The sequence below is a fragment of the Bombina bombina genome, chromosome 6, assembly GCF_027579735.1.
Source record: "Bombina bombina isolate aBomBom1 chromosome 6, aBomBom1.pri, whole genome shotgun sequence".
Lineage (NCBI taxonomy): Eukaryota > Metazoa > Chordata > Amphibia > Anura > Bombinatoridae > Bombina > Bombina bombina.
In genome coordinates this window covers 863,730,575-863,802,663 of record NC_069504.1, presented here as the reverse complement: position 1 = coordinate 863,802,663, position 72,089 = coordinate 863,730,575, and the positions used below count along the sequence as shown (strand labels likewise).

Genomic DNA, 72,089 nt, shown 5'->3' with positions numbered 1-72,089 from the left:
AAGACTCTAAATACCGGCGTTAGAAAGATCCCATTGAAAAGATAGGATACGCAAATGACGTAAGTGGATCTGCGGTATGGAAAAGTCGCGGCTGGAAAGTGAGCGTTAGACCCTTTCCTGACTGACTCCAAATACCAGAGGGCGGTAAAAACCAGCGTTAGGAGCCTCTAACGCTGGTTTTGACGGCTACCGCCCAACTCTAAATCTAGGCCAAAATAAATTCTGGATCTTTGACTTCAATCCAGAATCCCAAATGGGCTCCATAAAGTGTTAGATGCTGATTTATTTTTGTTTAATTGTAATTATATCAAAAGGAGAAACATTAACCGTTTTTTATAAGTTTTTTTTAACCCTTTATAACTTATGGTGCTTATGGAGTGAGTGACACACAAACCATACCTTTTTTTCACCAGACCAAACTATTTTAGAAAATAGCTTTGGTTTTTCAAAATACTCAAATGGCGAAAACACATCATCGGAAATACAATTATTTTTTTCAGTAGTTATGGTAAACACCGGCATGGGAGTCAAACGCACACTTTTTGGTTACACTTTTACCATACTTCCCATTACAACAAAATTAAGGATCCTATGCATGTTACTTAATAAAAAATACTAATTAAAAATTATATGAAATTTTATTTTTTGTCACTTTACATCATATTGCAATTTATACAAAACAAAAGTCAGGAAATAATATAGTGGTTGTAGATGCTGCCAGGTAATCCTTACTACTATAATGATCATTTGATAGCTACATGAAACCCTCTGTGAGAATGGTAGAATCTCCTCTTTCAAACTATCAGCTAGATTACGAGTTATGCGCGCTATATGGAAATCAATGAACGCAACAAAAGTTGCGTTATTTAACCCCCTATAGCGCAGCCATTACAAGTTTTCAAACAGCCGGCTTGTGCGTGCGATATGCTGCTTTTAAACTCCATACCGCACAAAATTCAAGTGCTGTTTTAATGTGCTCATGCACGCTTTCCCCATAGACATCAATGGGGAGAGCGGGTCAGAAAAAAGTCTAACACCTGCGATTGCGGAAAGAAAAGCTCCATAACGAAGCCCCATTGATGTCTATAGGGAAAAAAAAACTAATGGGGCGGCCAGGAGGACAATTAATGTCCTTGTGGACTTTAGGTAGTGTGTATAAAATCAAGGGACGGCTATGGGGTCTAATGTTGCCCCCTCATATGCCAACATATTCATGGGCAATTTTGAGGAGAAATATGTATATGAAAATCCATTATATATAAAGTATGGAGCCACTTGGTGGTGTTTTATCGATAATGTGTTTGGCATATGTGGGGGCAACATTGACTATATGAATTTGTAGCTGAATTAAACACGGTGGTCAGGGGTATTAAATTTACCCTCACGTAGCATGAAACCACGGTTGCCTTTTTGGATACTAAAGTTGTGAAGGAGGGTTTTAATTTGAGATGTGACATCTATACCAAGACTACAGATAGAAATAATTTACTCCATTACCATAGTTTTCACCCTGAGATTTAACTAAACTCCTTACCTAGGAGTCAGTTAATTAGGGTTAAACGTATTGTGAGCCAGGATTGTATCTTACATGATAGATTAAGAGAAAGGGTGACAAATTCTTGAATTGGGCCTATCCTAGGGCTCTTATAGAAAAGGAAATTGCAGCAGTAAGTGACATTGACAGGACTTCTTTGATGTCCAGAAAAGAAGATAAAAAAGAGATAAAAGAGAAAGAGGAGACTAAGAGGGACCGATTGGTTCTAGTCTCCAAGTTTAGCAATAACAGTAGAGTGAGTAAGAATATGGTTCTCAGACATTGGCATATTTTGAAAAGTTGCAATCCAAATATTAATAGTTTTCAACAGACCCCTATGATGGCTTTTAAAAGAAACCGTAATCTTAAGGATATGTTGGCACAGACTGACATAGGCAGTAGTAAAAAATCTACCCAGAGGTACATAGCAGAAAAAAACCTGGGGTGTTATTCCTGTTTAGGGTGTAATAGCTGTAATTCTATGATTAAGGTAGCCACGTTTGTTCACCCTAGATCTGGAAAGATATATAAAATAAAGGATCACTTCACTTGCAATTCCACCTTTGTTATATACCTAATAAAATGCCCATGTTCGAAGATTTATATTGGGGAGACCACGAGGAAGACTGGGGACCGAATTAGGGAACATAAGTCTAACATTAGATGTGGGGATAAGGATGCCCCAGTATCGTCCCATTTTTTAGAAGCTAAACATTCTATCAGTCAAGTGAGGTGGCAGGTAATTAATCAGGTAAAAATGCCCAGGAATGGGGGGGTGACAGGGAGTGACTTTTTAAAAGAAGGGAGTTATATTGGATTTCTATGCTGAATGCCCTTAGACTGCAGGGCATGAATAAGGAATACGACATGTCTGTTTACATTTGAGCATCTGTATTTGTATTTTAATGGTTCATTGATTAGAAATGTGTTATTTGTACAAGGTGCCACTAGATGGTGCAATCTACATTATGTACATATGTTTTGTACAAACAAAATGTTTTAGGTAACTTGTTGGCCCTAGTATGCTATATAAGTGTAATTAATGTGAATTGAATCTTATATCATGAATAAGGGTTGAGACCACGAAACGTTGCTACTTGTTGGACTCTACAATAAAGTGAGGTATACTTCATGTGATGTGGAACTTTGTGTTTTCTAAACTTTGTATCTAAGCCTCTGAGGACGGCCCCCTTATTTCAGTTCTTTTTACAGACTTGCATTTTAGCCTATCAGTGTTGACTCCTAGGTAACTCCACGGGAGTGAGCACAATGTTATCTATATGGCACACATAAACTAGCGCTGTCTAGCTGTATAAAATTGTCAAAATGCACTAAGATAAGAGGCGACCTTCAGGGGCTTAGAAATTTGCATATGAACCTACCTAGGTTTGGCTTTCAACAAAGAATGCCAAGAGAAGAAGCAAATTTGATGAAAAAAGTAAACTGAAAAGTTGTTTAAAATTGCGTGTCCTATCTGAGTCATGAAAGTTTAATTTTTGACTAAACTGTCCCTTTAAGAGTGTGTGTGTTGTATGCTGTGTTTATATGATAGTGGCTCACATTTTTGTTTTATGGCTGTAAAATAGACCCCCACAACATCTTTGTGATGTCTAGTTGGCGCAGGTAATCACCATAACCATTGTAATCACCTAAAAATTAGAGAAGCAGACAAGCAGCATCTTTTGAAAAGTTTACTTCCAACACAAGATAAAAAAACTTTAAAATAATGTCATATGTTTTGGTCAGGTGACCTAAAATATTTATAGCACATTTGTAGCTTTTAATTCAGTTTTTAACATATTTAGTAAATGTATTCATTAAAATCATGGAGAATTAAAAAAATATGTGGTATAAAACACTGTAGCAATATCAGTGCTTCATCAATGTTTTTTCCATTGTTACAATTATACTTTTAGAGAGTAAGTCTTTCTTTTGTTTTTCGTTCTGTAACTTTGAGATTTAAGTCTGTCCCATAAACTGTACTTTCAATTTTGTATTCACACTTCTGCCTGCATAGAACATCACGTGACCTTTCTTCTGAAAATACTATTGGATGTGGCTATTAGATGTTCCTGGAGTACACAAAACCAGAGAGTATCACTGTGCCTTGTTTTAAGATCAGTCTAGTCTACAGACCATTTGAGGTTCTGTTGATGTTAGCTCCAAGCCAAAGTGTTGATATCTGACTCACCTACACACAGAAACAAAACCATCTATGGCCTTTAAACATATGCCTTGAGCTGATCTGGGACAGTACAGGTGAATGTTGGATTACATTTCTAAACAATTCATGGACATTGGCTGAGTCAACTTGGACATCTTGTGGAAATGTATATTTATTTATAATTTGTAGTTACTGGAGTGTAGTTATGTATTTATTTATTTTTAAATGAAGCAACCTTTTCAGTATTTGGAAATAGAATATGAGACTGGAAACAGCTATGTTAACCGCTTAAAGACCAGAGATATGTTCATTGGCATCCTTTCAGTCAGCTAAGACCAAACATGTATAGAATGGTTACTAGTTTTGTCATAAGACAAATTCTACAAACCTGTGCAATCATGGGACAAATGGTCCTGAAAGCTTCTTTATGATCTCCTGTGTTCAGGAATACCAGTTATGTACGGGTTTGACATTGGTTTTGGTAATTAGAAGGCCACTAATTGCATCTATTCATCAAAAGCTCTGTTTATTTCAAGAATTTTTTTTGCGACAAGATGTCATAATTTAAAGGGAGATGAAACCCAAATTTCTTTTCTTTCGTGATTCAGATAGAGAATGCAATTTTAAGCAACTTTCTAATTTACTCCTATTATCAATTTTTCTTTATTCTCTTGGTATCTTTATTTGAAAAAGCAGGAATATAAGCTTAGGAGAAATCGGGCTTAGCGCAAATAAGAATATGCAATTGGGTTTGCATGACTTCTATGGGGGAATAAATTAACGAGCAAGAGCGAAAACAGTTTACTTTCAACCCATAATAGGAGCGCAACCCGACGAGCGCAACAATCTTACTTCTAGCACAATTAACGCTCAAGCAGGAGCATTTATTTGCGCTGCACTCGTAATGTGGCCCTTAGTATGGCATACTTGCCCAAATGAACTATATTTAAAAGTATAACGGACAAGGTATTGAACTACTAGGCCTATTTATGTTTAGTCTGAATTTATTTATTTTTTTCACAATCTTTGGGTACCCTCACTGAAATAATTTACACGCAGCATGCACATTTATAGAACTAAAAAACAAAATCTAAATGGGATTTCTATCAGTAATTTAAAACTGTAGGTTATACTCTAAAACAGTCTCCAATACCTATACCAGGTTTTAAGGGGAATGTTGTACACTAGCGCTGCAAATCTTTTCTGCTCTCATTTTGTAGCAAACTCTGCAGTGTTTCTGTGCAGCTCTATTATTTGTTGTGGGGACATGAATGAGATAATGCTTGCCAGCCTTGTAATATTTTACACTGAAAGATTTCTATGTTCTGTGCCATGTCTGTGTTTTTAAACAATAGAGTAGCTGTTAACTCTTTTTGATAGTTTAGGAAGCACAGATTGTTGCCAGATGCAGATGCTTTATAAAGGATGCAAGAATTGGAAACTGCCATTTGCACCATATAGATGTCAATCTTTTTGTACCAGATTCTGGTTTTTCTCGCGGCAGGTTTTGGCTTTATTATGATAGGTCTACTCCTCCAATGTACTTATTGTAATCAATAATACAAACTAGTTTGTGTAGCTGGGTCCTTTCCTCTCTTGTGGAACCTGTCTTGGTATCTTCTTTCTTTACGTATAGTTGAAAACATGCAAACAGCTTTTTTTTAAGTCAGTAAATTTGCCTTTTTGCCACTTACTGCTGTGGGAAACCTTTGTGTGTATCTTTCTAATCGTTCCACAGGCCAGAGCTTCACAGCAGTAGAAAAATTTGACGTTTCGGTGTAGACAAATTGAAATCACGCGATCACGAGATTTCAGTTATGGGTTCGGGTCAGGGAGTCGTCCCTATGATGCTAGGCACGCCCTCCAGATAGCGATCAGATCCAGGAAGCGCCGTTGGCTTCAGGACAGCCAAACAGCTAGGGCGCTTTATTATGTTCTAAAGGCGCTAAAGCCCAGCGCGGTTAGGACGGAATAAAACGCCATAACGGCTTTAACAGATTAAAGGGATAGTAAACACCAAAAGTGTTATTGTTTAAAAAGATAGATAATCCCTTTATTTACCAATCCCAGTTTTACATAACCAACACTGTTATAGAAATATACTTTTTACCTCTGTAATTACCTTATATCTAAGCTTCTGCCTCCTTATCTCAGATCTTTTGACAGACTTGCATTTCAGGCGATTAGTAACTTCATGTGCATGAGCACAATGTTATTTATATGAAACACATGAACTAACGCCCTCTAGCTGTAAAAACCTTTTATATGCATTTAATTGAGGCGGCCTTCAAGGGCTTAGAAATTAGCATGAGACTACCTAGGTTTAGCCTTCGGGGCATATTTATCAAAGTGTGAGTGGACATGATACGATGTAGCGTATCATGTCAGCTGCACAGCAATAAATGCTGACAACATATGCTGTTGGCATTTATCATTGCACAAGCAATTCACTAGAACTGCTTGTGCAATACCGCCCCCTGCAGATTCAGGGGGTGTCAATCAACCCGATCGTATTCGACTTTACTATCAATTAAAGAATCCTTCCCTTCTTATATTCTAAACCAGTGTTTCTCAACTCCAGTCATCAGGATCCTTAACAGGCCAGATATTAATTATATCTTAACTAGAGCACAGGTGAAATAATCAGCTGATCAGTAACCATGGTTACTAACCTGCTCTCAGCCATCAGGTGATTATTTCACCTGTGATCTAGTTAAGATATAATGAATATCTGGCCTGTTAAGGGTCCCGTGGAGTGGAGTTGAGAAACACTGCCCTAATCATTTGGGTGTATGCTGTGGAACTCTCACACAGTTCATATAATATTATACCATAACATGATTGTTTAGATGGGATCTATTGCTTAAATTGTAATCTGCCTTGAAATAGCATCAGGGACTTACCAACACAATGTTTTTGAGATGGGGTATAAACTTAAAATAATTTGTTAAAACGTTCAATTAGTGGTATTATTCTATACAGACGGTCAAATTCTGGATCATTTAAAAGGTAGGGCCCGTGTGTTTTCAGTAAAATATAGACAAAAACTTTAATATTTCATATTTTTTCTGGACATTACTTCCGGAATAAGAAGAGATGAAAATACAGGTTGAGAAGACCAATATAATTTGATGGTTGACTTATGTACATTGCCCATAGTGAGAGCGAGTCCCCAACATTAGTTTTTAATTCTGCAACATTTATTGCAGTTTTCTAAACCTTTTGGTGATCTTTGGGACAAGCATTGCTGTGCGTATAAATTAGTTTGAATAACCATTTGTTCAAGAAAAGCATCTGTTTTACAGAAAAAAAATCTACTGGTTTAACCCCTTAACGACCAAGGACTTACGCCATACATCCTCAAAAAAAATACAGTTAATGACCGAGGACGTATGGCGTACGTCCTTGGTCTGGAAAGCAGCTGGAAGCGATCCTGATCGCTTCCAGCCGCTTTCCGGTTATTGCAGTGATGCCTCGATATCAAGGCATCCTGCAATAACCCCCCTTGGCCATCCGATGCAGAGAGAGCCACTCTGTGGCCCTCTCTGCATCGGACATCGATGGCCGGTATCGTTGGTGGGTGGGAGCTTACGTGGGAGGCGGGTGGGCAGCCATCGATGGGCCATATGACGTCGACGGGGGCGGGATCGCCGGGGGGCACGCACAGGCGCGCGCGTGCACGGTGGGCGCGGGGCGGGCGCGTGCAGGGGGTGGATGCGGGTGGGAACGGCTACACTACAGAAAACTATTGAAAATAAAAGTTGGGTAAAAGTAAAAAAAATTACAAATCGAAGTGATCTGGGGAGGTGGAGGGGGGTTGTTCTTTGGTGGGGAAGCTACACTACAGAAAAAAAAAAGAAAAAATACTAAAAAGGCATTTTTTTTGCAGTAACTGGGTACTGGCAGACAGCTGCCAGTACCCAAGATGGCTCCCAGTAAGGTAGAGGGGGAGGGTTAGAGAGCTGTTTGGGGGGCATCAGGGTGGTTGGGGGCTAAGGGGGGAATCCTACACATCAGCATATGTAAATATGCTAAAAAAAAAATAAACATTGTTTAAAAAATACCTTTTATTTTAGTACTGGCAGATGGCGGGACAATTGTGGGGTGGGGGAGGGAAGAGCACTGTTTGGGAGGGATCAGGGGGTCTGATGTGTCAGGTGGGAGGCTGATCTCTACACTAAAGCTAAAATTAACCCTGCAAGCTCCCTACAAGCTACCTAATTAACCCCTTCACTGCTGACATAATACACGTGTGATGCGCAGCGGCATTTCGTGGCCTTCTAATTACCAAAAAGCAACGCCAAAGCCATATATGTCTGCTATTTCTGAACAAAGGGGATCCCAGAGAAGCATTTACAACCATTTGTGCCATAATTGCACAAGCTGTTTGTAAATAATTTCAGTGAGAAAACTAAAGTTTGTGAAAAAGTGAACAATTTTTATTTTATTTGATCGCATTTGGCAGGGAAATGGTGGCATGAAATATACCACAATGGGCCTAGATCAATACTTTGGGTTGTCTATTACACTACATTAAGTTAAACTTAACCCTACAAACTCCCTAATTAACCCCTTCACTGCTGGGCATAATACACGTGTTGTGCGCAGTGGCATTTAGCGGCCTTCTAATTACCAAAAAACAACGCCAAAGCCATATATGTCTGCTATTTATGAACAAAGAGGATCCCAGAGAAGCTTTTACAACCATTTGTGCCATAATTGCACAGGCTGTTTGTAAATAATTTCAGTGAGAAACCTAAAATTGTGAAAAAGTGAACGATTTTTTTTTTTACCAAGATGGGCCTAGATCAATTCTTGGGGTTGTCTACTACACTAAACTAAAGCTAAAATTAACCATAGAAGCTCCCTACATGCTCCCTAATTAACCCCTCCACTGCTGGGCATAATACACATGTGGTGCGCAGTGGCATTTAGCGGCCTTCTAATTACCAAAAAAAAATGCCAAAGCCATATATGTCTGCTATTTATGAACAAAGGGGATCCCAGAGAAGCATTTACAACCATTTGTGCCACAATTGCACAAGTTGTTTGCAAATAATTTCAGTGAGAAACCTAAAGTTTGTGAAAAAAATTGTGAAAAAGTGAACAATTTTTTTTTATTTTATCTCATTTGGCGGTGAAATGGTGGCATGAAATATACCAAAATGGGCCTAGATCAATACTTTGGGATGTCTTCTAAAAAAAAATATATACATGTTAATGGATATTCAGGGATTCCTGAAAGATATCAGTGTCCCAATGTAACTAGCGCTAATTTTGAAAAAAAGTGGTTTGGAAATAGCAAAGTGCTACTCGTACTTATTGCTCTATAACGTGCAAAAAAAGCAAAGAACATGTAAACATTGGGTATTTATAAACTCAGGACAAAATTTAGAAACTATTTAGCATGGGTGTTTTTTGGTGGTTGTAGATGTGTAACAGATTTTGGGGGTCAAAGTTAGAAAAAGTGTTTTTTTTCCCATTTTTTCCTCATATTTTATAATTTTTTTATAGTAAGTTATAAGATATGATGAAAATATCTTGAGAAAGTCCATTTAATGGCGAGAAAAACAGTATATAATATGTGTGGGTACAGTATATGAGTAAGAGGAAAATTACAGATAAACACAAACAGCGCAAAAATGTAAAAATAGCCTTGGTCCCAAACGGACAGAAAATGGAAAAGTGCTGTGGTCATTAAGGGGTTAAAATAAATGAGTGACCTCTATATTGAAAGCAACTGGGCAATATTATTCAGGGGGATTCCTAATTAAACTGTTGTCTAAAGTACTTGGTTCAGGCTCACTTAATTTATCACAGCTTTCTTGACCTACAGTATGTGAAGTTGGCACCCCATGTTTGTAAAAAATGAATAAAATATACCATTCGTCTGTGCTGCGTTTGTGCTGATTTGTGCCGCAAAAATGAAAGTTTGTGCCAGTTTGGTTTCGGAGATATTGCGCATTATGTTTTTATGAAACCCCGTACACTTTGCACCCCATGTTATTAAATTTAAAAAACAAATATACCATTCGTTTGTGCTGCGTTTGTGATGATTTGTGCTGCTAATACGAACGTTTGTGCCTGTTTGGTTTCAGAGATAGTGCGCATTATATTTGCTGAAACTCTGCACACTTTGCACCCCATGTTATTCAATTTTAAAAAACAAATATACCAATCGTTTGTGCTGCGTTTGTGCCACACAAAGAAACATTTGTGTCGATTTGGTTTTGAAGATACTGCATATTATATGTTATCAATCCCCACTGACTTTACACTTTATGTTATTAAATACAATATACAACTATATTCATTTGTTCCCTGTTTGTGCCGGTTTGGTGGATATTGCACATAATATTTTAGTTAATCTGTGTAGTTTTGCCTACTGAGATATTACACATATTTTATGACATGTATCCTCAGTCTATACCCAGTAATTAATTGTAAATAAAAATACACTATTGTGCTGGATGGAGACTTTGTGGATGTTTTTTAGGGGAAATATAGAAAACCACTGATTTACACTGCACCAGAAAGTTTAATGTAAGGGGGTTAACACTGCACCCGAGTGGTTAATGTGGCATTACCAAGGCCAGATTTCAAATGAAGCCGAGTAGTCATGTGCCTACAGGTGCCCTCCATAGAGGGGCGCTGTGCCCATGCCTACTGTGCCTAATTGCTGGTTTTCTGTCAACTAATTCGACAGAACACCAGCAACAAGGAGGATGCACTGCGCTCTTTACAGAACTCTATTCAGAGCACACCTCCTTTTCCATGACCGGCGGCGGCGGCTTCCGTTAGGGCAATGAGGGACCTCGGTGTAAGCTGCCCTTTCAAACGCCTGTCCAGCACAGGGTTCTTCCCTGCCCCCATGGAAGCCGCCGGTCACAGAAAACAAGGAGGATGCGCTCTGTATAGTGTGCTCTGTGCCTAAGGCGCCCGAAATGTAAATCCAGCCCTGGGCATTAAGGGATTAACATGGTAACATACTGGTTTATACAGCATACATTGGGTTATTGAAGCGAAATGGATGTGAAGGAGCCCAAACCCAGCTTAAAGGGACATGAAACACAACATTTTTCTTTCATGATTCAGGTAGAGAATACAATTAATTAATCAACATGGGGTGCAAAGTGGGCGGAGTTTCAGCAAATATAATGCACAATATCTCCGAAACCATACCGGCACAAACATTAGTTTTTGTGGCACAAATCAGCACAAACAAATGGTATATTTGTTTTTAAAATTTAATAACATGGAGTGCAAAGTGGGCGGGGTTTCATAAAAAAATAATGCACAATATCTCCTAAACCAAACCGGCACAAGTGCTCGCTTTTGCGGCACAAATCAGCACAAACGAATGGTATATTTTTATTCAGTTTTTACAAACATGGGGTGCCAACTTCACACATAGGTGCTTTCTTGGGAGGTTGGGTCATTAATCTTTTGGGATAATTTTTATTTTTGTGGGGATAAGGGATTCTTCATCAGTGTCTTCATTATTTAACGGGATACTTTCATGATTCAGATAGAGCATGCAATTTTAAGCAACTTTCTAATTTCCTCCTATTATCAATTTTTCTTTGTTCTCTTGGTATTTTTATTTGAAAAGCAAGAATGTAGGCCTAGGAACCGGCCCATGTTTTGCTCAACACCTGGGCAGCACTTGCTGATTGATGGCTAAATGTAGCCACCAATCAGCAAGAGCTACCCAGGGTCTGAACCAAAAATGGTCCTCCTAAGCTTATATTTTTGCTTTTTTAAATAAAGATAGCAAGAGAATGGAGAAAAATTGATAATATTAATTGATAATCCCATATCCCCACAAAAAAAAAAAAATCCCAAAAGATTAATGACCCAGTCTCCCAAGAAAGCTGTGATCTGAATCAAGAAAGAAAAAATGTGGGTTTAGTATCCCTTTAAGCTGGTATTAAGATCCATATGCCTCCATATATGACTCTAATTCATTAAATATTTAATATGCCTCAACATTAAAAAATCTTTTTGCCATTTTGAAATTAAAACTAGTCAAATCTACACAGTACAGATCAAAATCCCTTCCGCACTCTCTTTCTTTCGACTTCTATATAGTACTTTAGTATGTTTACAGTATAATTAGCTTTAAAGATAAAGATAATGTTTAACCTAGTTGGTATATAAGTTCCAGGGGGTGTCCCTCAGGGCAGCAAATCCAAAAATTAAAAATAAAAGACAGCGGGCAGTCAGTAGATCAGCAATCTATAGGTGACAATATTGGATAGAATGTAGGTCGGGGATAGCCAGCTTCCTAACACATGGGGGCAGCAGGTCACTATTTAAGAAGCTTTAAAAGAATAGAAAGGTTAAAATTAAAATGTGCATGGGTGCATTTCAATTGGAAATAGAAGCATTTTTGCAATATACTTTCATTAGCAAAAATGTGTCTAGTAAAAGTTATTAGTGTTTTTCAGTGGGATATGCACATATGCTGTGAGGGCCCATGCACCAGTAGTCAAACACCACACCTGCTCAGAGTCCGCATTAGCTTGTGTGACACAAATTAAGAGGCCCATTTATCAAGCTCCGAATGGAGCTTGAGGGCCCGTGTTTCTGGCGAGCCTGCAGACTCGCCAGAAACAGCAGTTATGAAGCAGCGGTTTAAAGACCGCTGCTCCATAACCCTGTCTGCCTGCTCTGAGCAGGCGGACAGGAATCGCCACAATTCAACCCAATCGAGTACGATCGGGTTGATTGACACCCCCCTCAAATCTGCAGGGGGCGGCGTTGCACCAGCAGCTCACAAGAGCTGCTGGTACAATGCTGAAAACGGAGAGCGTATTGCTCTTCGCATTCAGCGAGGTCTGTCGGACCTGATGTCGGATCAGGTCCGACAGACCTTTGATAAATAGGCCTCTAAGTCTTCACGGGCATAATACACACCACTGAGCAGGCATTGTGTTTGAATACTGCTGCACAGCCTTCAGAGCATATGTGAGTATGCCACTGTAAAACAGTATTAACGTTTACTAGAAGCATTTTTGCTAATGTTAGTATATAACAAAAGTGCTTCTATTTAAAAATTAAATGCACTCATGTAGATTTGAATTTTAACCTATTCCTTTAAGGGTCGAATATAAATGTATGATTATTAAACACACAAATAATAATATGCTTCCTAACAATGTTCAGTGACACAGGGGATTTAGGTAACGTTGCAGGGTACCCTCATCTTTTAATAGGAAAAAAGAGAAAAATTGCACTACTTTAAATGTAAATTGAAGGGTTAATAGGGATATATGAGTCTAGAAACAATATTGGTGTGATATTTATTTACGTAGGTGCTGTGTATCGAGGAAAATGTAGTATTGACAATTCCAGCATACCACTGAAACCATCAAAAGAGTCAATATGAAATATATTAGATTTTCGCTTGGCATCAAAGTCCAGCAGGGTATCTAATAAAGTGTCATTTACTCTGATAGGATTGTAGCACAAAATTGCAATATATTGACCCTCAGATATGATAAACTATATAAGTAACGACTACTGAAAATTAGATGAATAGGGCCATAGGTATCCCACCTGGTACTAGTTCTGGTAGGGTAATCGATACTGAGTATATCTATACGTCTCTTCCCAGTTAGAAAAATAATTGTAAGAATACCTTGCTATATAGTATAGTAGTATACCCTGCCAAGGATGTAAAGTATTTAACACTGTTAGGATGAACCACTACAAATGCCACAGTATTCCACTTAATAAGTTCATTAGATAGAATACATAAGAAACTGTGTTATAACAAATGTGAGGGTCGTAAGTATAGTAGTTGACTGTGTGCCTGGTGGCAGATACAGCCTGAGGCTACATGCAGTGGTGATACATGGTACTAGGTTTAAAAAAAGTGGTTGGTGTTTGAGTGTTATGGTGATAACACTACTACTTAAATGCCTAGTCCTTAATGTTGTAGTAAACTCCTAGTTAAATAGTGGTCTATAATGCTACCTATATACAACACCATTCAGTGTTGGTAATAAAACTGGTAAATATTTAAATGGTTAATAAAATCAAAGTGCCATGCACCACTAAACAGCCCTTCAACATATAAGTTCAGTTAAACCGTTTGTATCAATAGTTACAAAATAGTCTTCATATATACATGATTATACTGTTGAAATTTAGGTTGCTCATATTGAGTATTCCTTAGGTGAATGCATTAGGCATTATTTAAATTATACTACCGACTTTAACTCATGTATGGTTCACTTGTAATATAACTAAGGAGATATTATTTATCGATTACTGCAACATAAGTCTTAGTATATTGTTAGTAATTGAGACAAAGGGGTCAATTTAACATGGTGCGGAAAGACATGATCCGCTATAGCGGAACATGTCCGCCGTACATCGATAAATGCCGACAGCATACGCTGTCTGCATTTATCATTGCACCAGCAGTTCTAGTGAACTGCTGGTGCAATACCGCCCCCTGCAGATTCGCAGATAATCAGCCGCTAGCAGGGGGTGTCACTCAACCCGATCCTATTCCATCGGGCTGATTGCTGTCCGCCACCTCACAGGTGGTGGACGAGTTAAGGAGCAGCAGTCTTAGGACCACTGCTTTTTAACTTCCACTTTAGTCGGAAAGCAGAGTGGGTCGGAAGCAGCATCCGCTGCTTCATAAATCAACCCCAAAATGTCAGCATATCATTCCAGTCTAAGTATGAGAAGCGCAATTCAGCTTAACACTGGCCCCTGTGAGCAGAGTATAGCTGTAAATATTGTGGAGATAAGCTCCCGGGCAAGCTGCCTATAGCGATTCAACTGTTATCCACAATAAAGTTAAACTTCAACGTGTGCAATCAAAGTTAAAAAAGGGCACCCATCTACCCTTATAACCCCCTTAACATGTTTCACCTTACTGGTTATTTGTTATGTTACTATGTATTCTATCTAATTAACTGAGTAAGTGGAATACTGTGGCATTTGTAGTGGTTCATCCTAACAGTGTTAAATACTTGACTTTACATCCTTGGTAGGGTATACTACTATACAATATAGCAAGATATTCTTACAATCACTTTTCTAAATGGGAAGATACATATACTCAGTATCGATTACCCTACCAGAACTAGTACCAGGTGGCATACCTATGGCCCTATACATCGTTACCTATATAGTTTATCATATCTGATGGTCAATATATTGCAATTGTCTGCTGCTACAATAATATCAGAGTAATTGACACTTTATTAGATACCCTGCTGGACTTTGATGCCAAACGAAAATCCAATAGATTTCATATTGACTCTTCTCATGGTTGCAATCCATTTTTAATTGTGTGTTTTTTCACCCGTTTTATTTTGGATTTTGCATGTCACACCTCCTATTTTTGAAGGGTATTAGTGCTTGAAGGTGTATCCTGTCCAGTGGTATGCTGGAATTGTCAATACTACCCTCATGTTTTTTTCCCCCTTTAGAGAGCTCTTTTGAGTTTTGGGCACCCAAAGCACACATTTATATTTCTGCCTTTACCTAGGGCCACAAAAAATATGGCACATATTCTAATTTTTCTTTTTTCTTGGGGACACAAAGACTAGTGCAGAGGGCTGCATTTGGCCCTTAGGCCACCAGTTGGCCATCCCTGATGTAGCTAATAATAGTTGGCAATATTACAACTAAAATAAAATAGCTTTTAAAAAATTAAAAAAACATAGGCATAGGATGTTTTCTGTATGATACAAGAAAAAAACAAAATAGATTTTACAAAAGCTGTTACCTATGTAATGTTGGCAATATGGTTTGATGCAGTAGCTCAGATCACACACTAGATTTTAAAGTGATTGTAAAGTGCCCGGTATCTAAAAATACTCTTAAAGACAGGGGCACTTTCATTTATTAAACTTTACAATGAAGCTTATTTTTTAAAAAAACTTACCTTTGCGCTATGGTAAACATAACGCCAATCCTCAGCCCGCAGCTCCTGCTTTCTTTATCAGATCCATGAAGAATCTGGCTTCCTCCAATCGTTGTGTGCCCCCTTTGGCGTCCAGCTCTTGAAGCACGCAACGATTGGAAAAAGCCGGATATATTAATGAAAGCAGGATCGGCGTTATGTTTACCATAACACAAAGGTAAGTAGTTTAAAAAATAAGCGTCACTATAAAGTTTAATGAATGAAAGTGCCCCTGTTTTTAAGAGTATTTTTAGATACCGGGCACTTATTCATTAAACTTTGCAATCACTTTAAAAAAGACCTGCTTGGTGAATAAAAAGCTCTGATCCTTTTTTTAAAAAAAAAGAAAAAAAAAAAAAAAAAAAAAAAAAAAAAAGGTATCAAACCTGCTCCTCTGGAAGCTAAATAGCAAGTGAGGCAGGAATAATACCTTATTTTGATTTTTTTCCTATTTTGCCCCATGTGATCACTGCAATAGTACAGTACAGGTATCCCTCAGTTTACGCCGGGGTTAGGTTCCAGGAGGAATGGTTGTAAAGCGAAACCGTTGTAAATTGAAACCCAGTTTATAATGTAAGTAAATGGGAAGTGAGAGGGTTAGGTTCCAGGCCCCTCTCAAAATTGTCATAAGTAACACCTAATACATTATTTTTAAAGCTTTGAAATGTAGACTTTAAATGTTAAACAGCATTATAAACCTAATAATATAGATTGTATCATCATCAAACTAAGTTTAATGAACAAAAACATTTGCTAACAGCACCTAATTAAATAATCACACAACAGATTGCATCATCATCATCAAACTAAGTTTAATAAACAAAAACGTTTTTTTACTTGCATTTTTCTGCAATCAGTTCTCTGCATTGTTAGCATGTTAGATAATCTTGGGTCTGCACCTATTATATGCATTTCAATCTGCAGTGATTAATAGGCAGTTACGCACCCTCACCTCAAACAGCTGGGCAGGAAGATAATAGGGAAGTGGCTGCTAAACCTTGTTGCTCGACTGTCGTTCATGATGACAAGATTGCCACCCTTATCAGAGGATTTAAAAATTAAATCATTTTGTTTAAGAATCTCAAAAAGAAACTTGCGTTCACTTTGACTTAAATTGTCGTTTACTACCCCACAAAGTTGTAGCTCCCCAATCTCTCTTTCTACGCATCTCACAAAACTCTGTATATCTGGTGCGGATGAGAGAGGGGGCAAATATTTTGATGGTTGGATTTGTAACAATGTGCTTTAACAGTTCTTTAGAATATGTTGCCACTTTCCAAAATATTCCTTATTGTTATTGTGCAATCTATTGAAGGTAAATTCAAAAGATTATTTTGCTGATGGTCCCTTTAAATTCAAAGGAGGAACATGTATAATAACTAATTATCAGGTGCTATAAAAGGCCGGATTAAACAACAATGTGCATCTGACGATGCCCTAAGGTTAGCCCATGAAGTTGAGGGGCGAAAAGCGTCATGTCTGATGTTCCTTGCAACTTTTGAAACAAGTATCACTTCAAGGCTTATGGTGGAGATTACCTACACATTTGTAAGGAAATTCAAGATTGCAAGCATGGGTGCTTAGCCCAAGAAGCTGTGTTTGTCCTTATGAGAAAGGAATTGCGCTACTGGATTTCATCTATACCAAGGAAATCAGCTGATCATAATTGCTGTGTTTGCTGCAGTTCAGCTCAATGTTGGGCTGTTTGTATCCAGTTGGAGATTCGCAACAAAAGGCTACACGCGATCAATACCGCTAGATGTGGTAAGGCTTCCATAATACAGCTTGCTATCTTTTCCTGTGAGTTTATACATTTGCAGTGGGCTGCTACGGTCCTCAAGGACATTATATATGCTGTTAGCATTATATGTTAGTTTGCTACATTTGTATTTTCTCTTATGCATACAAAAGGTATATTTTTGTGAGCGTGTTTTTTCACTTATGTGCTCACTATACTTTTATGCTTGATCAGTTTATATCTCCCCAGGCCTGGTAATACTTGCTATACGTTTGTATAAATGTGTGTTTGTTTAGTGTTCTTTTTTACACTTTGACTTAATCAGGTATTAAGGTGTCGTGGACACCTGTGGAGAGAGTCTAATAAATCACTTTTTCTTTATGGTACTTGAGTGCTGCCTTGTCATTCTTTAATAACCTTATACATACAGGTTGTTGCTTTCTTTTTATTGGTTTAACATTGAGTGCACACAACTATAAATATTTTTGAGTACAGTATATACTGCTTCTGTTGGTTTCTTGCCTTTTGCCTGCAATCAGCAGTTGGACCTTTATGTCCCAAGATACGATGGGCAAAGTACCTTAGGATGTAAATAATCATCCGAATGGTGGGAGGGTTTAAGGTGTTGGGGCTGATTTTCAACTCCCTGGGATAGAGATAGAAATCATAAGCTTATTTAACTGAGCATTATATTGTAATGTAAGTGTCTATCCATAACATAAAGCACATTAGTGAACTCCTCTTAATGAGATACACCGTTCCCAAGGTCAAAATTGCTTTAAAACAATTCCCAGAGGAGTCTTGTAATATTGACAAGGCATACAATAGATTCTTACCAGACCAAAAAGCTTAACAGAATAATGTCTCTTGTGGCTCCATAAATAACTTTGAAGTAATATAATTCTAATACTTTATTACTTTTGAAATCTGTAGCCTAAAATAAAAGCCAATAAAGCAACGTCACATTTCTTATAATTTTTGTGCAAATAGCAAACATCATAAAATAACAGAAACAAGAAATAGGTATAGAAAAGTAGTTTTATTTTTACATACAATATTTACATTACTACTATCCATCAGTCTAACAGGTTCTGTATTTTCATATTAGGTTCCCCAACCTTTACATGTATTAGATGTTGTTTTCCCAACCTCTACCTTTCAGCTGTGTCTTAACCTCCAAATATTTCCATATCAATTGTTTTAGTTCCCCATGGCCATCGAGTTCTGCCTTTTATCCTTATCTACTCTAATGTCACTGTTTCCACAAAAGTTCTTGACTCTTTCACTGTGTTCCTGTACTTATGGTATAAAGATAGATAGTATTGATCCTTGAGTAGAAGTTCAGCCAAAGATGTCTGGGTTATGAAGCTGCAAATTGCACAGGAACTTGTTGAAGTCTTCCAACGTCCATGGAGTGGGAGAAGTTTCAGTAGATCCATTTACGGCACTACTGCTATCTGGACTGAAAAATATTAAATGGATTTAAGATTATTAATACATTTGTATCTGGTCAGGCTCAGATCTTATAGATGTTTGTATATGTGTATACTTGTAAAGTGTAAGGTGTAATACTTAAAGTATAACAGTTACCTAATGCCAGGTTTTGTTTTTTTGGATTTTGTTCATATTTTTAGGAGAGCTGAACATGCAAATTCACAGATCCACTCTGACACTGTTACATTGGCAATGTGGCAGATTTATAGCGCCTTTTTGTCTGCACCATCATATGACGCTGGAGTATGATACAGTTTAGATTCACTATGTCAGCTTGTGACTATGCACATGGAGGACAGATTTACAAGCTTGCTTCACTTACTTAACAGCAATAGGATCGTTGAATGTCACCAGAAGGTCTGTTGAATACTGGGGAAGTCGGAACAAAGCCAGGTGCATGTTGACTAAGTTACAAGCCTGAAATACAGATTACAGCATTTGGAAAGCAGTGGTTAAAAGTGTGACCGCGTGGTCCCCTTATATCTGTGAAGTATCTAGAAGTATATCTAGAAGTAAAAAATAAATGGCTGTTGTGGATGAACAGTACACAAACTTGTAAGAAAATATAGGATTAAGTTAAAGGGACACTAAAGTTATAATAAAACATTGATAATTTCGATAGAGTGCATTTTAAACAACTTTCCAATTTAATTTACTTGATTCGCTTAGTATCCATTGTTGAAGAAACGGCAATGCACATGGGGAGCCAATAACATTCATTTTGACTATACTGTCCCTTTAAAATCTTCATATAATAAGTATTTGGTGTACATTACGGGATTTATTTTTACTTAATGTTATTTTATGAATGTTTTATTATAAATTCAAGAGCTTTGTTAAAAAATTTTTTTTATATAAAAATAAAAATGGTTAAAAGATTTAGAGTAATTTATAGTGTGTGGCAGAGGTTCACACTTTTTGTACCCATATAGGACCGCTCTTCTTTCTACGGTAATAGTACGGTATTTCTTTTGTGCACCTGCACCTTGGTTAAAACATTAAAGGGATAGTCCAGCCAAAATTGGAATCCACATAGATGCAGTTCACCTTTGAATATAAGCATTTGTAATATTCATGTATTAACCAAAAAACGCTTTTAATAAAAGCTATACTTGTTTCAAAAGTGTATATTTAAATATGTTACTCAAAATGTATAATAAAATATTTCCACGGATATTTGCATGTTGCCCTTTTACTCTAATAAAAACAGAATTTATATCTTACCTGATAAATTCCTTTCTCCTACGGTGTGTCCCGGTCCACGCTTCATCCTTACTTGTGGGAATATTCTCTTCCCTAACAGGAAATGGCAAAGAGGCACACAGCAAAAGCTGTCCATATAGCCCCTCCTCTGGCTCCGCCCCCCAGTCATTCGACCGACGGTTAGGAGAAAAAGGAGAAACCATAGGGTGCCGTGGTGACTGTAGTGTATAGAATAAAATTTTATTAAGCCTGACAAAAAAGCCAGGGCGGGCCGTGGACCGGACACACCGTAGGAGAAAGGAATTTATCAGGTAAGATATAAATTCTGTTTTCTCCTACATTGGTGTGTCCGGTCCACGGCTTCATCCTTACTTGTGGGAACCAATACCAAAGCTTTAGGACATGGATGAAGGGAGGGAACAAGTCAAGGCAACCTAACAGAAGGCACCACGGCTTCAAAACCTTTCTCCCAAAAACAGCCTTCCGAAGAAGCAAAAGTATCGAATTTTGTAAAATTTGTAAAAGTGTGCAGTGAAGACCAAGTCGCTGCCTTACAGATCTGATCAACAGAAGCCTCGTTCTTGAAGGCCCATGTGGAAGCCACAGCCCTAGTAGAGTGAGCTGTAATTCGTTCAGGAGGCTGCCGTCCGGCAGTCTCATAAGCCAATCGGATGATGCTTTTCAACCAAAAGGAAAGAGAGGTAGCAGTAGCTTTCTGCCCTCTACTCTTACCAGGATAAACGACAAACAAGGATGAAGTCTGTCTGAAATCCTTAGTCGCCTCTAAGTAGAATTTTAAAGCATGGACCACATCTAGGTTGTGTAACAAACGTTCCTTCTTTGAAACTGGATTCGGACACAGGGAAGGAACAACTATTTCCTGGTTAATATTCCTGTTGGAAACTACTTTTGGAAGAAAACCAGGCTTGGTACGTAAAACTACCTTATCTGTATGAAACACCAGATAGGGAGTACACTACAAAGCAGACAATTCAGAAACTCCTCTAGCAGAAGAAATAGCAACTAAAAACAGAACTTTCCAAGAAAGTAACTTAATATCTATGGAATGTAAAGGTTCAAACGGAACCCCCTGAAGAACTGAAAGAACTAAGTTTAGACTCCATGGAGGAGTCATAGGTCTATAGACAGGCTTGATTCTCAACTTAACGCCTGTACAAACACCTGTACATCTGGCACAGCTGCCAGTCGTTTGTGCAACAAAACAGACAGAGCAGATATCTGTCCTTTTAAAGAGCTAGCTGACAAACCTTTATCCAAACCCTCTTGGATAAAGGAAAGTATTCTGGGAATTTTGATTTTCCTCCAAGAAAATCCTTTGGAATCGCACCAACGGATATATTTTTGCCATATCTTATGGTAAATTTTCCTAGTCACCGGTTTTCCTGGCTTGAACCAGAGTATCTATAACCGAATCTGAAAACCCACGCTTAGATAGAATCAAGCGTTCAATTTCCAAGCAGTCAGTTGCAGAGAGACTAGATTTGGATGTCTGAATGGACCTTGTACTAGAAGAACCAGAGTATCTATAACCGAATCTGAAAACCCACGCTTAGATAGAATCAAGCGTTCAATTTCCAAGCAGTCAGTTGCAGAGAGACTAGATTTGGATGTCTGAATGGGACCTTGTACTAGAAGATCCCTGCCTCAAAGGTAGCTTCCATGGTGGGAACCGATGACATATTCACCCAGGTCTGCAGTACCAAGTCCTGCGTGGCCATGCAGGAGCTATTAGAATCACCGAGGGCCTTCTCCTGTTTGATCCTGGCTACAAGCCTGGGAAGGAGAGGAAACGGTGGAAACACATAAGCCAGATTGAAAGACCAGGGTGCCACTAATGCATCCACCAGTGCGGCCTTGGGATCTCTGGGACCTGTCCCGTAGCGAGGAACCTTGGAGTTCTGACGAGACGCCATCAGATCCATATCCGAATGCCCCCATAGTTGGGTTAACTGGGCAAAGACCTCCGGGTGAAGTTCCCACTCCCCGGATGGAAAGTCTGACGACTAAGATAATCCGCTTCCCAGTTGTCTAGCTCCTGGGATGTGAATCGCAGATAGATGGCAGGAGTGATCCTCCTCCCATTTAATGATCTTGGAGACCTCTCTCAATCGCTAAGTAACTCTTTGTTCCCCCCTGATGATTGATGTACGCTACAGTCGTCATGTTGTCCGACTGAAATCTTATGAACCTGCCTTCGCTAGTTGAGGCCAAGCCAGGAGCGCATTGAATATCGCTCTCAGTTCCAAAATGTTTATCGGGAGAAGAGACTCTTCCCGAGACCATAGACCCTGAGCTTTCAGAGAGTCCCAGACCGCGCCCCTGCCCAAGAGGCTGGCGTCGGTTGTAACAATGACCCACTCCGGTCTGCAGAAACTCATTCCCTGGGACAGGTGATCCTGAGTCAACCACTAGAGGAGCGAATCCCTGGTTACCTGGTTCTACTTGAATTTGGGAGACAAGGTCCGCATAATCCCCATTCCACTGTTTGAGCATGCACAGCTGCAAAGGTCTTAAATGAATTAGAGCAAAAGGAACCACGTCCATTGCTGCAACCATTAGTCCTATTACTTCCATGCACTGAGCTATGGAGGGCTGAGGAATAGAATGAAGAACTCGACAAGCGTTTAGAAGCTTTAACTTTCTGACCTCTGTCAGGAAAATCTTCATTTCCACAGAATCTATTATTGTTCCCAGAAAGGGAACCCTTGTGGACGGGGACAGGGAACTTTTACTATGTTCACCTTCCACCCGTGGGATCTGAGAAAGGCCAAAACAATGTCTGTATGAGCCCTTGCTTTGGAAAGAGACGACGCTTGGATTAGAATGTCGTCTAGGTAAGGTGCCAGAGCAATGCCCCTCGGCCTTAGGACCGCTAGAAGGGACCCTAGCACCTTTGTGAAAATTCTGGGAGCGGTGGCTAAACCGAAAGGAAGAGCCACAAACTGGTAATGTTTGTCCAGAAAGGCGAACCTCAGGAACTGATGATGAGTTTTGAGGATAGGGATATGCAGATACGCATCCTTTAGTCCACGGTAGTCAAATATTGACCCTCCTGGATTGTTGGCAAAATCGTCCGAATGGTTTCCAATTTTGAAAGATGGAACTTCTGAGGAATTTGTTTAATATCTTTAAATCCAGAATTGGCCTGAAAGTTCCCTCTTTTTTGGGGACTACAAACAGGGTTTGAGTAAAAACCTAGACCTTGTTCCACTGTTGAACTGGGTTTATCACTCCCATCTTTAATAGGTCTCCTACGCAATGTAAGAATGCCTGTTTCTTTATCTGGTCTGAAGATAAGCGAGACATGTGGAACCTTCCCCTTGGCGGAAGTTCCTTGAACTCTAGAAGATATCCCTGGGAGGACTATTTCCTAGTGCCCAGGGGTCCGGAACATCTCTTGCCCAAGCCTGAGCAAAGAGAGATAATCTGCCCCCTACTAGATCCGGTCCCGGATCGGGGGCTACTCCTTCATGCTGTCTTGGTAGCAGCAGCAGGCTTCTTGGCCTGTTTACCCTTGTTCCAGCCTTGCACAGGTTTCCATGCAGGTTTGGGCTGGGCAGCGTTACCCTCTTGTCTAGAGGCTGCAGAGTTAGAAGCCGGTCCGTTCCTGAAATTGCGAAAAGAACGAAAATTAGACTTTTTCTTAGCCTTGAAAGGCCTATCCTGTGGGAGGGCATGGCCCTTTCCCCCAGTGATGTCTGAAATAATCTCCTTCAATTCCGGCCCAAAAAGGGTCTTACCTTTGAAAGGAATATTAAGTAATTTAGTCTTGGACGACACATCTGCCGACCAGGATTTAAGCCAAAGCGCCCTGCGCGCCACTATAGCAAAACCTGAGTTTTTTGCCGCTAATTTTGTTATTTGAAAAGCGGCATCCAATATAAAGGAATTAGCTAACTTAAGTGCGTGAATTCTGTCCATGACTTCATCATATGAAGTCTCCTTCTGGAGCGAGCTTTCTAATTCCTCGAACGAAAAAGACGCCGCTGAGGTGACAGTAATAATGCACGCAATCGGTTGAAGAAGGAAACCTTGCTGAACAAAAATCTTTTTAAGCAATCCTTCCAATTTTTTATCCATAGGATCTTTGAAAGCGCAGCTGTCCTCTATAGGAATAGTTGTGCGCTTAGCGAACGTTGAAACTGCCCCCTCTACCTTAGGGACCGTCTGCCATGCGTCCCTTCTGGGGTCTACAATGGGGAACATTTTCTTAAATATAGGGGGTGGGACAAAAGGTATACCCGGCTTCTCCCACTCCTTATTCACTATGTCCGCTACCCTCTTGGGTATTGGAAAGGCGTCATCGTGCACTGGGATCTCTAAGAATTTGTCCAATTTGCACAACTTCTCTGGGATTACCAAAGAATCACAATCATCAAGAGTAGCTAGTACCTCCTTAAGCAGGGCGCGGAGATGTTCTAGCTTAAATTTAAATGCTACGATATCAGGTTCTGCCTGTTGAGAAATTTTTCCTGAGTCAGAAATTTCTCCCTCAGACAGCCCCTCCCTTACTGCCAATTCCGATTAATGTGAGGGTAAAACAGATAAGTTATCGTCAGAGTCTACTTGTTCATCCTTTTCTGAATTTAAAACTGAACAATCACGCTTTCTCTGAAATGCTGGCAGTTTGGATAAAAGATTTGCTATAGAATTATCCACTACTGCTGTTAATTGTTGCATAGTAACAAGCATTGGCGCGCTAGATGTACTAGGTATCGCCTGCGCGGGCAAAACTGGTGTAGACACAGAAGGAGAGGATGAAGAACTATCCCCACTACCTTCATTAGAAGAATCATCTTGGGCAATTTTATTAAATGTGACAGTATTGTCCTTACTTTGTTTGGACGCCATGGCACAATTATCACATACACTTAAAGGGGGGACCACCTTGGCCTCCATACACACAGAACATAAGCTATCTGATGGCACAGACATGTTAGGCAGATTTAGGCAGACTATTAATGCAATAAAAACGTTTTTAAACAAAACCGTTACTGTCTCTTTAAATAGTAAAAATGACACACTTTATTTCTGAATGTTCAAAAACTATGAAGGCAATATCCGATCTTTATAAAATTTATACCCCAGAGTCTTAATGCTTTGAAAGTATTCACACCAAATATGAAGTCTCTAGACCCTTAAATAAGCAAACCGGAGCTAATTCTTCAATTTAACCGGTTTTGCACACTACAGTCCCAGCCACAGACTTTGCTGCAGCTTTTACCTTCCTTAGGGGGTTATTTCACCACAGAAATAAGCCTTCCGGAGTCTGTTTCTTAGCCACAGGACCCTCTCACATGAAGCTGCATGCACTGCCTTTGGAATTAACTGCGCAACTGAGGCGCGAAAAATGAGGCCTCCTCCCTCTACATACTAGAGTGAAGGGACCTTCCTGACTAGATTAGGTGTCTAAACCAATGCCAGGTATAATTATAAAGTTCCCAAAAGTGTATTAACGTTCATAAAACACTTCAAATGCCATAAAAATGTGATATAAATCAATCGATTTGGCCCACAACAGTGTCTACCAGTACAAAGCCCAAAATGTAAGCCTGTAATCTGTTACTCAGTCTAAGGAAAATGGCTTACCGGTCCCCTGAGGGAAAAAAACTGGACAGTCTTCTAGCACTACCATGTGTTGTTAGAAAGAGACTGGTCATACCTGGAGCAGATGAGTCTGCAAATTGTTACCCCCCAACTGAAGTTCTCTGGTTTCAACAGTCCTGCGTGGTAACAGCAATGGATTCTAGTTACTTGTGCTAAAATCATACTCCTCTTTAACAGAAATCTTCATCACTTTCTGTTGTAGAGTAAATAGAACAAACCGGCACTATTTTAAAATAACAAACTCTTGATAGAAGAAATAAAAACTACAACTAAACACCACAAACTCTTTACCATCCCCGTGGAGATGCTACTTGTTCAGAGCGGCAAAGAAAATGACTGGGGGGGCGGAGCCAGAGGAGGGGGCTATATGGACAGCTTTTGCTGTGTGCCTCTTTGCCATTTCCTAGTTAGGGAAGAGAATATTCCCCACAAGTAAGGATGAAGCCGTGGACCGGACACACCAATGTAGGAGAAACTGGCACTAAAATGCAGCAGACTGCTGCTCTTTTCAGCATTTGTTTCACTAATGAATAACGGACATATCAAATAGCCACTAATTACCAGCTAGGTCCCAGTAGCGCATAAGGGGTTATCGTGGGTGTTTGCGCCTTGTCGGCTTACCGTTGGTATTACGATGTTAAAAGTAAACGCGATCACTTGAGCGAAATCGCGATTTACACTAGAATCATTACTGCGACGTCAAAGCTCTGGTTAACTGTTTCGCGAAACTAAAAAGTTGCACAAAAGACATAAAAAATAAATTACAAAGTACAGTTACACTCATAACAACAGCATCTAATAAAAGTTATTTAAAAGAATATTGCACACAAAAGATATAAGGGCTCAAAGATATGAGATCTCAGGTGTTGGAAAAAAAGGCAGGCAAAGGGCTTTCACATTAAGATACATACAAATACATGTCTACAGATGTATATGTAGATATATGTCTACATATATGTGTGTACATATGTATTTAAGTGCATCGGAGCCCTTTGCAGATAAGTAGATAAAAACATGAAAAATCCTATTTATGCAATAATCAAATTAAAGTGAAATATTGTGTATTTATTGTAAATATTTCACATCCCAATGTTCTACATAACTAGAATATGTTCTATGTATTATAAATAGATATTCCCTATATATAATTATTTATATATATATATATAATATATATATATACAACATACAGGGAGTGCAGAATTATTAGGCAAATGAGTATTTTGACAACATCATCCTCTTTATGCATGTTGTCTTACTCCAAGCTGTATAGGCTCGAAAGCCTACTACCAATTAAGCATATTAGGTGATGTGCATCTCTGTAATGAGAAGGGGTGTGGTCTAATGACATCAACACCCTATATCAGGTGTGCATAATTATTAGGCAAACTTCCTTTCCTTTGGCAAAATGGGTCAAAAGAAGGACTTGACAGGCTCAGAAAAGTAAAAAATAGTGAGATATCTTGCAGAGGGATGCAGCACTCTTAAATTGCAAAGCTTCTGAAGCGTGATTATCGAACAATCAAGCGTTTCATTTAAAATAGTCAACAGGGTCGCAAGAAGCGGTGTGGAAAAACCAAGGCGGCAAAATAACTGCCCATGAACTGAGAAAAGTCAAGCGTGCAGCTGCCAAGATGCCACTTGCCACCAGTTTGGCCCATATTTCAGAAGCTGCAACATCACTGGAGTGCCCAAAAGCACAAGGGTGTGCAATACTCAGAGACATGGCCAAGGTAAGAAAGGCTGAAAGACGACCACCACTGAACAAGACACACAAGTTGAAACGTTAAGACTGGGCCAAGAATATCTCAAGACTGATTTTTTCTAAGGTTTTATGGACTGATGAAATGAGAGGGAGTCTTGATGGGCCAGATGGATGGGCCCGTGGCTGGATTGGTAAAGGGCAGAGAGCTCCAGTCCGACTCAGACGCCAGCAAGCTGGAGGTGGAGTACTGGTTTGGGCTGGTATCATCAAAGATGAGCTTGTGGGGGCCTTTTCGGGTTGAGAATGGAGTCAAGCTCAACTCCTAGTCCTACTGCCAGTTTCTGGAAGACACCTTCTTCAAGCAGTGGTTCAGGAAGAAGTCTGCATCCTTCAAGGAAAAACATGATTTTCATGCAGGACAATGCTCCATCACACGCGTCCCAAATACTCCACAGCGTGGCTGGCAAGAAAGGGTATAAAAGAAGAAAATCTAATGACATGGCCTCCTTGTTCACCTGATCTGAACCCCATTGAGAACCTGTGGTCCATCATCAAATGTGAGATTTACAAGGAGGGAATACAGTACACCTCTCTGAACAGTGTCTGGGAGGCTGTGGTTGCTGCTGCATGCAATGTTGATGGTGAACAGATCAAAACACTGACAGAATCCATGGATGGCAGGGCTTTTGAGTGTCCTTGCAAAGAAAGGTGGCTATATTGGTCACTGATTTTGTTTTTGTTTTGTTTTTGAATGTCAGAAATGTATATTTGTGAATGTTGAGATGTTATATTGGTTTCACTGGGTAAAAATAAATAATTGAAATGGGTGTATATTTGTTTTTTGTTAAGTTGCCTAATAATTATGCACAGTAATAGTCACCTGCACACACAGATATCCCCCTAAAATAGCTAAAACTAAAAACAAACTAAAAACTACTTCCAAAACTATTCAGCTTTGATATTAATGAGTTTTTTGGTTCATTGAGAACATGGTTCAATAATAAAATTAATCCTCAAAAATACAACTTGCCTAATAATTCTGCACTCCCTGTATATAGTACAAAAAAACCCATCAGATATATGTATTTATAAATAAACAGAAGATATTCTGTTATGTGAAGAACACTGTAATGTGATATATTCATATTTTTGTATCAGGTTAGCGCAAATAACAATATGCGATTGGGTTTGCAAACGAGAAGGGTGTTAGGTTTTTCCCCCACTTTTTTTCTCCATGGATTTCTATGGGGGAATAAGTGAACGCACATGTGATATTCTAAGTTCGGCTTTTTGTGCTCGCCTGGTTTGCGCATGAGTGAAAACAGTTTACTTTCAACTCATAATTCAAGTGCAACACGACGCGCACAAAAAGCTTACTTCAAGCGCAATTAACGCTCGAGCGGGAGCATTAAAGTGAGCATAGATTTTACAAAATAAGGCAGACTTTCATTCATCATTTTTTATATTTTCTTTATTTCTTCCAAATTCTACCTTTTTATGCTCTAACGATTACCGCCATTCCTCCGCCCGCCATACTGGAGGAATAACGAATATTCAATCAACTAATCATTTTCTCCCCCCTGGGAGCGTTCAGCCCCTTTCATGACACGTCACATTGCGTGATGTGTCATGAAAGGGGCTGAACGCCTCTGGAGGAAAAAAATCCCCAAATGTGGGCAAGTTTACATTCACTTTAATTAGCGCTCCATTTGTATCTGGCCCTTTTATATGTAAGCAATAGTGCAATAATAAAATCCTCTAACACTTTAGAGCATTTTCATGTTGTGGTTTTACGCCCCTTTAAGGGCTTATTATAATATGCCTATGTGCTATGCTCAGGATGACACTTTAATGTATTACCAAGTAGCTGAACATAGATCATGTTTCTCCATATCGCTATGGTATTGTGATTAGAAGAAACCTAGAAGGGAAAAAAGTGGCGCCACATCGGGTAGTACAGTCTGCACCAGGGTATTGTGATTAGCAAATAATTTGTAGCTACTGGGATTTAATGAGGTATTTTAAATTATCCAGTAACTAAGTAAAGGAGCAGAATAAAATAAAGTCTTCCTGTACTGACAATTTAGTACCAGACCAACTGAAAGACAACGCGACCAATAAGGTACAAAATGAGCTGCTGCCAGAAAATGTTATCAGGGATCTGCCACCCTCACAATAAAGCAAATGGGCTAAAAGCATCAAGTCCAGTACACAATTACCATGCTATTTTTTGGTTAAAGGGACTGTAAAGTAAAAATTAAAGGACCATTAAATACAGTAGAATTGCATAATTAACAAGTGTTTTGTCTGGCAAATTATTTTTTTCTCCCATTTGCCAGCCACGTGTATCATGTGAAAGACATCAGCTAATCCCAGACTAGTATGCGTATACCGTGAGCTTGTGCGCATGCTCGGTAGAAGGTGGTGCCTCAAAAAGGGAGTATATATAAAAAGGATTGTGCACAATTTGATAATTGAAGTAAATTGGAAAAATTCTTAATATTGTGGAAGAGGGACTCTTTCCAAACCATATAAAGTATTAAAATGTCTTTAACCATTTGGATGGTATGCAGCATTATATATACACACACACACACACACACACACATAAATAAAGCCAATTCCCTTATTAGCAAACCTATTTTTCAAACATCTGCATTGTTTGTTATAAAGGAAGAGATAAGCGTAAAAATGTAATTAAAGCCACTTTCTTTTAGGGTACCATTTACCACCTATACTGAATCTCACGCATTAAGTCTGCCTGGTGTGGTCTGGGCAGACGAGTAACTAGATATATACCTTATATATAAGAACATAAAATATCTACTGTATATACTCAAAAAACAATGAAATAATGTCACTTTATATCTCAGGAGCAACTGCATATTTTTATTTTAAAAAATAAACAGATATTTTTTACCCTTAATTGAATCCCAATGGAATTAGTTTACTTCAGTGCTATCCGCAGGATCTCTTTAATGGGCACACCACCCAGCTGATTTTACGGACCAACCCGCTAAAATTTAAGACAATATTAAGCTAAAATTAGCTAATATTGCATTTTTTTCAATGTATGTAGCACAAATTATCATTAAGATATTTATCATAAATTATGCAATTAATTTGGGAATTAGGAAAGTTGTTTAAAATCACAATGTTCTATTTGAATCATGAAAAATAAGAAAAAGAAAAATGTTGCGTTTCATGTCCATTTAAAGATATTCTAAAGTAAAAGTAAACATGCTAGAATTAAATAGTGCATTACCTTTTAAACTGGAATGTCAACATGATAGACAAACTTTTCCTGTTAAAGGGACACTCAAGTCAAAATGTATGATTTAGAAAAAGCATGCAGTTTTAAGACACTTTCCAATTTACCTACATTATCAAATGTTGCAGTTTTTTATATATACACAATTTCTGGGGCACAAGATCCTACTGAGCATGTGCATAAGCTCACATACTAGTCTGTCATTGGCTGATGCCTGTTACATAATACAGGGGCCTGGAAAATGGGAGAAAAATAAATTTGCCAGAAAAAGAAAATCTACTGCTTATTTTAAATTCAGAGTATATGTTATTGTATTGTCTTTTTATTATGCACTTGTTAATTATGCAATTGTACTGTATTTAGTGGTCCTTTAAAGTGATTGCAAATCCAAAAGTAAAAAAAAAAAATGCTAGGATTTACCACCACTGAAAATAAACAGTAAAAAAAGGGTGCTAAACTTACCCTTTCTGTGCCGTGGCCTCCTCACTAAACTCATCGGCTCAGGCTGCCCACGGCAGAGCACTCTGAGGCAACGTTTTCACCTCTAAACCAATAGCATACAGAACAGTGCCATATGACTATATTGGACAAGGGATAAGGCAAGTTCTGTTTTTATACTGAGTTTTATACACTGTCTGACTATTTTGTAAAAATGCTAAATATCTTCATATTCCTTTTTGCCACCTTTTGTCTGTTTAACAAACTACTTTACTCAATTACTCCTTACCCCTCACCACCAGCATTGCTCATTAGCCCATCTCTCTTAACCTCACCTTACTTTTGTATTCATGAACTTCACACATTCCTAAAGACTCTCTCTCCCCCTTGCAACTCATCACAAAAACAGTCTCACTACTGCAAATCCACATCTCATCTCATGTCACTCTCCCTCTTGATCATACTAGCTGCTGGCGACATCTCCCCTAATCCTGGTCCCCCACAACTTCCTTGTCCTGCACACCCATGTGTGCCCTTCAATAGACTTAATAAAAACTCTGGTAACCTTAATCTTATTCCTCTTGCACCTAAAGCCACCACCCCCTTCACTTGTGCACTATGGAACTCTCGCTCTGTTTGCAACAAACTCACTTCTATCCATGACCTCTTTATCTCCCACTCTCTCAATCTTCTGGCTCTCACAGAAACCTGGCTCTCTCCTTCAGACACTGCTACCTCTGCTACACTGTCACATGGGGGTCTCCACTTCAGCCACACTCCTAGGTCTGACAATAGACAAGGAGGTGGTGTTGGTATTTTACTTTCCTCTCGTTGCACCTTTCAACAAATACATCCCTTCTCTTCCCTCACATTTTCTTAATTTGAAACACACATGATTCGCTTATTCTCTCCCCTCTCTATACGCGTTGCAGTCATATACCGCCCCCCCCTGGCTACGCAACTCGATATCTAGATCACTTTGAAAACATACACTCATCCTGAGCCCTGGCATACTCCTCTGACACGGTACCTATGCAGATGTTCCCGTACTGCTGAGCGACACTGGAGGAAATCTCGGAGTTCTGCTAACTTTCTTCACTATAAGTTCATCTTGAACTCTTACTATGCTGCCCTTAATCTATATAAGCAACATTACTTCTCTACTCTTTCTTCAACCCCAAAACGTCTGTTCTCCACATTCAATATTCTTCTCTGCCCACCCCCCACCTCCCACCACAACTTTTCTCTCAGCCCAATATTTTGCCAGCTACTTCAACAACAAAATCGACTCCATCAGAACTGAAATCAGCTCTCAACATACTACCGGTCTCCCACCGCCTCAAAAGCTCACAATCATCCAAAACCCACATAGCCATAAATTTAGCCCTTTTGCCGCTATTACAGAGGATGAAGTTTCTGCCCTTATACTATCCTCTCACCTCACTACCTATCCCCTTGACCCCATCCCCTCACAACTACTCCCCTCCCTCTCTTCTACTCTTACCCCTATACACGCACACATTTTCAACCTCTCCCTCAGCACTGGTATAGTTCCCACATCTCTTAAACATGCATTAGTCAGGGGGCGGGGCTGGCCAGCAACAGAGCCAGTCGCACGATCTGGGAGCTCTGTTAATATAGCATCTAAGAAAGCCCAAAACTGTGGATATACCCCAAAAAGAGAAATGCTGAACTACTGAATAATCATACTAGGTGCAGTCCTGGATATGCTGATAAGTGCTTAATAACTTTTTGATCTATGCTGAGCTGAAATCTGTTTAGGACAGGGCCGTATCACCAAGCGGCGCCATCTTGGCATGTTATTGCACCCGGCTGGGATATTGCTCACTACACTCTGAACCACCTAACAGATCTTTAAACTTGTGGACCCTTTAACGCCTTAGGTGTGTCACAGCACTAGCCACTATGGAATCACAGATATCGTACTCTGCTGTCAGAGATCTCTTGGAAGAGTATGGGAGAAAGCTATGCAAGAGACTTGATGCCCTTATTTATACGTCTCAAGCCATGCGCATGAATAGTGAAGGCCTCAAAGTGGAGCGCAGGGTGGTGCAAGAACCGCAGAGCAACATGGCCCTGGCAGTTCCTCAAGTGCGCTCTTTTCCGCTGATGCCAACAGACACAGGCCCGGGGACTGTGTCTCTCTCAACTAGCATGCATTTGCGGCCACAAGCAGCTTATCCCAAGGAGGAGGAGTACTGCGTGATGATAGTCACAGAGATTCCGGTACTGCAACACGATATGATCCTCACAGCTCTCCACGCAGACTTCCCTCAGCCGCCCGCTCGTCCGGCTCTCAGAGTGCCTGTGAAGTTGGACTGTACACACTCGTTCCGACTGGATGGCTGTGAGAGCTGGCGGATCCTACAGATTCTCCTAGTTAGAGCACTATGGCATCACGCTTCCCAGGGACCCCGGGCAGGCATTGGATAAGTGATGGGTTATAACTCTGGGGATGTGTTGTTGTCTGAGGGGATTGCCGTTGATGAGACACTCTCTATATGTATATTGCTGCGGTTCCCAAATAATATGCTATGATGTCCGTTGCAGCTTGTTATGACGGCCCTGAGGCCTGATATTTGGACTTCCACACTGAATTTGCTTATTTGCCCAGATTATGCTCTTATGCTACATAATCATATTGTTTACTGTTACCATGTTTTTCATATTTATGTGCCTTGTTCTCAGTGGATTATGTTCTTCACTATTGGGAACTCTTGCTAGGAAAGTAACTACTAATGTATGTAAATTTTTGCCCACTCCCGCTTTTTTGCTGCAGTTTATTTACATCTTGTTAGGGGAGGAATGGGCTTTGCTCTAGGGAAATACCTGACTAACTCACTTCCATATCGGTAACCCCAATAGCTTATAAATATATAGTACTTGCAGAATCCTTTATGCATGGGGTGTTAATCTGAATCAGGTTCCATTGTCTATGATTATTTATCCCACACAACTGATATTCTGAGGCTGGTTGCGGCCTTCGTTAAATTTAATCCAGGAAGGTGCAGGTTTTTAAACTATCCCCCAACCGCGGATCTTCCTAGCTCCTAGACTAATATTTCATTGAATATATGCCCTAAATAGTAGAAGACGGATCCCCATGTACATGTGCTTCAAGTATGTGGATGTGCCTGCTTCAGGGGATGGGTATTATGCTATTGTTTTGAGTTCAGTGCTTGGACTCCCTGCATAACTGTACTTGTACTGAAAGCAATGAATCTGTACTTATGAAGAATTGTATTGGAGGAGGTGCAGATTGTATAGCTGAATCTTCTTACTGCTGATATTGTATGTAGAACTATTGAAGACTTAAGATAGTAGTATTAAGTGCTTAGTTGCCTGCATGATATGTTGCACTACTATATGTTCCTGTCCTTTATTATGTTTTACTGTAGAAAGTTATTTACTCCCCATGTATAGACTGCTGTTCAAATGCAGCCAGATTATATTAGATATAGCATAACTTTCAAGCATCCCTGGAACTCCCACTACTGCAGGTACCAATTTTTACATGGCCTCCGCTAAGCTTAGAGTCACTATGTATTTGTGTTTACAGTTAGATTTCATCAGAATGTTCACTTATTTATTACAAGGATTGGCGGTTGGGGGACAATAGAATGCCAGTCTTCTCTCCACTCCCCCCCTCCCTTTCTATGCGGTAAGGGATAAGTATTTATCCTCCGCATTACCTTATCGGCAGAGTACCGTAGTCTTTGCCCAGTCTGAAAAGCCCAAGCCAAAGCTTTCCTCTGTACATCAGTTGATAAGCTCTTCAGGCCCTTAACAACCGGAAATGTTATAGTGTCTGCACTTATGTGCCTCGTTATTTACACATTTAGGATGTCTATTGTATTTGACAAGGCGCCCTTAGTTTGTTGGCATATACATATGATTGATAGCTCTACTAGAATACTTTCCACTGCAAAAAAGCTTATTAATAGTATCCTACTGTACTTATTGTGATGCCTAAACTTTGTGAGGACGTAACCTTATTTTTCTTTAGTTTACCTTACACAACGTTATCTGACACTATCTTTGTATGTACTTGGTGTCATCCACATAGGTATGAGAATTAGGGCCTTTTAATAGACCTAGATGGCTTTGATGACACAACAATTTTCAAAAATTTAAATTGAAGAACAGAGAAGTATGGCCATTAAGATTATTTTTTTTACTTTACTGTTATGATGCTTAGACATGAGATATGACTTGTATTTTTATTTGCCAAGTATGTACTGCTGTGTTATGTTTCTTCAATAAAAAGAAAGTTTAAAAAAAAAACAAAAAAAAACATGCATTAGTCACATCTATCCTTAAAAAACCTTCTCTCGATCCAACCTCCCCATCCAACTACTGCCCTATTTCCCTACTACCTCTTGCCTCTTAGCTTCTTGAAAAGCTAGTATATGCACGTCTATCCAATTTCCTTACATTAAACGTCCTCCTTGACCCACTGCAATCTGGATTTCGCCCCTTCACTCAACAGAGACAGCAATTGTTAAAGGGATAGTTAACTCAAAAAATGTCTTTTTCTATTTTGAAACTTCATGAAAATATAACATATGTTTGTAATAGGTACCTATTAACAATTTAATACAGTTTTTCCGTAATTTCTCAATAAAATTTAGATTTATGCCAAACCCATTTTTTTACCAGATAATGCTGGTCCTGTTACAATGTTCTACCTAGGTAGAAACATCATGGTGGCTCGCATGCGCATTTTAAGCATTATTTTGCCAACGCATGCGCATATAGTTGCCCATGTGCCTTCTCTCCTGAGGCGCATCACAATCCAAGCTCCTGATAGAGAGCGGACATGTAGATGATGACGTTACTATCAGAGAGTGGGGCACATCCCAGCACAGAAGTCTCTCAGCTATTAGAGGGAGCAGACGCATCATCATCATTCAATAGCTAGGTAAATATCCAAACTTTCCCTAGACTAACAAGCATATAGTTTATTACAAAGAAGCAAAAAAAAAGGATTCCTGATATGCATTTTCAAACCTAGTGCGCATGCGATTACAATACATTAATAGTGTGCATGCGATTTCACCTTGAAATTAGTTTATTTAATATTCATTACATATGGGTGAGACTCGTTTGTGATTGGCTGTGGCACATTCAATCTTTTGGGCTATGTTCTGCCTTCTTTTATGGGCGTTTTTTGCCGCTCGTTTTATAAAAGAATAAGTTTATTGTTCCTATGTTTGGCAGCTTTGTTTCGAGTTCAAAGTAGGTAGATTTTATTACATTCCTGTATGAAATTACAATACTGCTTTTTATTTAAGTATTATTTGTCACAGATTTCTAACCCTTTAAAGTTACCAACGACCTACTTACAACAAAATCAAAAGGCCACTTCTCTCTACTTATCCTCCTTGATCTGTCTGCAGCCTTTGATACTGTTGACCACCCTCTTTTGCTCCATACCCTCCAATCCTTCGGCATCTGTGACACAGCTCTCTCTTGGTTCTCTTCCTATCTGTCTAACCGTACCTTTAGTGTAGCCTTCTCTGGGGTATCTTCTGCCCCGTTACCTCTTTCTATTGGGGTACCGCAAGGCTCTGTCCTTGGACCCATTCTCTTCTCAATCTACACAACCTCACTAGGTTCCTTAATAAAGTCCCACGGGTTTCATTATCATTTGTATGCTGACGATATCCAAATCTACCTCTCTGCACCAGAATTATCTCCTTTCTTTTTAACCCGTGTCACTAACTGTCTCTCTCATAACTCATCTTGAATATCCTCTCACTACCTCAAGCTAAATCTCTCCAAAACTGAGCTCCTTATTCCCCCCCCCCCCCCTTCTTCCAAAATCTCCACCCCCCATGTCTCTATAACTGTTGACAACTCCATCATTACCCCAACCTCACATGCCGATGTCTTGGGGTCACACTTGACTCAGACCTTTCCTTCACTCCTAACATCCAGTCCTTGGCTAAAGCCTGCCGCTTCCACCTTAAAAACATCGCTAAAATTAGACATTTCCTTACACAAGACACAACAAAGATTTTAATCCACTCTCTCATCCTTTCCTGCCTCGACTACTGCAACTCTATCCTCTCTGGTCTCCCTAGCTGCCACCTAGCTCCTTTACAATCCATAATGAATGCCTCTTCCTTGCATGTCACTCTTCTTCTGCCACACCTCTCTGCCAATCCCTTCACTGGCTTCCTCTTGCCTCCAGGATTAAACACAAAATTCTCACTCTGACACACAAAGCCCTCAATTGCATTGCTCCCCCCTTCATCTCAGACCTTGTCTCCAGATACTCTCCCTCCCGTCCCCTTCGCTCCGCTCATGATCTCCTCCTCTCCTCCTCTCTTGTTACCCCTCACATTCCCGTCTACAAGATTTCTCCAGATTGGCTCCCATCTTATGGAACTCTCTGCCTCGCTCCACAAGAATCTCCCCTAGATTTAAAAGCTTCAAGTGCTCCCTGAAGACTCTACTATTCAGGGACGCTTACAACCTACACTAACCTTCCTATCTCCACTGCTATCCCCTAAAACCCCATAGCATGTAAGCCTATGAGCACAGCTGTTTGTAGTTCACCTTCATAAGAGCCGACTACAACAGTGCAACTCTCGGCAGGACCCTCTACCCATTTGATCCCTGTAATCGTTTTTTATAAACCACCCATGTTCATAGCGCTGCAGAACCTGTGGGCGCTCTACAAATACCTGAAAATAATTAAAAAAAAAATAATGACTAGCACGGCTATTGGTTTAGGAGGTGGAAACGTCACATCATTGAAAAAATAAGCGCAGTGAGCTTTTGAAAACTGATTTATCATCACTTTAACTCTACCCCTCACCAACCTCCGCCACTGAAAATTAGAGATGTGATACATGTATTTCAGAACTCCACTCTTAACAATCAAACATTATCTATTGAATACAATGAACACGATCAATGGTAATTTGCTGTTTAAAGGACCATTAAATAAGTAGAATTGTATAATCCACAAACACACAATAAAAATACAATATAATAGCACTTAAAGGGACATGAAACCCAAATTTTTTCTTTCATGATTTAGAAAGAGCATACAATTATCAACAACATTCTAATTTACTTCTTTTATCTATTTTGCTTCATTCTCTTGATATTCTTTGCTGAAAAGCATATCTAGATATGCTTAGTAGCTGCTGATTGGTAGCTGCACATAGATGCCTCCTGTGATTGGTTCACAGTGTGCATTGCTATTTCTTCATTAAAGTATATCTAAAGAATGAAGCAAATTAGGTAATAGAAGTAAATTGGAATGTTGTTTAAAATTGTATTCTCTACCTTTATCATGAAAGAAAATGTTTGGGTATAGTGTCCCTTTAACCCCTTAACGACTGAGGACGTGCAGGGTACGTCCTCAGAAAAAAGGCAGTTAACGCCTGAGAACGTACCCTGCACGTCCTCAGTGTGGAAAGCAGCTGGAAGCGATCCTGCTCGCTTCCAGCTGCTTTCCGGTTATTGCAGTGATGCCTCGATATGGAGGCATCCTGCAATAACCTTTTTAAGCCATCCGGTGCAGAGAGAGCCACTCTGTGGCCCTCTCTGCACCGGAGATCTGTGGCTTAATGCGTTGGTGGGTGGGAGCCGGACCGGGAGGCGGGTGGCGGCCATCGATGGCCCTGGTGATGTGAAGGGGGGCGGGATCGTGGGCGGGGGTGGCTGGGGGCGCGCACGCGCGTGCACGGGAGGGTGGGGGCGGGCGCGTGCACGGGGAGGGAGCGGGTGGGAACCGCTACACTACAGAAAATGCTCAAATAAAAAAAATGTTAAAAAAAATGTAAACAAAAAACAATCAGCAAGGTGGTGGGGGTTTGTCTGTGTGGGGGGGGGAAGCTACACTACAGAAAAAAAAAAAAAAAAAAGCACTTTTTATTGCAAACTGGGTACTGGCAGACAGCTGCCAGTACCCAAGATGGCCCCCAATAAGGCAGAGGGGAGGGTTAGAGAGCGGTTTTGGGGGGGATCAGGGAGGTTGGGGGCTAAGGGGGGGATCCTACACAGTAGCATATGTAAATATGGTAAAAAAAAAAAAAAAAAAATTTTTTTTTTTAAAACCCTTTTATTTTAGTACTGGCAGACTTTCTGCCAGTACTTAAGATGGCGGGGACAATTGTGGGGTGGGGGAGGGAAGGGAGCTGTTTGGGAGGGATCAGGGAGTGGGATGTGTCAGATGGGAGGCTGATCTCTACACTAAAGCTAAAATTAACCCTGCAAGCTCCCTACAAACTCCCTAATTAACCCCTTCACTGCTAGCCATAATACACGTGAGAGGCGCAGCAGGACTTAGCAGCCTTCTAATTACCAGAAAGCAACCCCAAAGTCATATATGTCTGCTATTTCTGAACAAAGGGGATCCCAGACAAGCATTTACAACCATTTGTGCCATAATTGCACAAGCTGTTTGTAAATGATTTCAGTGAGAAACCTAAAATTGTGAAAAATTTTACGTTTTTTTTAATTTGATCGCATTTGGCGGTGAAATGGTGGCATGAAATATACCAAAATGTGCCTAGATCAATACTTGGGGTTGTCTACTACACTACACTAAAGCTAAAATTAACCCTACAAGCTCCCTAAAAGCTCCCTAATTAACCCCTTAACTGCTGGGCATAATACACTTGTGGTGCGCAGTGGCATTTAGCGGCCTTCTAATTACCAAAAAGCAACGCCAAAGCCATATATGTCTGCTATTTCTGAACAAAGGGGATCCCAGAGAAGAATTTACAACCATTTATGCCATAATTGCACAAGTTGTTTGTAAATAATTTCAGTGAGAAATCGAAAGTTTGTGAAAAAATTTGTGAAAAAGTGAACGATTTTTTGTATTTGATCGCATTTGGCGGTGAAATGGTGGTATGAAATATACCAAAATTGGCCTAGATCAATACTTTGGGATGTCTACTAAAAAAAAAATATATATGGACTTCCGGTGGGTGGGGCGACTGGAGGGCAGCACGATAACGGAGCTCCGTGTTTTTGAGCTCAGCATCTGTTCTAACTGTGCTCTCCCGGTCGCCCCCGCAATATCCTCTTGCCAGGCAGGCAGCGGAGTATAGCGCGGACCTTTCCTGGCCGAAAACGGCACCAGCGCAGGACCCTGACATCAGTCCTGGCCCACGGAAGGCAGAGGCGCAAGCAGAGGCGCGAACAGTCGCCATTTTGGACAGTGCTCCGGATCGCTCATAAGAACCCCTGCAGGGCAGCATCGGTCTCTGGGGTAAGAGAAAGTGACAGCCTCCCCCACACAACATCACACTGCCTACAGAAAACTCTGGGTGAATGGGCAGACCTTAGGCAGGCTGCCATAATAATTTGCTGTGACGCAGCTACACCTCAAGGGCCTCCTGCTACCAACTTTGGGGCCAAATCACTCTCCCAGTAAACTTGAATGGAAACAGAGGGGCTTATACAACACACCACTCTGCTGCCCCTTGACTGAAACAAGCACAGAGGCAAAACAAATCACTATAAAGCACCGTTTTTCTTTCCCCTCTCTCAAGCTTTATATCACAGGCTGCTATCTGTGCTGCAGGAGAGATATGCTGGTGACCCTATTGGAGACCTCTATTGTCTAGAAGTAAGCTTATGCCATACCTATTCACCCTGTTTTGACCCAGTGTGGGTTGGAATGCTTGAGACTAGAGACTGTTGTATACCACTGAATTGAGCTGTGGCCTATATTGGACTGGATGCATTCTGGGGTAAACAATATCTTAGCTGCAGTGAAGTTTAAAAACGTTATTGCATTCAAAGAAAGAAAAAGCCATACACCTATTTTTTTGAATTCCGCCTTTTTTCTACTCTATGAAAGTTAACGACTACTTTAAAAGGCTGTCTCCGCCTCTAACAGACAATATGAGTCACAGATCCAGGACACATGATAAAAAACCTAAAAATTCTACGGAAACACCTGCTTCTAGCTCCGCAACCTCAGACAATGAAAACACATCTGTTAGTGATCACAGCTCCTTACTACAAGAGCTTAAAGCTTTTTTCTTACCGAAGATGGATTCACTACAGGCTGGCGTAGACACTCTGACAAGCGAGGTAAGAGCATTCTCCACACGTCTCACGTCTGCAGAGCATAGAATCTCAGAAGTTGAAGATCGCCAACAAGAATCGGCAGGATCAATAAAGAACCTCTTAAAACAGAATCAATACTTATTAGACAAATTAGAGGATTTGGAGAACCGCAGCCGCAGAAATAATCTGCGTGTAGTGGGTGTACCAGAAACTGTTAGAGATAAGGACTTACTGGACTTTGCTGCAACTACTCTCCCCAGATTGCTGGGAATGTCATCTGACTATTTGCCAATAGACATTGAGCGGTCACACCGTATAGGCCCAGACAGGCATCTGGGTAACTCTAAAGATAAACCTCGCCAAATCATCTTCAAATGCCTGAATTATCAGGATAAGCTAGCCATGTTGAGAGCCTACAGAACCACTAAAGAGCTTAAATATGAAGACCGCCGTCTCTTGCTGTTTCAGGACTTTTCAGTTGAAGTAACTAGACGGCGAAAAGACTTTGCTCCACTTTGCTCACAGCTACATGAACAGGGCCGCCAGGTTAGCCTCCTATACCTGGCCAAGCTGAAACTCCAAACGAATTCAGGACCCAAGATTTTTCACTCCCCGGCCGCAGCACAGGCCTACCTGGCCTCAGAGAGAAGACAAGATGCGGGTTGATGCTGTCTCACCAAAGATTTGTATTGTTTCTATTATGCACTTTTTATCTCTTTTCTTCTTCTCTCTTATCTTTAGTTTCTATAGCAATATAACATAAAACAAATGTATGCAAATTTAAATACTTTGATGCCAACGCAGGCCCCTTGGACATTATTCCCTATATTGAGTATGGGAAATCTGTTGTATATTCTGTTGTGTTTTTTGTTGTGTCATGCATTTATGTTTTTTTTAAGTGTCAGTTTTACACCAGACGTGAACAGGCCAGCCCCACCTCATGGCCCACATAGACCGCACACACTGTATTGTCAAGGTTTCTATTGTTGCTGCTGCTATCGTTATGTCAGATTTGCTTACTATTGCTTAGCCCTCACCACCGCCCCGAAAGTGTCTTGCCCCGGCGGGGGTGCCCCTAAGGTTTCCGAACTCTCCTACATACCTTGCTCCTTCTCAGTGAGACTACGTGAGCCTTTACTCCCTGTGGAGGTGCTCCTTCCTTGTACACAAATAGCCTCCATGTTACCTAGCCATGCTCAGACTCCTACAAGGTCTTTCCACCCAAGAAAAGTTAGCATACTGTATATAGTTTATTTACCGTACAATCATACTGACAAAACAGTAATGGTCCATTGTAGCAGAAGTACGGATGAGGTGCACCCCCTGAAACATGAGACACTTAGCATAATACAAGTCCATATCTCCTTGCTCAGGGATGGGGAACGATGGGATATCTGTATCATTATGTCTAAAGATGTGCTGTTTTTTTCTCTTATTAGCCTTTCCGCTTTCTGAAGCTGCTGGCCAGAATGTAACCTGGGTGTCGATCCTCTCGCCCCCAACGGGCTGCATACATCGGGTGCCCTCTCAACGATACCGCCCAACTGTGAGTTTTTCTACAACTCTGACTTTTCTTTCCAGGATGTGTTGTTGTGTGGTGCCTGTTCTCTCCTTTCCCACTCAGGGGAATTACATGTTTACCCTCCTACTTGTCAGACCTCGTATACTTTTCACACTTAGAGCTACATGACTACACAACTTAAGGTGATCTCATGGAATGTGGGGGGTATTACTTCACCCGCAAAAAGAAGCATGATTATTCAACACCTACAAACACTACATGCAGATATAGCTTTACTGCAGGAGACTAAACTATCCACAGAGGAACATGAAAAACTAAAAATACGCTGGGTGGGGCAGATTCTCTTCTCTTTTTTCTGTGATATTGCTACATTGATTGCTGGTGCATCTGCACCTTTCTGACATTTCTATCACCATCCCTCAGAGAATCGAAATTACTGGAATATATTCCCTACATTCCATAGGACTAGAGACTCTTTTTGTACACTTCGTTATTTTTTTGCACATTTGACATTTTTTTGCACATTTGACATTTTTTTGGATTCCATATCGATTGGCATTGCAAGCTTTATTGTTTATCTCTGATTCTTTCACATCTATTTTTTACACCACTTCACCGTGAATTTTTTACCCTGCTTCAACCTGGATGTTTTAATAAGATTGTCTATTATTGTTTTTTAAAATTGGAAATTGTTTTTGTGAAACACCTTGCTGACTAAATCGCTTATATTCAAATTTGACCTGTTTTTATCTGTTTTTTAACCCAAGTTTTTTATATGATATATGTAATGTACCATGGATCCATGATAGTTTTGTATTGAACTTGTTTTTACCATGTATTTACCTTTATTTATGTATTAAAAACACATTTTAGACCAATTTGGCTCTCCATCCAATTATACTCTAACCTAGCCTCCTTAGGGTAGGCGCCTGGGATTTTTCTTTTCTTTATCTGCTTTAACCATTGGGCACCTGCTAGGAGTCCCCCTCCCTAGGCTTAGAGGTTACCATTAGGCGCTGAGGTTTTCTCTATTTTAATTTTAGCAGATTCTCTTCTCCCCTACAGAGGGCAGGAAAAGAGGAGTGGCCATTCTGGTCAGGAAAGGCCTTCCAGTTTCATTCTCAAAGATAGAGATAGATCAGAAGGGCAGGTTTATAATAGCTTTACTACAAATTAACTCGACCAACTACACCATCTGTAATGTTTATGGTCCCAACGAGCATAGTCCTGTTTTCTGGACGACACTATCAGCTAAAATAATTGCTAATAATGCTCCCATAATTCTGGGGGGGGATTTTAGCTTGGTGCAGGCGTTGCCCCTGGACAGGTTCAAAGATCCCGCCACAGCACCCACTTCCAAAATGGGGACGTCCAGATATAAAAGAGAAGTGAAACTGATTAAATCCTTTAAAGACACACTAGATCTGGTGGACATATGGAGGATGCAAAACCCAATTAGCAGAGATTACACTTGTTTATCTAGAACACATAACACTCTCTCACGAATTGATTATTTCTTAACTTCATCCACCCTATCACCTCAAATCCACCATGCTAATATAGGTCCAATTACAATCTCGGATCATGCCCCGATTAGTCTAATATTTCAAACATTGCCTACTAAACCCCCCAAGAAGACATGGAGATTCCCAACTTATTTGTATAACAATATTGACTTCCGCCAGCACCTTAAATCATCCTGGATCCATTAAGCTTCAGACAATGCCCAGCATAGTGCCGATCCAAACTTATTCTGGCATGCCTCAAAGGCGGTGATACGAGGACACATCACCTCCTTCACAGCCCATCACAACAAAACTCTTAAAAGGATAGATAATGAATTCCTCTCCAAACTAACCGAGGCATATAATACATACTTGAATAACCCCACACCAATATCTCAGCAAAATTATTATGATCTTAAGCAATCACGAGATACCTTCTTGGCCCAACAGAACAACACCTTCCACATACATAGACAGGGCAGGTACTTCAGACATGGCAATAGATCAGGTAAACTTCTAGCAGACTTGGTCAGGCTATATAGACCGAAATCCTACATCACAGCTATTAAATCTCACTCTCGCATAACTTCGACACCCACGGACATTATGACAGAATTTGTAAACTATTACACTAATCTGTATGCTAGTCAACCGGTTAATTTGGAGGCAAAAGGGCATTTCTGGGGTTCCGTAAAAATCCCCAAGATAACGACTGAGCAAAAATCCCTACTTAATGCCAAAATACAAACACGCGAGGTGATTAAAGCCATACGTAATGCCAAACTTGGGAAGGCAGCTGGCCCTGATGGGCTACCATCAGAGTTTTACAAAATCCTAAGCGAAGAAATAGCGCCTACTTTATCATCCCTATACTCGGCATACCTAGAGGGTACCACAGGCATAGATAGTAGATTCACTGATGCAAATATTTGCCTCCTACTCAAACCAGATAGAGAGCCTACCCTTACATCATCATACCGACCAATCTCACTTCTGAATGGGGATTATAAAATATTAACAAAAATTCTAGCAGATAGGCTAACGATGGCTTTACCCTCAATTGTCCACCCAGATCAGACTGGATTTGTTAAGGGCCGCTCCTCAGTAACAAATATAAGGAAAACATTAGCGATCATATCCCATTACTGGTACAACACTCATTCTCCTAAACCTCCTACACTGCCGGATGCATGCCTCTTAGCGCTAGACGCTGAGAAGGCATTTGATAGGGTTGAATGGGACCATCTACACACTTCTTTAACACAATTTGACATTACTGGTAACTTCCCGGGCCTCCTTCATAAAATATACAATGCTCCTAGGGCCTCCCTGATCATTAATGGTGAGCTTTCCCCCTCATTTGAACTACAAAGAGGCACGAGACAGGGGTGCCCCCTCTCCCCCTTATTATTCGACCTGGCCATAGAGCCCTTAGCATGTTACATCAGGCAAAACTGTGAGGGATTAAAGTTACTGGACCATACACAACATTTGTCACTATATGCGGATGACCTACTACTATTTATAGGAAATCCCAATGCCAACCTACAATCAGTTCTACACGTAATCGAGAAATTCGGCACATTCACCGGATACAAAATTAACATCGACAAATCGGAGGTTGTATGGCTACAAAACAAACAGAATCTCCCACTACAGCACACAGGACTCAAAATTACGGAGGGCTCACTTAAATACTTAGGCATACAGCTACATGTTAATCCTAATAAATTATATCACCTCAACCTCAAAGAAACGATTCAAAACATCAAAATCTTACTTTTGGGTTGGGCAAGGCTACCAATATCCCTCTCAGGCAGGATACACCTCTTTAAGATGGTTGCATTGCCCAAACTTTTATATCCCCTACAGATGTTGCCACTGCTTCTCACAAGACAGGATGCCAACACACTACAAACTGCTCTGGGACAGTTTATCTGGAGAGGGAAAAAACACAGGATAGGGAAGAATTACCTAATGATGCCAACGAATAGGGGTGGTCTTCGTCTCCCTAACATTGTATGGTACAATTGGGCTACCTTGGCAAAACTAATCCTCGACTGGCTAATTGGTGATAATCATTTCACTGTCCCTGTCCTGGAGCAACGTCTTACTGCCCCGATACATCTTGCATTTCTCCCCCATGCGGACATGTCCTCACTGCCACCACACATACAAAACCATATTCTTTACAGGGACCCTTTGAGAGCCTGGGCCAAAATTTGTAGATTCTGGGGGGTGGACAAGTCGGTGAGTAAATATTTGCCAATCCAGGGGAATCTACGGTTCCTTCCTGGTTATACTACAGAAGCCTTTCGGTTGTGGCAGGAAAAACGCCTCACTACACTTAGGCAGTTGTATAACCCTGTCACCTTAGAATTCCTATCCTTTCAGGAATTACAAAACACATACGCCCTCCCCGGTACTCACAAATTTGCATATTTTCAGTGTAGACACTATGTAAATAAATTGAAGTCAGACGGCTTACTTACCAGGGATTCATCCAATATAGATAAGCTTTGCATATTGGCAAGACAAGGGTCCTATAAACTCACGCATATATATAACCTCTTGCTCCTCCATCTAGAAGACACTGCTATGCAAAAGATATTATCTAAATGGTCAGGATATGATCTCCTAACGGTAGACAAGCCTCTGATCGAAGATAGTCTAGATAAAATACAGGCCATAACTATTTCCTCCACCCTAAGAGAATCTCATTTAAAAATATTACAGCAGGCTTACATAACACCCGGTCTTCGTTCTAAATGGGTACCAGGGGCGAGAAATATGTGCACCAAGTGCAGCTTTGGGGCACCAGATTGGATACATCTACTGTGGAACTGCCCTAAATTGAAAAGTTACTGGCAGAAAATATCTTACTGGTTGGCCAAGGTTACCAAAATGAGGGTCGAACTTTCTGCACAACATATAATATTCTTAGTATCCACTAATGAGAGACTTAATTCAAACACCTTTATCTCCACAGTTATCACACTGGCAAAGCAGCACATCTTGGCAGGTTGGGCCAGCAATAAGTCCCCTCCATTCCAAAAACTAATCAGGAACATACATACTCAGATGTTAGTTGAGCAAGCAGATACAAAGGGAGACCCTGAGAAAAGAATTAAACGTTTTCTCCATAAATGGGAAACATATCTACGGTATTTGCCAGATGCAGTTACAGAAAGGGTTATCTTCCCATTTCGGAATAGTTTATATATCCTAAATGAAAATCTGAAGCGTAATTGGTGCTTCCAAAACAGAGAACCCTAGACTAGCAATACCTGTGTGTGAATGCTCTGCTGACTGAACTTCTATCTATCCTAAGATGTTTCTGATGCTGGCCTGTGGGGGGCGATCTGGACGCACTCTGGGTAAGTTAAGTTAAATTGAATAGTTTTACTGGTTTCTTTTGTTGTCCTTTTTCTCTGTGTTCTTTCCTGTCCATCCTTTTTTTTTCTCTCCTTTCTTCTATAAATGTTGTAAAAAAAGAGATCCAGGCCACTTCATAAAGAACATTTCAACTAAAAGCTGACAGAACTCAGGGTCATGGTATCTTATTATAATACAGCTTGGGAAGTATTACTGCTGATAAATTTGCATTCTGTGTTTAAATACTGTGAGCTACTGTATTCCCGGATATCTATTGCCACCCTTATTGCTGCTGTAACTCATCACTAAGTAACTGCGTTACTTGAGATAACTGTATTGTAAGTGAAATGGATCTCTATATTATAAATAAAGTTATTAAAAAAAAAAAATATATATATATATATATATATACATGTCAAGGGATATTCAGGGATTCCTGAAAGATATTAGTGTTCTAATGTAACTAGCGCTAATTTTGGAAAAAAAAGGTTTGGAAATAGCAAAGTGCTACTTGTATTTATGGCCCTATAACTTGCAAAAAAAGCAAAGAACATGTAAACATTGGGTATTTCTAAACTCAGGACAAAATTTAGAAACTATTAAGCATGGGTGTTTTTTGGTGGTTTTAGATGTGTAACAGATTTTGGGGGTCAAAGTTAGAAAAAGTGTGTTTTTTTCCATTTTTCCTCATATTTTATCATTTTTTTATAGTAAATTATAAGATATGATGAAAATAATGGTATCTTTAGAAAGTCCATTTAATGGCGAGAAAAACGGTATATAATATGTGTGGGTACAGTAAATGAGTAAGAAGAAAATTACAGCTAAACACAAACACCGCAAAAATGTAAAAATAGCCTTGGTCCCAAACGTACAGAAAATGGAAAAGTGCTGTGGTCATTAAGGGGTTAATCTGAATTTCATATGATCAGTTTTGTTTTCTTAAAATGTCAAAAGATTGCTTAACTTCCCTGACCTCTGTATCACATGACAGCCATCAGTCAATTACAGACACATACATGTATACACTGAACTCTTCTACATGCTAAGTAGGAGCTAGTGCCTCAGAAAGTGTGCACATAAAAAGACTGAGAACAAATCGATAATGGAAGTAAATTGGAAAGTTGTTTAAAATTGCATGCGCTAACTGAATCATGCAAGTTTAATTTTGACTTTAGTGTCCCTTTAAGGCTTTTTGCTAATTAGTATGGTTTGTGCTATAGTCACCCCTTCTGCTCTTTATAATAGTCTTTCTCTACAAAAATAAAATGTACCATTCTGATCTCTGTGAAGGACAATAGCTATGTAAATTCAATAACATGGCACAATAAAAAGTGTTTGAAAGTGATATATATGGTAGGATGACTAACTACTACTGTCTCCTTGTTTAAAGATATGTGTAGAAGCATAGAAAGTAGCAATACCATCTTCTTCATGCAAGTACCTGCTCGTTGAATTTAGCAACCAGTTGTCGACCGGTCAGGGCCCAAGCATTGGTGCAGCTGGTAAGAGATAACTGAGCCAAAGGCAGAGGCTGAACACTTAGAACCTCTGATTTCCCATCTGCATCATTACTGGAAGCCACATCTTCAAAATGGTATCTGTTATAGGAAGGTATCAGAAATAATATTATAGACAGGCTATGATAATTCATTATACCACTAACTCACACTACATTCTTGGGTAACCATCCATATAAATAATACTCAATTCTCTTCTCTTTCTAACACGTGTTTAATACAATTCTGCAATTATTCTCTTAAAGGGAAATAAAAAAAAAAATATCATCCATATATAACAGCAATTATATATAAGTCACAATTGTTTTATATTGAAAGTGCTAAGCAAAAGCTGTATAAATTTACATCCAAAAATTAGCAGGAAATACATGTTTCTGCACACTGATACTACAGTATACATATTCATTGATTGATATAGACAACTTTCACAGCTGTATTGTCAGACAAGGAAAAATCTCCATACTAACATATAGGTTTGTTTAGGACAGGCAAAAAAAATTATATATATCATGTCTTCCATGTCAATATGTTTTATTTTCCCTTTCTCACCTGGCAGCTTCTGTATCAGATACCCCTTCCTGATATTCAAGAAGTTCCACAATGATGCTCTGATCTGTGCACGAGTGAGCAAAAACCTCCTGATTATCCGGGATTTCACGCAGGTCACTAAGCAAAGAGAAAAAAGGGGAGAAACTGGCATTAATGTAGAGACAGAAAAAGTGGTAGAAATAAGAGGGAACACTGACACAAACAAGGTAAGGATAAAGGGTTACAGAAAGCAAATTAACCCTTTTAGATAACCAGTAACACTTTTCAAGAAAATCTCTCTGCCCCATTCAACAATGGCCATGTCCCAGTCCTTTTCTCCAGAAGACTGCAGTATATCCAAGTATGGAAAGAGTCCCGGAATGTGTCTGTTTTACAGAATCTATCTGAAAACATGAACCAAGAAGCCTTTTCACTTTTCTACAGTATATAAATAAATGTTTACTCAGGCCAAGACTGTGTCTATCATACGTGAGTTCAAGAAACAAAATATCCGAGAGTTAAATAAAATTTAAAAAAAACAGTTGACGCATTTCGGCTACACACCATCTTAGCCTACGTAGGTGTACTGAGGTATCAGGAGTCCATATTGCACTATAAATGTAAATAGAGCGGACTGGAGTGTGCTTGTTCTGTAATTATTGTACTCACTTGATTCTTTATCATGTATGACGCATGGATACAGAGAAGCAATGAGTTCTCTTTATCTCATAATATGCATATGTATAGAAGACATGAAGCATATTGTGGCATTAAAGGGATAGAAAGGTCAAAATGGAAATCTGCATGGGCGCATTTTTATTTGAAATAGAAGCACTTTTGCAATATATTTCTATTAGTAAAAATGCTGCTACAGGGGTCTACAGAAATAGGTAATGTTTCAAGCTCTTAATTATGCCATAATTTACACATTTACAATCTCCAATAAATAGTTATACAATATTCCATAGAGTAGAAAAGTAGCAGCCCATATATCACCTTACAAAAAGTTAGCTGAAATTAAAAAGGTGCTACCTAGTAGTCACTTCCAGCAAATAGATGCAATATTATTTAAAGGATGTTATTTCTATACATAGTATATACACAGAGGTTGTAGCTATTTAATCACAAAAACACAGTCAAATCCTCTTTGTTCACACCTTTAAGATACATAGTTTCCAAATAGGAAATTCAGCAAGTCTCTCTTTGTTTTGAAAGTAGTTCCCTGTCTCTAATCTAACAGAAAGCGGTAAAAGGACAAACACAAAGCAAGAAAGTTGTTTCGCTTGAGACATCTAGACTAAACAAGTACAACTAATTATGATCATTGAGCTTGAGGGAACCCACTAGCATCATCTTCCACTCCTTACCTACTAGTGCCCCCTTCCATCTCTCATGCCTATTAGTGCCCCCCTCAGAAATCCCACTGCCCCCCAGGGGGCATTACCACCCACTTTGGGAACCATCTATCTTAATCGTGAATGTTTAATTTCCTCTTTAATGTCCCTTTATTAAAGGGACAGTAAAGTCATAATTAGACAGAGCATACAATTTTAAACAACTTTTGAATTTACTTCGCTTATTTAATTTGCTTCCTTCTCTTGTTATCCATTGCTGAAAGGTTTATCTGGGTAAGCTCAGCAGCAGCAAAGAATGTAGGTTCTAGCTGCTGATTGATGGCTGCCTATATATACTGATTGTCATTGGCTCCCCAATGTGATCAGTCAGCAACCATTAGTGCATTGTTGCTCATTTAACAAATGATAAAAAAAAAATAAAACAAATTAGAAAGTTGTTTAATATTGTATGTTCTACCTAAATCATTAAAGAAAAATGTTGCGTTTCATGTCCCTTTAACCCAGACTTCCCACTATAGGCCTGATGATTTAAAGCACTACGCTCTGGCAAGATTACCTAAGGAGTCTCGTCAGTATTCCGAGGTTCCTCAAATAATTTTAAAAAGGGAAATTTTAGCTTGAGAGCTGCTTATCTCACTATCATCAGGCCTCGTGACACTATGTGTATAGAAGAACTTCTGTTTACAATCTCTCTCTGTGTTCACAATATCCACAGATACTGTATTGCTCCATAACAAGCTATGTTTTGTATTAGAGGGATATACTGGCAAAAAAAAAATAAGTAGCCAATCTGGCACATTCCATGCCCTAAATTCTTTAATACTAATATTAATAGATACTTTACGAAAGTTAAATTTTACATTTGTTATTGAGCAATCCTGTCTGTCTGTCTATGGCCTTTGTGAATAGAGTGATATTGGAACTGGAACCAGAGGCCTATACATGTAGTGTTTGGTACAAGGGTAGACCAATAAGTCTTAAAATCACATCAATGAAAGAAAACAATTAAGACCCATGAAATATTTTCGTTTTTAACGTAATCCCCCTTCAGCGCAACACACGTCTACAAACAATATTTTTATATCTTCCAATAAAAAAAAGTTTGTTCTTGATTGTCCAGTCATCAACACTCAACTTTTTCCTCACAAGTGATCTTCAAATCAAGGTCTGATCCAACAATTTAAATCCAGCTTCAGTAATGGCAGCCATGGCAACAAAGACCTGTGCACTGAACAATTTTCTTGATGGAACAGCATTTTTGGTCTCAACTTTCCATGTCTCTTCTCTATAATTGCCTTGCACAATTCCCAGTTGGTACGGTTCCTCCATGCTACTTGAAATCACACATCAAATACCACTCTGCATCCCAAAAAATGGATGCCAAAATTTTACAAAGAATTCCTTGGAGGGAGAGGGGAGGAAAGACTTGGTGCTTCCACTGCTTTGACTGTACCTCAGGTTTGACAATGTATATCCATTAGAGACAAATTGCTTATAAAAATCATCTCATCAGAATTCCTTTGAATTATTGTCAAATGTCCCTCTGAACTCCCTATCATCTGTCACTTCTTGCCTGCATTAAACACAGGGGGTACCCATTTTTCTGACAATTTCCTCATGTGCAATTATCCACTAAAATTGACTGGACTGTACCAAATAAAACCCCTGTAGACTCAACTAATTTGTGTATTGTCAGTCTTCAACCCCTATTGCAATGTCAGGAATTTTCTCTGTGTTTCTTTAGTTTCTATTGTTGTGGTGAATGCTTAAGCCTTATAAACACTGGCCACTCTCACAGCCCAATACATTAATGGGACAGAGCTCCTGTATTAAACCCACATGTACCAGGCAATGCTGGTGACTGTGGCAGCAAAGGGGTTAATGTCACAATAGACAAAATATCTCAAGATTTCCCATGTCAACCACCAAAAGGGAGTGGGTCTTCTCCAACTATGGGACTTTTAAATCTAGCTGATAATAAAGTTTAGGGAGGAATAAGCTTAGCTTCTTCGCTGATAGTGAGTTCCAGTCAAGAGATAAAGAACATATCTGAATATGGTGCAATGCACTGTAAACCAATGGAATGCTGTCCTATTGGGCTTTTTATTTTTAAAAAATAATGATAAAATGTCTCAAGTTTTCATAGTGCTATGGAAAGTATTCATCAGGTCTCCCTTAAAGGGACATTAAACACTAAATACATGCTAGATATAATGATGCATTCAAATAAAAGATTAGTCCATGACTAATATGTAGATGTATTATTTAAAGTTTCATTAGTTGTTTAAAAAGTGACAAAATAAGTGTAAAGTTTTAGTGTCTATAAAGCACTGGGGGCTGCCATGTTGTAACTTGTGTTACCTTCTCTGCTGTGGCCAATTAGGGTCAGTTATAAATAGGTCACTAGAGTGTGCAGCCAATGGTTGTGCTGGATTTAACAGTGTTCTGCACTTCCATTTCTAACAGGAACTGAAAAGCTCACAATTTCAGAATGGAATTACAGGCAAAGAGGACAAAATAAATGATGAAAGTATATTGCAGAGTTGTTTTATTATATACAATTTATCATATTATATTACCATCTCAAAGTGTTTAATGTCTCTTTAAATACCCCTAATGTGAAATTATTTTGTTTTACCAATATTTATTGCAGCATCATTCATCACCCAAGTATAAAGCTCCCCATTAGCACCCACTATTTTTTTTAATATAAGAACTTTCTCCCACACCACCATTTGTCAAATAAAATTAGAAAAAAAAAAAAAAATTCTTCTGAACATACATGACACGTTCATAATGCAAACGGTAAGTGTCATCAACATAATCCATGCCTATAAACGATGTATAATAAAACCTCTTGCAGTAAAAGCTGATGTTTAAACACACAACTATGAAAGCTTAATTTAGACAGGATATACTCACCTAACATCTTGGACAAAAGGCGGAAGCACGGTGGAGAAAGCGCCCCCAAAAAGGGGATGGTTTACAGAATCCGTATTCATTAATAAACAGAAGTTAATTTAATGTACGACTAATGCAGAAAATAAAAGCACTGGGAGAATATAGGACTACAATTCCCAGCATGCAGCAAGATAAAAATGGACGCGAAAGGGCTTTGACTCCCAGGGCGGACTACATTTCCCACAATGCATTTCTATAAGACCGCTATAAATAGGAATGGCCTTCATACAATTTTCCCACCGATGTTTTATTTACGTTTTCATTTTATTTATTTGTTTTTCGTGGTTGCAGTTTAAAGCGTATTGCTTTATCTGTCTCCACACAAAAAAGACGGGAGGAGAAGGCTACTGTCTTGATTGAGGGACATATCCCATGTCATGGCGTAAGCGTAACTTGAGTGACAGGCCCTAGAGAACCGAGAGCTGCACACCTATTAACTCTTTCCTAACGCCTTACTTTGAGCAAAAATGGTAGAGCAGTCAGTCGCACGCTAAGAACATACCGTACATTGATACAGGAGCAATAAAGCAATATGAATGGGTTGCTAAACATGTTTACTTTTGTAAAAATGCTTTGTTGTGCTTTTGGATTTTTAATTATTCGTAAGAAGAGAAATACAACATAGTACTTACTTGGTTAGGCCTTCGTGTTCTAGTTTTAAACGTAAATTGTAATAATAATAAAACGCTTTTTTTTAACACATCATGCACATCAAGGCCAGTATTGAGCTGGAAGCAGCAGGTGACTGATGGCATTTTGTGTTTGTCACTCCTGAATGGCTGACTGGCAATGCCCTAATCATAGGTGGCAAAGCATTGTGGCTACCAAGCTGAATGTAGAACTTGTTAATGCAATAATGAAAGCGACACTAAACCCAATTTTTTCATTTCATGATTCAGAGCATGCAATTTTAAGCAACTTTCTAATTTACTCCTTTTATCGATTTATTTTCATTCTCTTGTTATCTTTATTTAAAAAGCAGAAATGTAAAGCTTAGGAGCCGGCCCATTTATGGTTCAGAACCTGGGTTATGCTTGCTTATCAGTGGCTAAATGTAGCCACCAATAAACAAGCGCTATCCAGGGTGCTGAACCTAAAATAGGCTAGCTTTACATTCTGGCTTTTTAAATAAAGATACAAAAAGAATGAAGAAAAATTAACAGGAGTAAATAAGAAAGTTACTTAAAATTGTATGCTCTGTCCGAATCATGAAAGAAAAAATTTAGGTTTAGTATCCCTTTAACGTGCTGTAACACAGAAAATGTTATTAGTGTGTTAACGCACCCATTACAGTTTATACAGGCGGGGGGAAAGCTGCTATGTTCATAAAGTAAGTTTTATAAATGTTAAACACTACAAGATTGTTGTGTGATGTTGCTATACACATCAGAGCTGGACTGGGACCAAAAATAGGCCCTGACATTTTAAGGCAAAGCTGCCCCCCACACACACACATACATGTACCCACTCATGCACACCTACTATACATGCACTCATATACACGCACACCACACATACACACACTCATATGCCTGCACACCACATATACACACACTCATATGCCTGCACACCACATATACACAAACTCATGCACACACAGCATACATACACACACTCATATGCCTGCACACCACAGATACACACACTCATGCACACACAGCATACATACACACACTCATATGCCTGCACACCACAGATACACACACTCATGCACACACAGCATACATACACACACTCATATGCCTGCACACCACATATACACACACTTATATGCACACACATCATACATACACACACTCATATGCACACACATCATACATACACACACTCATATGCCTGCACACCACATATACACACACTCATGCACACACAGCATACATACACACACTCATATGCACACACACCATACATACACACACTCATATGCCTGCACACCACATATACACACACTCATATGCCTGCACACCACATATACACACACTCATATGCCTGCACACACAGCATACATACACACACTCATATGCCTGCACACCACAAATACACACACTCATATGCACACACAGCATACATACACACACTCATATGCACACACATCATACATACACACACTCATATGCCTGCACACCACAAATACACACACTCATATGCACACACACCACACATACACACACTCATATGCCTGCACACCACATATACACACACTCATGCACACACAGCATACATATACACACACTCATATGCCTGCACACCACAAATACACTCATATGCACACACACCATACATACACACACTCATATGCCTGCACACCACAAATACACACACTCATATGCACACACACCATACATACACACACTCATATGCCTGCACACCACATATACACACACTCATATGCACACACATCATACATACACACACTCATATGCACACACATCATACATACACACACTCATATGCCTGCACACTCATGCACACACATCATACATACACACACTCATATGCCTGCACACCACAAATACACACACTCATATATATACACACACTCATATGCCTCAGGAAACCGCAGGAATACCTGCATGTCCATCCCCCCACCATAAATTAAATCGTCGAACACCCCCCCTGTTTCCTGGTCAAAAAACTGGATACGTCAGCTTCAGGTGCCAGGGGTGTTACAAACGATACTACTTTTAAACAAACGCGTTTCGGACGTGATATGGGCTTTTTCCATGTTTAGCATAAACTGACAAATTTCTTATTGGCTCCTGATTAGTAATGCTGAAGGGGTGTGTAATGACGCTGTTTCAGCATTACTAATCAGGAGCCAGTAAGAAATTTGATCCGTGTTTACACCCACAGCATGTCCTATCAATGTAAGAATACGGAGAGTGGGAGGGGCAGAAAGGCATCCCGTGCTCGGATTGTCTCATAACATTTAGGTGGAAGCTTATAAGGCTTCAGTACCCGCATTTTCGGCTTGTCAGTTTATACTAAACATTGAGAAAGGCCCATATCACATCCGAAACAAGTTTGTTTTAAAGTATTATCATTTGTAACACCCTTGGCACCTGAAGCCGACGTATCCAGTTTTTCAGCAAGGAAACAGGGGGGTGTTCGACGATTTCATTTATGGTGGGGGGATGGACATGCAGGTATTCCTGCGGTTTTATGTGTGTAATTTATTAAAGGTTAGGTTTTAGCCTTAGTGCAATAATACAATGCTCTAATCTGCAATTGCTTCTTCCACAACCCACCACAAATCCTGGATCTGCCTTTTTGGTCACAAGTATGCCCGCAAAACACCTGTAGCCACCCCCCACAAGTTGCCTTCACCTCTCAGTACCTGAAAGCCTCTATCAAATGTTAAGAGGTGTGGTTGAAGTTCTCTCTGGGAAGGCAAAGGTCCTCCACTCCTGAGCTCGATACAGCTGACAATTGATGGCTACACACATATGCAGCTCCTGATTGGCTCACAGGCTGTATCCAGCACAATGGCAGAAGTGCATTTCCACTCCTCAACAGATTATAAAACTGCCTTACATGTGTTTAGCCCCTAGTTAAGAAGTGTTACTAATGCACTATAATGCTCCTTTAAAACCCAATGTGTAAATAGATTTTGCCCAAGTATATTTTGCATCATAATTATAAACTCAAGTAGAAAAAAGGTACTATATGGAAGTATAGCTGCCAATATTTTTATGGATTTTTTGCATTTCATAGTTTGAAGACAGCACCACCCAGACTTCTTCCTTGCTTGGCACGGGCTATGTTTGCCAAGCACTTCACCACTGCATACACGGATATATGTCCAGCCAAACGTTTTAATTAAAACTGACATTTATTTTGACACAACAGTTTGCAACATTAAACTGTATGAAAACCCAGTCTCACAAAAAGATCTTAGTCATTCTTCATGGACAAAAAAGCAGGTAATATAATTATTGTCAATGCGTTCCATTGGTTTCTATCCTAGAACACAGAATATAAATTGAACACAATATGCACAACACATTGAACATTGCTGTATTCAATCTAATCTTTCAATTACAGGAGATTCACAGATACCAGTTTACCAAATGATATGTATTATTTTATTATTCAAAATAAAGGATACCCTGTGTAAACAAATTATATAGAACAACAAAGACCTGATGTCTTATTCCCCAGACATTATTACCAAGCCCTTCCTCAGGCAGGCCTACAAGACAATTATGTGACAGGACAGGAGGTAAAAAATCAGTACTATCCCGGGACAATTGAGACAGTTTGAAAGACTTGTGGAAATCACGATTTGGCATAAGTGTGTTATAACATTTGGCCCTAAAGCAAATCATATTTACTACTCTAAAATCACTTTAAAAAGGGGACAGTTTACCATTAATTTTTCTCCCTTTTAATTGGTTCCCAATGATCCATTTTACTTGCTAGAGTGTATTAAATTGTTTACAAATTTTGCCTGTGGTATCCCCACCTATACTGAAAGTTTCTATACTTAAAGGGATACTGAACCCACATTTTTTCTTTCGTGGTTTAGATAGAGCATGCAATTTTAAGCAACTTTCTAATTTGCTCCTATTATCATTTTTTCTTTGTTCTCTTGCTATCTTTATTTGAAAAAGAAAGTCTAGAACCCTGGACAGCACTTGTTAATTGGTGAATGAATTTATCCACCAATCAGCAAGAACAACCCAGGTTGTTCATCAAAAATGGGCAGGCATCTAAACTTACATTCTTGCTTTTCAAATAAAAATACCAAGAGAATGAAGAACATTTGAAAATAGGAGTAAATTAGAAAGTTGCTTAAAATTGCATGCTCTGTCTGAATCACAAAAGAAAAAATTTGGGTTCAGTGTCCCTTTAAGTATAGGCTTTTAAAAAAAGCTGTGTAAAGATAGCGAGCAGAAGAAATGACACTCCCAGTGGAATGAAGGAGAGATAAGCAATAAAATGTTAATTTTGAATTGGTCTTTTTAAGTGTTGGGCTTTAGTTTACAAACAGAGATAATATAAATAAGCATGTGTGTGTACATAAAGTGATAAAATAGGATCCAATTACCCTGGAAGCTCAACCCATTTTGATGGGTTGTGGTTTCAAAGAACAAAACCAGCTATGTCATATACAAAAATAAACATAATGAAGCAATTTCTCATACATCCTATACTCTGCAGCTGGTATAACAAGTCATTGGAAACACATTAAAGGGACATGAAACACAATTGTTTTATTTTGTGAATCAGACAGAGAATTCAATTTTAAACAAGTTTCTAATTTTCTTCATTGGTATCCTTTGTTTAAGAAACAGCAATGCACATGGGGAGCAAACAACATGAGGTATATATGGGCAGCCACCAATCAGCAGTATCTGAGCCTACCCAGGTATCCTTGTTAACAAAGGAAACCAAGAGAACGAAACCAATTAGAAAATGGAAGTAAATTGGAAAGTTATTAAAAATAGCATGCTCTCTCTGAATCATGAACGAAAAAAAAATGGTTGTCATGTCCCTTTAAGGGAAAAACAATTTTACTGTACACTGTCCCTTTAAGCATTTGTCACTGTTTAAGCAATATCAATACAGTTTTGTCAAAATGCCATAGTCCTTAAAATGGTAAAATCACAAAGTGGTAAACAGAAGCCAAACTTAAAGAACCGATATATAATATTGTCCAGTTAACCGTTTAGTTACAACACTGACAAATATAATAAACAAGAAGAACTACGCTCTATTGTTTGGGAATCCATAATCTAAAGGACTGAATTTCATTAGTAAACTTAAAGCACTTGATTAATATTATTAATATAAGAATTTACAAATCCACTGCCATAATATTTGGTATTTAACCCTTTAAGGACACAGCTTTCAGTTTGCTCAATTGTTTTATGACGGAAAAATTCCGTCATATGTCCTTAAGAGGTTAAAGGTTTGTGGCATAAAACATATCAATACATTCTGGTACATGAGATGAACATATTTCCATTTAACTATGGTCCAGAAGATTTACCCCTTTAATAAATATGCATAATGAATACGTTCATACAGTTCTCCACAGTTGTATTGACAAAGATTTATTTATTTATTTTTTTGCTTTGTATTGTATTAGTCAAACTCTGCTTTTCTATTGGATTTATTTTGAAAGTGTTAAAATTACCATCAGCCTGCCCTTAATTGATGTTAATTATGTTCATCTGGTGAAACAAGTTCATGAATATATATATGGCCATTGCAAGATTTCTTTTTTGTTAGTTTTTTTTCCCCTCCTTCTCTGTGTTTGGAGTTTTTGTGTTTAGTTATATTTTTGGGGGGGGATTTAGGAAAGGATTCTCTGTGGTCAGACTGGCCTAGGGGTCTCTATCATGCGTTCTACACTCCTAACTGGGTAATACAAATTAGGAGCTTCTGTGGGGGGTTTGTGTGGGAATATTTGTATATATTTTAACTCTGATGTAGTGAGGTTATGGAATTTCCTTATTGTAATCTATAACTATTTAGTTGTCTTTTGTGACTTTTAAAATGATTATATGTATATATGTAATTTATCTTTTCTAGGGTTGTGTTTCTCTCTGTGGCTTTCCCCTGTTTTGTGCATGCAGCATCTTTTCCTCCGGGTGAGTTGTCTAAAACTATTTTGTGGATTTTATTCCAATTTGTATTTTATATAGATATCATGTTAGCTTTGGAATGTGGTCTAGCTCTATACCAAAGTTAGAGCATGCAATTTTTAAACATCTACCTAGGTATCTCCAACACTGTATACTATGGGAGCCAAGCAAGTGCGATAAAATAAGTACATTTGAAGTTTTTTTTTTTTTTTTTTAATTGTTTGCTTTGTCAAAATAAAAACTTATGGGGTTTCATATCCATTTAAATGGGCATAAAGCTGATATATTTATATATCTCAGATGTGCATATAACCTGTTTTAACAATGTTTTCAAGGAACATTAACATGTAACTGTAAAATGCTTTTAATTATGTGTAGTAAAACTTGCATTATACACTTAATTTTCTGGTTGTGCCCCTTTTTTCCTTAATTTTAACCTGAAAAACTTTTCTCAATTCTGCTGATTTTCTATAAAGTAATGGTTGTCACTATGTTGACTCAGGTTTTCCTTTAGCTGTTAACAGTTAGGGAGAGATTTAAGTAAAGTTTAACATGGCCTCTTTTGGCTATTGTAGATTTGTCCCTAACTGTTCTCAGCAAGAGAGACAGATAAGGGAAAACCCCTCTTATTAAAAATAAACCTTGTTTTTGTGTTCAAAATTATATTTGTTTAAATATTGAAGATCTTTCTACATATTGTTAGACTAATCTGTTCTTTGAATACATCGTTATATTTAGCAATTTTACATTTTAATATTCCTTAACTTTTAAACTTGTACTGCTTTGTAGTTCAGTTTGTTCCCTTCCATAAATTTATTTTCTTTTGAGGCCATTAAGAACAGACCTAAATTAGCTACTAACCTTAAACATTCAAGATGTAGTATATAGTGGGATTAGGCTTGTAGGAAAAGTGTGTTCTTGATGTCAGAATTTGTGAAAATATTTGTATTTTCTTACTAGGCATTTGTGGGTTTTTTTTATATTTTTTTTTTATAATTTCAAGTGTCTAGGTATTTTGTTTTGTTCCAGTTTGCATGCACATTATCAGTAGTGACTACCAGGTCACTTGGTTATGGCCATCATTGCAGGGTTTAACATAGGGTACTTAGAGGTTTTAACCTTATGAATGGACTAATGGAAGCTGGCCCTTTTCTCATGTAGGTGCATCTAGGACAGCTTGTCTAAGGCGTGCCTTCTGGATCTGGGTTGACAAATCTTTCTTTGGATTACAAGAATGGCACCTGGAAGCATTTAGTTAGTAGAAATTATTATCTATTTTCTTCCCCCTCAAGGCTTAACATTGTATAGATCTGATCAGGGTTTTAATTTATCACTTTCCCCAGATGAAACGGGGTACCCAGTTGTTATTGATGAAAGTGTTTCTGCGCAGTGTGGATATACAATTGGTCACGACATTTATGGCAATGTGGAAATAAGAATATCATTCCTGGGGTGCTGGGTTAATAATGTGGTAAGTAGAGGTGGGGCTTTTTTTTTTTTTTTTTTTTCCTTCCTTCCCTCTGCCTGGGGGTTAGTATCGGAATTACATAGTCACTTGTTTCTTGCAGGCTGACCAACGTTTTGCGCTAATGGTCACATTTCAGGTAGGTGATCCAGCTGGAGAAATAGTTTCCTACCCAGTGTCAGTGGCCTGTCGTCTTGACAACCCATGGAATTTGAGAGAAATAATCTGTGAGGAGAATTATATGGAGGTAAGAACACATTCAAATTACCCTTTTTAAATAGCAACTCTGCTCCTCCACACTATCACAGCCATGGATTGTATCCTCAGGTATCGGTAAGAAGAATTGTTCCCTGGATTTCTGATGAGCTTCTTTTAGGAGATCTTCAAATGGGATGGCCTGTGGTACGTTAATAAATCAATAACTTGACATTTTCGATCTCAGTCTTATCCTCCTGTTTTTAACAAACTTCAAATCTAATCCCATTTTCAGATTATGTGCATGGGCTAATAACCAGTATTTCTAGAACTATTTCCATACTCAGTAAGGATTCCAAAATGTATCAGACTTAACTTTTATTCAAACTGTACAGAACTGTCTAAATCTAGAACATGTATTCTAAAATACCATTTGAAATATCCTATTGCAGAATTACCAATGTAAGGTAATCTGTTTCCTAACATGCAAAAGTTAGGAATAGTATGGAATGTCCTGAACATTTTTTAAGGCACTTGTGTTGTAAACACAAACTACTTATATTTTTTTTTATATATATTTATCCCCCCCCCCCTTAAATTAACACCACTTTTCTTTTCAGTTTATTGTAATACTGAACACCAAGCACCCTTGAAATATACTGTAGGATGTAAATCTAACTTTTTCCTTGATTAGTTGCATCCTCCAATCTTATTTGAATGGTGCACAGAGTATTTATAACTAAACTTCATATAAGTTAAGACAGTCCACTATATCACAACTTAGTGCTGTAGCCGTTTAATGGTTGAGACGACCATGCTTTGACATGAAGCCTTTTTAGTCATACAATTTTTAAATCCAATGTAGCACTGTACGGAATTCATTTTTTATTTTTTTTATTTTTTTTTCCTCTCCTTTTTTCCCTCCCCCACTTAGACACAGGATGTAACTTGGCAAGTTGAAATACAACTTGTGGACAGGACCATGCTTACTATATCTGCTCTAGAAGCATTTAATAAAGGTTATGGACTTAATGCTACAGCAACCAGGGTGGTCTTTAGAGCTCCATACAACCAATCAGAGGCTCGGATTATAACGGTGAGAAAGGAATGCTTGCAAACGGGTCAACCTATAATATACATTTACTGATTAACATTACAATTTATTACTTAAATTCATTGTCTTGTACTGTAGGGGATAGAGCAACGTTTGCAATAGTCTTTAACTCTACACATATGGCTTTGAATTAAATACATGTGTAATTCCCATGAAGTTAATGTTCCATAAATGGTTTATCTGCACTTACAGATCTCAGGATACCATACTGAAGTGATCCTTGCAAGGATGGTATATACACAGCCCTTGATCATTTTAATTGTTGATACATCAACTGCCTGCCCTAAAGGTGAGTAGTGTGGTTAATAGCTGTATCGAATCCCTTTTGCTGTATGACTAAATTCCTGGACCTGTGACTTAAAATATCTTTCTCCCCCTCCAGCAATTCTCTGGCATACCATTTAGATACATACAACTTTTTACTGATTGAAGGGAATATTGGCTCTAACTAGGCAAAGGCCTTCTGTACAATAGAGACTGCATAATAAACAGGTCTATCTTAAATGGAGGAAAGGCAAAATTAAACTTGCATGATCCGGAGCACGTCATTTTAAGACACTTAAGTTAACTTCTATTTTTAATTGTACTTGTCCCTTTGTATCAGTTGTTGACTATGTACATATCCTACACTAGTGGGGGATGATTGGTGCTTAGCTGCCTGTAGTGCATTGCTGCTTTAACAAAGGATATCAACATAAAGTAAACTGGAAAGTTGTGTATTTTCTATCTGAATCATGGAAAGAATTTCATATTCCTTTAATGCTGAGAACTTTAAACTTAAATATTAAACTAACATTTAGGTGATGTTTACATATATGGTGCATATCGGTTCTTGGATGTAAAATAAAGGCCCCAGTCCTCACTTGTTTAGGTGCCATAACTTGGAAGGTTTCAATGTGATCCAAAGGAAATGCATTTTTTTTTTTTTTTACCATCTTGCCATTTTATACCCCCCTAAAAGTCTTCTAACCTGTTCTGTTAGATCAGTGTACACAGAAGGAATTAATAGGGACCTGAAATAGCCACTTTAGCCAAAATGGTTGAGATAAAAGACCCATTTGCAGCATTAATAAAAGCCCAGTTTTATGAGTTATTGAGATGTGGCAACTTCTAAATTTGTTGCAAGTGATGATCCTATAGCTATTCTACAATATTCAGGTAGCATTGGAAAAATAAGGCTTGCCTTATGCAAAAAAGAAAATGCTGTATTTGAGCATTTTATATTTGTATTGCCTACGAATAACTGTTTAAACCCTTTGCAGGAGTTGTTAAACATAGTTGATCAGATCCAGAGCAGCAATGCACAAATGGGAGCTAGCTGAACAAATCTAGTGAGCCAATGACCAGTAGTTCCATTGTTGCTTTTGCTTTTTAATTTTGATCTGTCTCTTCTGATTGGCTAGCTGCCAATGTTAAACTATCACATCTATCTTTTGCTGAAGGAAGTAAATTGGGAAAGTTTTAAGTGTGGAGTTTCCTGTTCCTTTAAAGAGACAGGAACCCCAATTTTTTTTTTTTTTTTTTTTTCTCCCGTGATTTGGATAGAACATACAACTTGTCAATTTACTTCCATTATCAAATTTGCTTTGTTCTTTTATCCTTTGAAGGAACAGCATTGCACTAAGGGCAGCTAGCTGAACACATCTAGTCAGACAATCACAAAAGATAAACTTGTGCAGGCACCAAATGGCAACAGCTCCCACTAGTGTAAGATATGTGCGTAGCCTTTTTCAACAAGGGATACCAAGAGAACTTTTTTTTTTTTTTTTTTTTTTAATACCTCAGGGGAGGGTTATCTATTAAACACAGTATACAAGGGGCCTAGACTTCTACTTCAGAAAGGGGTATGTTTAGGAATGGGCGAATTGTTTTCAAACGTTTGAGAAAATTAACTAATTTTCATACATTCGTTTATTTCGAATTATGAACGTTAGTACAACATTCTGACTTTCGTTAATTGTAATATTTCTAATGCTTGCTTCAAATTCAATTTATACAATATTCAAATGAAAAAAACATTTGTAATGGTATTTCTAATTTCCTTAAATGGAATCAAAAAATTCAAATTGATTTATTTGTATCAATTTAGAAAATTTCCTACCACATTAACTAACTTCTGAATAGTATTTATAACTAGATCAAATGTTAGTTTCAAATGTTACGTTCAAAATTTGGAAGTGACATTCAAACTGAATTGCATTAGATTATAGAATTAAGAATATTCAACATTTGATCATGTAAAGTTAATTTCTACAATAACATTCAAATTGACACATTCACCCATCCCTAGTTGTGTGGGGGATTTCACACCCCCTCTAACATTACTGTATTTTCCTCAAAGATCCCCCAGTGTTCACAACATCCTCATTGTCTTGGATGACCCCTGCTGTCCTTTTCCCCCTTGTGGCTGACCCATTGAGCTTTAAGGACAGGGGTATACTCATGGGTGTGGACGGAATCCTGACAAGCTCCAGTGTTATTAGTCAGAATGGATATACTTTCCAGCGGAATGCTACCAGCATTCAAGTTTCTATTCCCTATGGGGCACCTGGTGGTTTTACAGAGGTGAGTTGACTAATGTTTAGCTGGGTCTCAAACTTTTTTTTTAAAGGGACAGTCTACTATAATTTTTTTAAAAGATAGATAATCCCTTTTATTACCCATTCCCCCGTTTAGCACACGTTATATTAATATACTTTTTACCTCTGATTCCCTTGTATCTTAGCATCTTCTGCCAGCCCCTTATGACTTGATTTATTATCTATTGAATTGCATTTAGTACTGTTGTGCTAAATCTTAAAGGGACAGTATACTGTAAAATAGTTTTTCCCTTGATGTGTTTACAAATTATTTTTTTACCAACTGCAGAGTAAAAAAATTATGGAAATTAGCTTTTTAAAGTTTGTATGTTAAAGCTCTGGTTTTGTGTTTTGTTTTGAAGCCACAACCTAATAAAATGGGTTGAGCTTGTAGGTATAATCGGATCACATTGTGTACATATACCTGCTTTATCTTGTCTGTCCATATAAACAATCACCAGTACTTGGAGAGAACAATGGAAAATCAGCATTGTATTACCTTATCTCTGCTATATCCCACTGGGAGTGTAATTTCTTCTGCTGGTTGTTTACAAAGCTTATCTATAGCTTGGACCTGCGACCACAAACTTTCAGTATAGGTGGGGATACCACAGGCTAAATCAGCTATGCCAATATAAGAGTAAAGGAGCTACTTGTAAACAATTTGATACTCTCCAGCAGGTAAAGTGGATCATTGGGAACAAACTAAAGGGGAGAGAATTTTTGAGTACACTGTCCCTTTAACTCCTTGGGTGTGAAAACAATGTTATCTATATGGCCTAAACTAGCACTCTCGTTGTGAATTTATAATATTTAAACTTCTAAAGTATATTATCAATTTTGGTTGTGCAAAGCTGGGGAATTGGTAGTAAAGGCATATCTACACAAATTCTTTTTTAAAAAAGACTGTCCCTTAAGTAACCAGGAAAGCAGTAATACAAAACCAGAATAGGAAACGGCACCAGATGATAGAAAGGGCACTGAGTTCAGGGTCAGTCAAACCCCTGTAGCATTCATGAAGAAAGGTGCTCCAGCCCAATCTTTAAAAATTGACCTTTATTGGTTCATATGGTACAAAACAAATGTTTCAGACCTGCATTATATCCACATGACTAAGGATCTAATGTAGGTCCGAAATTTGCTTTTGTACTTTGGACCATATGAACCAAAGGTCGTGGTTTTGTTTCTTTTTTTTTTTTTTAAGATTGCAACTGGGCTGGAGCTTCTTTCCATAATTAACATGCGTTGTGTTTTTTTTTTTTTTTTGTTTTGTTTTTTAGAGTGATATTGTGGACAACACATATGGAAGCAGATACACAATCAATCTTATGCTACAGCGTGAATGGAGAGGGGTAACTGCTGATATCACAAGACATACAGCTGTCAAACGTATAGTCACTCCTTTCAGACCTCTAAGTCTTATGTTCCTGGACAGTGAGTTCTTTTTAAATCCTTTGATAGTGAAACCTTATGGGGATTGGCTTGCATGACCTAGTGTATATAATAGCACTAAACTTGGGATTGGAGAAATGGTCATTCCTTATGTATACATGTAAAAGTGCATCAGAATTCTAAAATCAATGTCAAATTTCTTGTCTTTTCTTTTTAAAAAATATATATATTTTTTTTTAAGATACTCTAAGAAAAAACAGGTTCTTAGACGTGTCCCTTGGCAACTTCTTCTCAGATGTAGATCTAAAGTCTTTTGTTATCCATAACGTACCCTTAACACTGGATCAAGCAAAAAGGAGAGGATTCCAGGTGATCAAGGTACCAAACACAAATGGTACCAGTAAATTTGTTCTTCAGGTTCCCTTTGATGATCCACTTGTGGAACAGGAGGTAGGTATCAGAATTCTTTGCTCTCTACTCAGAAAAAAAATAAAAATCTGTGCTAGATCTGTCCTGACTAATTTATTTTTTTTTCTTTTCATAATCTTCCCCAGTATCTTTATGACAATAAAAGACAATACACCCTCTATGTGACTTACGTGCTCACTCTACTAACAAAGAACAAAGATTTCACCTATACAGATGTGGTTAAGTGTGATTCTGATGATGTTGGTAGGTAATAAATTTAATTTGTCTTTGAAATAAAACTCTTGTGATTAGTAACTGAATGTGTGATTTTCTTTAAGTTCTCCCTCGGTATAATGGTTTCTGCACCAATAACAGCCTTGGCATTGACATGACTCGTGGTAATTTGGATATCTTCTGGATCCCATACATCAGGAATATCCCTTTAACTGATACTCTGGCTAAATCTCAGAACTATATAGTGTATGAAAGAAATTCAATCTTCCATCTTGAAATTCCATTGTTTGCTGCTGGCCTGATCTATGAGGTATAGCAAATGTCCCTAAACTCTTGTTTGGTGTGTTTCTTCAAATTAAAAATAAAAAAAATCTCCTTTTTTCTTTTAGGATGTCACACTGAGCAGTATTTCTGTTCGACTAAATTTTACACTACAGGATAACAAGACACTGGGTGTAAACAGTAACTTCTCAGTTGCATGCAGCTTCCCCACATCCAGATTATTGAGTGAGTGACTTGAAACCTGTCCCACTGTAGTGCCTACATGTCAAACTTGTAATGCTGTGGCATTGTCTTTTATTTATTTTTATATATATATATATATATATATATATATATATATATATATATATATATAATATATATATATAAATTTTTTTTTTTTTTTTTTTTCTCCCATAGTTTGTCTTCCCAATGGCATTATGAAAGCCATTGTAGTTGGTTCAAACACAAACCCAAAATTTGATCCAAGAAAAACACACCTGAGGGACCCAACCTGCACTCCAGAAAAAGCTGATGTGGACCGTGCTCTGTTTTCATTCTCAGTCTCCACTTGTGGAACAAGCAGACAGGTGAAGGCTTATTAGTTGGGGGGGGGGGGGGGGGGTTCTCTCCTAAGGCCTTTCTCAGTGGCTGAGAGCTTACTTACACTTCATAAAGAAGACTATTCAAAACCTATTTTATTTTTCCCCCTCCTTGTAGTTTAGCGGAGACTACCTGGTGTATGAGAATGAAATTACGTATGAGCGTGAATTCCTTCCTCCAGTCCAAGCAGTTATTTCTCGAGACTCTTCATTCAGGTGATTGGAATAGGGTGCTTAATGTTAAGAACATTATTCATCATAACACTAATTTACTTTTTAATTTCCATAGGTTAACACTACGCTGTAGGTTCCCTATCAAAGATATTATTTGGCTCCATGGCAAATATAACGGTACTAATTATTACCAAAATAAGGGGCTCGTGCAAGTTTTAGAAAGCGGTGGCACAAGAGGTAATTTTGTGAAGGCAAAGATTTCATTTTTTTTTTGCAGTCATTCTCTGACATGCTTAAAGGGACACTGAACCCAAAATCTTCTTTCGGGATTCAGAGAGCATGCAACTTTCTAATTTACTCCCATTATTTTATCTTTGTTCTCTTACTATCTTTATTTGAAAAAGGCATCTAAGCTTTTTTTATTGGTTCAGAACTCTGGACAGCACTCTTTTATTGGTGGATGAATACACCAATCAGCAAGAACAACCCAGGTTCACCAGAAATGGTCCGGCATCTAAACTTACTTTCTTGCATTTCAAATAAAGATACCAAGAGAATTAAGAAATTAATAGGAGTAAAATTAGAGCATAACATTTTAAGCAACTTTCTATCTGAATCACAAAAGAAAATTTGGGTTCAATGTCCCTTTAAGTCCTTCTGGATGGGGTAACATTTTAACTTATTTTTTTTCTCCTTATACTAGTTCATCGTAAACGAGCCAGAAATACTCAGGCTGTAGAGCTGAAGGTTGCTAAGGGTAAGTAATGAAAAGCAAAGTGATATTTTTTATTTATATATTATACTGAAGAAAATTAGGTATTCAAGAATAAATTCCCTACCATAGAAATTAGTGAGTAGTTTAGTGGGGTGTTTTTTTTTTTTTTTTTTTCCTAGTAGCCAGTCCACCACTTGCCTTATTTGGAAGGTATAGATTTTGATGGCAGGTTATAATCGTGGGGCTATGCTCATTAAACATGGTGGTAATGCATTCTTTACAGGATTTTTCTGCAACTGCTCACTGCCCCTCTAACATTGTGTATTAACCAGTGGGGTAGAGACCACGGCATATTGCAAGATATGACATCTCTGATGATGCAACTTTAAAATCCACTAAATATGGGTGCCTTTATTATGGAACCTAGGTTAGACTGCATGTATGGGTGCTGGAATATAGAGAAACATTTCAACTAGGGGATGCAGGGAACAATCTCAAAATTATAGTCAGTTTTCAAAAGGGGTTTTGGGAATTTCCCTCAATGGTTCTATAGTAAAACTCTAAGAACTTCTGTAACGTAGCTTCTAAGTACTGATTTTAATACACACTCTCTAAAGGCACTTAAATTCCCGTGCATTAGAAGGAAAATAGATTTCCTAATAGTTTGGCTGACTAAATTAATCAAAAGATGGCTCTGATACTCCACTCCAGCCCTCAATTACATCAAACAGGTCAGTGTAGTGGGTTTTGTTTAATTGGGGAAATGGACTCAATTTCTAGTGTCGGATATATTAAGTGAACTTTATATAATTTTTTTGTTTAATGAATGTAAATCTTCTGCAGATGAAACTTTCTCTTCCTTCTACACATCTGAGGAGTTCCCTGTGACTATCCCAAGGACACAACGTCTTAGTTTCCAAGCTGATGTTCCAAATTGGCAGCTGATGTTCCACCCTGTGTTAAAGGAATGCTGGGCTACATCCACTCCTGTAATGGAGAAGTCTCCACAGTGGGATTTAATCGTTGATGGGTAACTGTCTGACATGGTGTAAAAGAGGCATATGCTACCAGAAGAAAAATTAATCCCTTGTCTTACCCTTGTTTTCAAGTTTAATATTGCAAAATTTGTTCTCTAGGTGTGCCAAAACTGGTAAGAACTACTCCACTAACATACCATTGGTACAAGACGACAATATTCCAAGATTTCAAGTGACTTTTGAAGGTGATGTTGGCAAACAGGTAAATGTCATTTGAAATAAAATATATGCTGATAGGAATCACTTTTCCTACACTGTACTGACTTTTCTGTCATGTAGTTGTACATCCATTGTAGACTGTTCCTGTGTAACCCTGTTAAAGAACCAGACATGTGCCGTCAAATGTGTGAGCAATCAAAGCATGGAATGGGTGTGTATTGATTACATTTTCTTTGTAATTAAGCATCACAATACAGAGAATAAAATTGCAAGCCTTCTGATTATTTGCAGGGAGGAGATCTGTGCCCATGGATCGGTCATTTGAGGTTTTGACAGTAGGCCCCATCCAGATTGTAGCTCAAGAGAAAAGTGTCCAGTACCAGCATATTGGTAAGTAAGATTGCGGTTTCCTTTTTTGCTTTGTTTATAATTAGTCCTATAATATATATTTATACTTTTTTTTTTTTTTTTTTTTAAATTTATAGATGAGAGATGGCATGCATGGACCTGGATTCTTTCACTTGGACTTGCTGTAATTGCAGCTTTAACTGTTGGTTCAGTCATCCTTGCTGTTCGTCTGTTTATTCTTTAAAATAAATAAGTTTAATTTTCTAGTCTGGTCTCCTCTTAATTGCTGTGGCATTTTCTAGTTGAGTCTAAAAACTGATGTGACAAATCAGATTGTAACCTTGCTCTATACAATATTTAAATCACTAGCTACCCCTATAAAGGGTGACTGTTATATGTGCTAGTTTGTTGCCTTAGTTTCAATTTTCATTTACAAATGAGTGATTTGGATTACTTGCTTTTGAAGGTGTGCAGAAATGTTGGTTTGAGAGGAGCATGTTAACGCTTGTGGCAGAAGGGTAGCAAACTAAGTTTCTATACTAAACTGCCACACCCCACCTCAAAGTAACCCAATAACATCTAAACCCTCTAATGTAACACCCCCTGTTACCCCAAAACAGACTAACCTTACCTTTTAAGAAAAAAAAACTTGCCAGAAAAAAACTAACCTTATAATTGCAAAAAAAATCTTAGATTTGTGTTTTTTTTTTAAATAATTTTAAAGGGCCTTTTGTAGGGCATTGCCCTAAAGTGTATTGGGTCTTCTGAAGGAAAAAATAAACCTACCATTAGCCCCACCAAAACACTGCTCTAAAAAATGCCCTGAAAAGGGAATTTTGCTGGGCATTGCTCTTTTGCTGCCTATAAAACTAAGG

General features: G+C 38.7%; 2 protein-coding genes across 2 annotated transcripts; one reads left to right on the top strand and one right to left on the bottom strand.

The window, feature by feature from the left end:
• Positions 1–18,388: 18,388 nt before the first annotated feature.
• On the bottom strand, positions 18,389–54,074 carry RANGRF (RAN guanine nucleotide release factor). The gene is made up of 5 exons (XM_053718317.1): positions 53,900–54,074; positions 49,644–49,760; positions 49,019–49,175; positions 19,185–19,279; positions 18,389–18,830 (listed from the first exon to the last, which is right to left on the bottom strand). Exons 1-5 carry the CDS (start codon positions 53,977–53,979, stop codon positions 18,710–18,712), a joined length of 570 nt encoding a protein of 189 aa, XP_053574292.1. The 5' UTR covers positions 53,980–54,074; the 3' UTR covers positions 18,389–18,709.
• Positions 54,075–54,154: 80 nt separating this feature from the next.
• LOC128663800 (uncharacterized) lies at positions 54,155–71,480 on the top strand. The gene is made up of 24 exons (XM_053718316.1): positions 54,155–54,320; positions 57,653–57,861; positions 60,479–60,537; positions 61,693–61,785; positions 61,875–62,002; positions 62,100–62,243; positions 62,324–62,398; positions 63,126–63,287; positions 63,498–63,594; positions 65,647–65,870; positions 67,165–67,318; positions 67,518–67,726; positions 67,831–67,948; positions 68,023–68,228; positions 68,308–68,425; positions 68,600–68,769; positions 68,900–68,997; positions 69,071–69,192; positions 69,659–69,712; positions 70,514–70,700; positions 70,807–70,909; positions 70,987–71,077; positions 71,158–71,256; positions 71,352–71,480. The coding sequence occupies exons 2-24, from the start codon at positions 57,806–57,808 to the stop codon at positions 71,456–71,458; spliced, it is 2,874 nt and encodes a 957-aa protein (XP_053574291.1). The 5' UTR covers positions 54,155–54,320; positions 57,653–57,805; the 3' UTR covers positions 71,459–71,480.
• The last annotated feature ends 609 nt before the right edge of the window (positions 71,481–72,089 follow it).

What these genes read in the sequence shown, in the direction of transcription:
- RANGRF (XM_053718317.1), bottom strand. Translation starts at nt 53,979, where the DNA reads ATGAATACGGATTCTGTAAACCATCCCCTTTTTGGGGGCGCTTTCTCC. An exon ending in CCTTTTGTCCAAGATGTTAG is followed by an intron (nt 49,761 to 53,899) that starts GTGAGTATATCC and finishes CTCTTTGCTTAG; the next exon opens with TGACCTGCGTGAAATCCCGG. An exon ending in AACGATCCTATTGCTGTTAA is followed by an intron (nt 18,831 to 19,184) that starts GTAAGTGAAGCA and finishes AATATTTTTCAG; the next exon opens with TCCAGATAGCAGTAGTGCCG.
- LOC128663800 (XM_053718316.1), top strand. Translation starts at nt 57,806, where the DNA reads ATGAAAACCCAGTCTCACAAAAAGATCTTAGTCATTCTTCATGGACAA. An exon ending in CACCTGGTGGTTTTACAGAG is followed by an intron (nt 65,871 to 67,164) that starts GTGAGTTGACTA and finishes TTTGTTTTTTAG; the next exon opens with AGTGATATTGTGGACAACAC. An exon ending in CCCCACATCCAGATTATTGA is followed by an intron (nt 68,426 to 68,599) that starts GTGAGTGACTTG and finishes TTTCTCCCATAG; the next exon opens with TTTGTCTTCCCAATGGCATT.